Genomic DNA, 72,089 nt, shown 5'->3' with positions numbered 1-72,089 from the left:
GTTATGAACTTCCGTTTTTACCCCAAATACAAATTGCAGAATCACATCAGTTACACATTCACAATTTTTACATAATGCTATATTAGTGACTGTTGGATTCTGCTACCTTTCCTATCCCCTACTATCCCCCCTCCCCTCCCCTCCCATCTTTCCTCTCTACCTCATCTGCTGTTGTTCAATTCTCTCCCTTGTCCCCCACCCCTTTCCCCTCACAACCTCTTATATGTAATTTTGTGTTACATTGAGGATCTCCTACCATTTCCATATGCTTTACCTTCTCTCTCCCTTTCTCTCCCCCACTGGTCTTCCCTGAGGATCTTAAAAGGGCGTACTATAGGGATACTGCCACATCAATGATCATAGCGACACAATTCACAATAGCTAGACTGTGGAACCAACCTAGATGCCCTTCAATAGATGAATAGATAAAAAATATGGCATCTATACACAATGGAGTATTACACAGCACTAAAAAATGACAAAATCATAGAATTTGCAGGGAAATGGATGCCATTAGAACAGATTATGCTAAGCCAAGCTAGCCAATCCTTAAAAAACAAATGCCAAATATGTTCTTTGATATAAAGGGAGCAACTAAGAACAGAACATGGAGGAAGAGCATGAGGAAAAGATTAACATCTTGGGTTATTTAAATGGTCATTTAGTTGACTCTTCCAGTTCCCTGATGTCTCCATTCCTTATCTCCTTGTCTCCTGTGTCTCCCTTTCCTCTTCTCTGCTAGTCTTCAGTTCTCATGCATTATCTCTTAGACCTTGCTCATTCCCCTCCATTTCTTGATAATGAAATTCAGATAACCACATTTGTCCTATCTTCTTTCATTCAGATATAGTTTGGTTTGTATATGATTTGTCCCCTCCAAAAACTCAGGTGGAAGTTTAATTTTTATCATAAGGAATTAAGGGTATGGAAATTTAATTTAGCTCTAGTGCTTGGAGGTACAGTCTTTGGGAGATGATTAAACTAAAATGAAGTCTTTGGGATGGAACAGCCCAGATAGAATCCCAGTGGTCACATGAGAACAAGAGAGACCAGGGCTACACACACAGGTACACTCGGTATCTCTTGGCATGTGACACCCTATGCTACCTTGGAACTCTGCCAGCAAGAGGGCCATCACCTACTGCAAGCCCTCAACACTGGACCAGAACAGAGGGCCACAAAAAAACCTTTGTTCTATTAGCAACAGGAAGCAAATGAAGACAAAGTTCTTCCAATTATTCCCACAAATAATTTTCTTTTTATCTCTCTCTCTTTTTTTTAAATTTATGAGAATGTGCAGTTCTTTGACCTCTCCTCATTGTGCAAGTCTCTTTTCTTCCCTGTGCTTCCTATTTTGCTAAGAGTCCAAAGCACAGCAATTCCCATGCTTTTACCAATTTCCTAAGCTCCCTGTTCCCAGTGACTTTGGATCATGGAAGTCCGGCCATGGTTCTTCTGGATGCCATCAGCTGCCTTGCAGGTTCACCTCTGAACACAGGCAAATGCATGCTGCTGGAGAAAATTCCATGACTGAACACATAAGCATTTGTAGATGTATGGTCACCAATAACTGCTGACACATGATGACCCGCTCTTCCCTTCCCCCATAGCCTTATTTCTAAGCCTCCCACTCTCCCCAAGACAACCGTTTCCTCCTCCCTCTCATCCAGCAGACATCTTCAGCTGCTGTTGCACAGAGAAAAGACATAATTCCAGAAGAGACATTTAACTTCTCACCTCAACTCCTGTGCCAACACCTACTTTTCCTCCTTTATTCCTATGATAAAGGGAAGAGTTAGAGGCAATAAATTCAGCTGCATTTCTAGATCCTGTCAATTCTGATAACCCAGGGGATTTTACTCCTTTAGTTTTCCTTTCTCTTCTGTGATCCATGCCTCAAGCGTTACTAGATCCTTCTCACAACCACAGAACCTGCACTAACTCACAACCACAGAACCTGCACTAACTCCTCCCACGCTCCTCTTAAGGTCCATCTACTGCTTCTTATGTTGCTAATTGGCTCTTCTCTTTTATGTAAATCTTACCATAAGGTAGGAGGTAGGAGGCTTAATAAATGGTAGCTATTACTACACTTAATCATAATTTAAAGCAAAATAAAAGGAATTGTCAGCAATTCTGGTTGTTTTGTTCCACCTCCCACTCACCTGTTGAGCAACTATATTTTACTGAGATCATCCACGACCAACGTGTGGGGGAAGCCTGATGCTCACAGTCCTACGCTGGTTGCTCCACAATGCCAGTTCTCTGTATTTCCATACAGAAATACTCCTTTCCCTTCTCTTCAGCGCTGCAAGATTTTGCTGGGTTTCCTTTCATGGTTCTGAGCATTCCTAAGGCTGTCTCTTTTGTGAGATCTCTTTCCCTAACCAGTATTCATATATCCTTGTTCTTTAATGTTTTAATCCTGGTCCTCCAAGAAGCAGATGGATGAGAATAAACATTTTAAAAATACATTTATTTTCAAAATTTTAAAAATAGGGTTAGCAGGCTACAAAAAAAAATTAAGGAGGGAGCCAAGGGACAGAAATCCAAGTCTGACTTTGAGTGATCGGAAGAGGAAAGATAAAAAGAAAGGCAGTGGGGGAGGAAGAAAGACTGAGCAGAAGGGTTTAGGACTGTAGTATGCTTATAAGGAAGCTTGATAAAGGCATTGAAGGGTCTGCAGGTCAAAATCTTCTCTTAGAAGATTCCCACATCACCCAGAAATAGACATGCTTACGTGACCCTGCTGTCACTCATTGCCTGGATGCAGCCTAAGGGATCTGTGGCTTTGTACACCAAGCTATGGATTTCAGAGCACATCAGCAGAAGCCCTCAGCTTCCTGCAATCAGTGATCTGAGTGGTAGATTCACACGGTTTCCACACTCCAGAGTCGTACTAAGTCCTCGTTCATTTTTTATTTTAGAGCGATATGCAGAAAATTCAAGTAGTATGGCAACTTGTTGAATGTGACTAGGTGGGTAATAATTAAGTTATCATTTAAATTAAAATCTCAAGTCTTCACATAAGAGTTGAGGATAACAACAAGCTAAGAAACAAATATCAGGTACAAAACCTATATGATAAGAAGAAGTTTGATTGAACAAAATAATAATAATAATAATAATAATAATTTTCTTAAATAATACTAAGCAAAAAAGTAAATGGTGTAGTCAGAGAAGAAAGCAGGTGCACAATACTAATGGCTTTAAATTCAGAATCAGAAGTTTGGACTGGATTTTACCAAAAATTTAACATATGAAAAGATGCTTAATACTTTTAGTGAGGAAAATGGGATATTGGAGGCTCATATTTTTAAAATACCATTGAAAAATAGAAACAACATAAATATCCACAACTTTGTGACTTACAGATATATGCATTAGAATATTACACAACTGTTGAACAGATAAGGAGACTATTTACAATGATACAGACTTATCATCAAAATGATAATTTTGGTAGTAAGTAAAAAGTGTAAGATGCAAAATAGTTTGAATAAAGTCATATCACTTTTAAAAACATGAAACATGTATATGCTAACCTCAGAAAGTGGTAGAGACAGGTAATATATTCTTATATTGGTAATATTCAGTATCTGGCCTGAAAGTGTTGAAAAGTGACTCGATTTTTGTGTACACTTTGTACTATTTGGATTTTGAAACCTTCTTCATTTGTTAGTAGATCAATTAAAATTAAATACAATAGAGGAATACACTACTATTCAAGCAAAACACTGAGTCAATATCTCCAACTCAGAGTGATCTCCTAAGCTCAGGCATGTGGATCTGGCTGACTATGGAATATCTCCACTTGGATAATTTCATCAAGTCAACGTGACCGAAGCTGAACTCAGCCTCTCCTTTCCAGCCACCAGGCTTTGGCTTACACATTATCTATCCAAAGGCTTTCTCCCTGGCCTGATGTGTGCTCCTATCTCCTGGGAGGGCATGGCTCCAGTCTTCTGCCACACATCCAACATGGTATCAAGCACAGCCCACCTGTTAACCACTGTATCCTCACTGGATAATGGAATCCATCTCCAGGATTATGCGTGATTTAATAAAGACGGTTCTTCACAACAATTACCTCCTAAGATGCCAAACACATCATTAACTGAACTAAAATACCACTTAGAGAAGCACATTTGTAGGTTTGCTACCTGTTGTGGAAAGTAATATAATATTTCCTTTCATTCATTCTTAAATGGCTTCTTTTGATTTTACGATCTGCTTCCTAATTCTGCTCTTCTGAGATCTTATGAACAAGCCATAATTACTGTTTCCATAATGCCAATTATTTTATGGATTTCAAAGTGAAAGATTAATATGGAGAAGTGATATGATTTAAGACACAAGGGATAGATATATATTTAATGTGGCTAAGAAGGAATTCCCCTTACTAGTTTAAATCATAAAACAATCAGCTAACTAAATTTTTGGATGAATAAATAGATACATGCATCTAAGCTATATATTTATGTATAGAAATAATCAAGCAATAAACAGACAGCTGAACCAACACTAAGAAAGGAAAATTCTCATGTTCCTAGTAAAAAGATCTAGTGAAAACAGAGTTGGGACACTGAGCAACTGCTGAATCTGGTGGTCACCTAACATCAGTGAATTTCCTTCTAATCTTGGGGATAGAACTATAGACTCTTGCGTACATGGAGCTGGAACTACTGAGGTACAAGAAACTGGCATTTACAATGTGTCAATGTCACACCTGAAACATGGCTAAGAAAACACACATGCACACACACTGATTTACATGACTTAGATAGGAGGTAGGGATATTTAAAATCTTATAGGAATTGTGCTTAAAAATAATTATCTGTAAAAAAAATGGAGTTAAAGATTACGTATGTAACTTTGAGATTCAAATTTATGTTTTCCCCATGAGACGTAAACCTGAAGCAGATAAAGTAACTTAAAAAATAGCTTAGGACTTAGAAATTCATAATCTCCTTTCAGTCTTCCACAGTTCACTACTCAAGACATGTAAGACTGACACAGAAAATAACTAAGGCCAGAACTGAGTGTACATTTACATGCTTTGGTCGTCCATAATTAAAATAAAATAGAATTTTGCCCAAGTAGAATTTTTAGATAAGAAAAATATAATTGCATAATAAAATGAAACAAGGTTTCTGTGATCAATCTGAACAACAGACTAGAGGTAGTTGATGAAAGAAAAAGTGAAAAAACATCAAATTGCTAGACTAATCTGAGAAAATTACCCCGAATGTAAAACATTATCTTCATAAAATTTAACAAAAGTCAAATATATTTTCAATTCTAATTCTCAAACTTAATAGATTTGTGATTCTGAAGATATGATCTCTTGTGTCTCTACTTCTCTCATCTCTAAAATTAGAATTCACAATACATGACTTCAAACTCACTGAGTCAAATTAAATGAGATTATGGTTGTGAATGTCATACTAAAGTGCACATAGAAAGCATTCCATTACTATTATCATAATCAATATGTGTATTAACACATACTTTTATGATACCCTTAATTCAGTTCCTTACTCTGCTATAGACCGCCACTAAAAGTAAGATTTTTTAGTTCTTTATTTTTGTAGTTAATGTCTAGAACTTCTGGTTTTAGATTTTAAGGAATACACTAGACTTAGTTTTTAGAAAGATTATTTGTCTAATTTTAATACATGTTTTTGACCCCTTTTGTGCATAATTAGAAAACATTCTAAAATGACCTTCAGGATTTACATTCCCAAAATAGCTCATTTTTTTAAATGTTTGAATAGTGCATTATAGTTATACCTAATCGTGGAGCTCATTTTGATATAATTCTAAGGTCCAGAATATAATTTGCTCGATTTCAGTCCCCAGTACTTCCCTTTTCTTTTCACCCCTTGTTTCTCTTCCTCTACCCTACTGGTCTTCCTATATTTATTTATTTTTTTAAAATTGGTGATTTGTAGATATCCATAAAGGTGTAATTCACTGTGGCACGTTTACAGATGTACACAGTGCAATTTTGTCAACTGATTTTGAATGACACGAATTTATGAGGAGGAAGATAAGGTGCAATATCATGTTGACTTTGTAGAGACATAGGAACATGTTTAGAAGGAGGCAGAAATAACAGAAGGGGTTCTCATTTTTAAAAAAATGGAAAAAATTTAAAAAAATTTTTTTAAAAATTAGTGCATTAGTGCACAAAATGTTTAATCAAGAAGTTTTCTAAATTCAATCTTCTGTGTACATTAGCATATTAAATTATCTGAAAATCTTTGCAGTAAAGACATTTTTTAAAGAAATTTTACCTCACTATTGTGCAAACTCATTGACCATTGGCCATTCTATAAAATGCTCACTTAACCTTTTTACAGGTTATCTTAGAAATCCCTAACTTGCAGTTTCTCTGTGCACATCGACCCCTCTCCATGGCTTGCTCTGTCTCAGTTCCACTTTTTTGTGTCCACCCTTTGACTTTGAGTGCAGCTAGTTATTCATCATTGTGGCTTGAAGTGCAAAGTCCTGGGAAACGTGCCACTCCCTGAGCTGTCCTATTGGTTTTGGACATTGTTCTGAGGAGACCTAAGCCAAAAGGCTGCCCAGGGGTTGACTGAAAGCCACCTGTCATGTACAGCAAATGTCTTTCTTTGGTCATTAAATGCTAAAAAGCTTAAAAGTTTGTAGCAGTGTGTCAGTGGGCCAAGGGCAATCCACTCTTTTGTTTTATGTTTGGATTGTTAAGTGGGCGGATGGAAACTACCTTCATGCATGCACAAAGCAAAGGAACTTTTGTGTTAGACATCTAACGTTCAAACCTCCACTCTGGCCAAACACCAGTTCCTGACACCTAGAAAGATAACTTCTAAGTGTCAGGTTCCTTTCCTGCAACACGAGAATGATACGTATTTCTTACATATTTCTGTGAAGCTTCAAGATAATGTAGAGTGGATTTTTTTTTTGGAAAATTTTTTTATTTAAAATAAATAGAAAGATATTAAGACATGTATTTGTATATCTTAGTTTCTGTGGGTCAAGAGTTCAGGCACTAGCATGCTATATAAGTCCCCTACAAGTCTGCAGTCAAGGTACTGGGAAGACTGTGGTCTCATTTGAAGACTCGACTGAGAAAAGCTTCACTTCCGAGCTGCTGTGGTTGCTGGTTTACTTCCTGGCTATCACTTAATGGCTGCCCTCAGTTCCTTGCCATATAGACCATTTCATGTGGTAGCTTATCTCATTAAAGCCAGCAAGGGCAAGTCAACAGTCAGAAGTCATAAATCATAAATGACATAATCATGGAAGTGAAATCTCATTACCTTTGTGATGTCTAATTGAGAGAAACAAGTCACAGTTCCACTTCTCAGGATAGAAGATTATACAAGATCAGAATCCCTTCAAAAAAGACCATAACTTGAGGGCCATAATAGAGTCAAATGAAATCAAATCACAAATATTGGGTTTTATTTGTATTTTTGCTTTTTATGCTGTGCTCCCTCCTCTTCCCACATTCCTCTAATTCCATCATCTCCCATTGCTACTCTCAGGTGATCAATTTAAACAAGCTGGTTCATATAATCTGATATTTTTTCTTCAATCAAATACAGAAAGGTAGAATAATTCACAGATGTATATATGAACATATATATGTGTGCATGTACATATTTGTGCATGTTATATATTTAGGGAAATATATAATTTTTCATTTAACAATGAGATTATATTATACCTACCTTTTTGCATCCTGCTTTTTTCACATCATGGGAATTGTTTCATGTCAAGTAATGTAGTACTAAGTTGCATAATGTTCTGTAATATTCTCTGTAGTCAACCATTCCTCTTCTAATCAAAATTCACTTAGCTTCCAGGTTTTCAAAACAAACAGTGATGCAATAAATATCCTTGAACATGCATCCTTACCTGCCAATACATTTGTTTCTCTGGGACAGTTTCCCACAATGAAATGTGTGGGTCAATGGATAGTTTTAACTTAATAGATATTGCCAGATTTCTTTCCAAAAAAAGCTATAATAATGCACATTTTCACCAGCAATATATTAAAATAGCTCTTTCCTCTGTATCACCGCCAGCAGTAGGTGTTATTGCTCTGCTCAGTGCTTGCCAGTCTGATGCGCATAAAGGGATATCTCATTACTTTAATTTGCACTCACTGATGATTGGTAAGGTTGAGTATTTTAATGTTTGTTGGCCATTTGGAATTGCCTTTTTGTACACTGCTTCTTTGCTAATTTTTCTATTGGGATGCTTGAAAGAGCTCTTTATATAAAATGGATGTTAATCCGTATCAGTTATATTAATATTTTCCTTCAGATTCATCATTGTTCTCTATTCACATATCTGTAGAATATTTTCACATGCAGAGTTTTTAAAAGTTTGTATGGTCCATAAACACATTTTTTTACACAAATGTTAAATAATACATGAGTGTCCTAAATTTTCCTTTTCTAATGTACTATGGTTCTATTATTTTTTAAAATTAAATCAATACTCCTTTCAGTATTATTTTGGGTTTTAGGTAAGATAGAGATTAACTGTGTTTTCTTCTTCAGAGAGAGCTAATTATTTTACCACAATTTTTAAATAATTTATGCCTTTATACTGGTCCAAATATTACTTTTATCATGTATTAGAAACTTATTTCTCCTCAGTTCCAGTTCCAAGGTTTCCAGGATGTTTCACTAATGTGTCTAATTTTATGCCAATACTCTAATGAACTGATCTGGATGGATATGTCAGATGATCTTTTATGTGAGTCATTTTCCATTTCTGTTCTTTCTTTGCATGACTTTCTAGCATTATTTTTATCCATATAAATTCAGAATAATTTTATTCAATTTCAAAAGGAAAGGTATAGTGGAACTATAATTGGCATTATGTTAAGTAATATGCTGGTTTTAGAAGAATCAAAACTTTTAGAAAATTTATCGACCATTTAATGCCTTTCTCTTTGTTCAGAATTTGATTTATATCTTTTAATTTTGTAGAAATTTTACTTATAAAGCTTTTTATTACGTTATTATGTTTATTACTAAGATTTTATTGTTCTCTTTTCTGTCATTATGAATATAATTTTGGTTCTATTTTAATTTCTAGGCCCTTATTGTCATATCAGCCATTTTTTTCAAAATGTTATCATGTACAATTGTCTTTATCAATCAAAGGAGAACTTTGCTTTTATTTTAATTACAGGCTCATGGGTTTTCTAGGTATAAATAATTTTATCTAACAGATAAACATTTACCATTATTTTGATCATGCTTATATTATTCTAATTTCCTTATGCAAGAATTTTAAGAAAATATTGACTGACAATTGTGTTCTTACTCTTGGTTGAAATTGAAATGGTTTTAGTAATTTGTGATTGAAAATATTGGTAAAATTAGCAAATATTTTTATCCCTATTTTGCTTTCTAAGGAATAGCTAATGACTTTTATAATTTTATTTCCTAGAAGAAATGCTACTTCATGGAATATGTTGATACCTTCATGAAATCTATCAGTCTACTTTATTTAAGCCTTTTACATGTACATTTATAAGAAATGGCATTGATTTTTCTTTTCTGATATCCATTTACTTTAATCAAAAGCACTTCAATGAGATACAATTTATATACTATAAAATTCACCTATTTGCAGCATACAATTCAATGATTTTTAGTAAATTTGCAGTCATACAACTGTGACCACAAAATATCCCTTGTTGGGTGAGATGTGGCTCTTGTGATGGAGTACTGGACTGTGACATGTGAGGCCCTGGGTTCCATCCCCAGCACAGTAGTGATGGTAACAACAACAATATCCATTGTACCCACAAGTGGCAAATTCCTGCTTTCACCCAAACCTTAGGTTACCATTAATCTGTTTTCTCTGTTTATAGATTTGCTTTCTAGGAACATTTTATATAAATGAATCATATAATATGTGGTTTTTATGTCCTGATTCTTTCATTTGAGATACTATTTTGGGTATGTCATACATTTTGAGGTCATGCATTTTGTAACATATATCATTATTTCACTTTTTTTTTTGTACCAGGGATTGAATCCAGGGGTGCCACACTCCAAGCCCTTTTTATTTTGAGGCAGGGCACAGATAAGCTGCTGAGGCTGTCTTTGAACCTGTGATCCTCATGCCCCAGCCTCCTGAGCCACTGGGATTACACCATGTCCAGCTATTTCACTCCTTCCTTCTAAAATACATATATTTTAATTTAGAAATTAAAGTTAAAAAGACTTCTTAAAATGACTTGGAATTTTTTTAATCTTTTTGATGCTCTATAAGTAATTTTATAATATTAAAATTAACTTTTCCTTAAAGAAAAGCTAGGATTTAACTGTGAACCCTTTGGTGAATTCCCCTATCAGATGTGTAATTGTTTTTCTATTGTTTTTCTATTCATCAATCAATTTAGGTTTCCATTTCTTCCTGGATAAACTTTAATAAATTTATGGTTTGCTGGGAAATAATTTATTGTTTTCTAGGATTTCAAATGTTTGCTGTGTATTCTTTTATCTTTCTTACTTGTCCTTAACCAGTGTGTTTGTAACAATACTTCTTTTCTTGTCCTTAACCTTATATTTCATTTCTTCTTCTTTCTCTTTTTTTCCTCTCCCTCTTTCTCTGCTTTCCTTTCCATTTTCTCATAAGGCTCATAATGTAGTTTATGGTCTTTTCAAGTAATAGTTTATTTAATTTATGTAATCTTTTTACTAGTTTTAAATGAAGCTTAGCTTTTTTTTTTTCTTTCTTCTAACACATTACAGTGTATATATTGATGGGATACCATGGGATGCCTTGACAAATGCATACATTGCATAATATTGAAATCAGGTACATATACACTCATCTCTTCTTGTGAACAGCTATCATTTCTTTGTGGTGCGAACACTCAATATCTTTTTCTCTAGGATGTGTGTGTGTGTGTGTGTGTGTGTGTGTGTGTGTCAGTATTTACAGCCTGGGGTGCTTAACCCCTAAGCCACTTCCCCAGTCCTTTTGTCAATTTTTATTTACTCTCAGTTACTTAAAGCCTTTCTAAGTTGCTGAATCTGGCTTTGAACTTGAAATCCTCTTGCCTCAGCCTCCTGAACTGCTGGGATTACATGCAAGTGCCACCATGCCTGGCTCTTCTAGCCTTTTTTGAAATATGCATTATTGTTATCAATAGTCACCCTCTCATGCAAAAACCCCCAGAAATTCTCTTATATAACTATGACTTAGTGCCTGTTGAAATACCTTTTCTGTTCCTCCCTCCCATCAGTTCTCCCCAGCTGCTGGTGACCACCCTGTTATTTTCAACTTCTCAGTGATCAACATTTGAGGTTCTTCATATGAATGGGATCAGGCAGTATTTGGCATTTCTTTTTTGTTTTTGATTTTTTTCTGGCTAGTGTTTTTGTTTTTGTTGTTGTTGTTGTTTTGTTTGGGTAGTTGTTATTTTGCTGTTCTTTTGATATTCTAATATCATAATCTAAGTAATATCTACTACTTCCATTTTTAATATCTTCATAAATCCACCCTAATGTAAATTGTGCATTATGCTAAGTTTTCTGGTTTTGGTAAATAGCCTTTTCATTTATTTCTGCATAGTTTTTATTATCAGGTTTGAATTACTCCACACCCTTAGCCCTACTAGCAATGCTAGGAGTTGAACCCAAGGAGAATTTATTGCTGAGCTATAGCCTCAGTTCTTTTCATTTTTAATTCTTAATTAAATGCTTAATCACTAAACTTAAATGCTTAATCACTAAACTTCTGAGGCTAGCCTTGAAGGAGCAATCCTCCTGCCTCAGTCTCCAGAATCCCTGGGATTAAAGGCATGTGCTACTACACCTTCATTTTGATTTACTTTTTGATTCAAGGAATACCTATTATTTTTTTTTCACAATTCTAAGCAAAGAGATTATTGTATTAATTTTTTAAGGTTACATTTAATTTCATAGATTTTTAATCACAGAATGTGGTCCATCAAATCTTAAATTTGGCAAGGATTTACTTATTAAATATTATATGGATTCACAAAAATATATGTTATTTCTTTTAAAAATATTAAAGTCTGTTATTAAATAAAATAATTAATTGTATAACTAAATTCCTTCATGTCTTTAGTTATTCCTGCTTGCTGGATTAATTCAAAATAAATATAAGAAATCTTTTGCTATATTGGATACTTAATCAAATTCTCCTTGATTATCTAGTGGATTCATGTAAGATGTATATATTTAGCTGTTGTGTTATTTAGTATGTATGGGTTTATGATAGTAGTAACTTCTACATTAGTTGAATCTATTATCATTATATTATGTACATTTCAATTTTTTTGTTTTTATTCTTAAACTGCACTTTGATTACATTAATGTTGTAGTTTCTTCTCTCATTTTTGCTCTTACTTGTTTAATATCTCTTTTTATCCTTTATTCCTTAAATTTTAAACACATTTGAAATGCACCTTAAAAAAATAAATGGTGTGCATTAAACCAATATTTCATCCTTTCAGTCACTTCCAATGGAAAAATTTAATCCATTCCCAAATATGTATATTAATTTTATTTCTCCCATCTTTATATCTATTACTTAATGCTTCTGGTGACTTCCTAATATTTGGGGGGAGGAGGGTACTGGGGACTGAACTTAGGCCAACTTGACCACTGAGCCACATCCCCAGCCCTATTTTGTATTTTATTTAGAGACAGGGTCTCACTGTGTCTTAGCCTCTCACTTTTGCTGAGGCTGGTTTTGAAATCACAATCCCCCTGCTTCAGCCTCATGAGCTACTGGGATTACAGAAATGCTCCACATTGCCTGGCTTTTCCACCAGTTTGCTAAAGTTGGGATTGATTCCATTTCTCAACTTCTTAATTTGGATATTCCAGTACATTTTCCATATTCTGACTGAAAACCTTTCACTTCCAAAGACTCATAATCAGACTTCCCTAATTTACTAATAAGATTTCAAGTCTTTCCTAAGCCATATATCAATGAAGCTCCACCTCCTTGCCCTTTTTTGAGATGAGTCCTTAGAATACTTCCATCTTCCCTTTCTCCTTTTATTCTTTTCATTGTTCAACCCTCACTCAGATTGTGCCTTTGAAAAATTCCTTTTTCATTCCCTCTCCCACCTCTGATTTCACAGAGCTAATTAACTCAGTTCAGATGCAAGTTATTATAATTTTCATTGCAGATGCTCCTTCTGTTTTAATAAACCACATTAGTACTCTATTTCGTATTACCAGAGAATCTTTCATTGTTCATTTAGATATATGTGTGTACACCATGGTCTATTGCTCACCACATGTTCCTCTCTTCTCCCATTTCTCCTACTTTGAGGTCTCTATTCTAATGGATCTGTTCATTGGAATTGGTCATTGAGTATTTTCTTCTGATGGAATAAGTGATCTACTCTGAATCTTAATGTCTTTGCAACTGTATTTCTTTTGTCCTGACAAACAAATAATAATTTGACTAAGCATTGAGTATTTCCATTCTAGCTCTTTTAAAAATTTTCAAATGTTTTCCTACCATCACCTAACCTCTGTTCTTACAGATAATAAGAGCGATGACAGTCTGATTATTTTTCATGATAGTAGAGTGCATTTTGGCATATTGTACATACAAGAAATATTATTTATTCTAATTGGGATTTGGTTCCTTTTCCATTTTAGGTAATGTTATGGACTACATTGTGCCCCACCCAAAATTTACATATTTATGTCCTAATCCCAAAGTGATTGCACTTGAAGATAGTGTCATTAAAGGGGTACTTACTTGGAAGTGAGGTCATGAGGCTTAGCCATAATCCAAAAGGACTAGTGTTCCTATAAGAAAAGGAAGAGACACAAGAGATCTTCCTCTCAGCTCATCACCCAGAGGAAAAGAGAGGAGACAACTCAGCAGAGAAGTAGCTGTTACAAAACATGGGAGTCTCACCAGAAATCAACCCTGCTTGTACCTCGTCTGGACTTCAGTCACCAGAACTATGAAAAAATAAATTTCCACCACTTCAGCCATCCAGTCTCAGGTATTCTGCTGTGATGGTCTCTTTTTCTTTTTATTTGAATGTTTATAAGATTGTCCCTTTAGCATTAGAGCTCTAGAATTTTGTCAGGATGAATCTAAGTGTGCATCTTTTTTCATCAACTCTGTCTGGAACTTGTATCATTTTAATTTCTGGATATATCCCTTACCTCCAACCCTCAGGGAATTTTTCTTTTTGATCACTTATTTCTGCTTTTCTTTCTTTTTTTCCCCTTTGTGAAATCCTATTATTTGCATGTTTGGTGAAGGAGATTTATTCTCCAACCCTTTTATCTTTCATCCCAAGGTGTTTGTTTGTTTTTAATCTATGATGATTTGAGATATTTCTTCTCACTAATATTCCAGTGAATGGATTTGGGTCTTAGTAATGGCTGACTATTCTCTCAATCATTTAATTTATTGCACTTTATTATTTCAAAAATTATGATTTAAGGTATCTAGACAAGTTTATGAGTATTGTGTTAGAATTCTTTTTACCATTTGTTTTATTCAAGAAATTCTAACTTACCTGACAATTTTCTGCTCCCATTAAATAATTTACCTCTACATGATTGACATCATAATACTCGTACAGTCTTCACTGTAAAATGTCTGATGTCACTGCTATGGCCCAGGAAATCTGTGAATAGGCGTAAAGAACATAATTAAGAAAAAATCATTTTTCTTGGCGTGAAACCAAGAAAGCAGCACAGACACTGCCACGGCCAGGCCAAAAGCACCAGCCAGAGAGGTCCCTCCATGAGCATAGTGGAGGGATAAGGGAATTAAAGGAGCATGCATTTTGGGGGAAGCTGAAGGCTTGTCTGGGTACAGAGCATTTAGAGACCAAGGACATTGCCCAACAAACCTGAAAGATGTGCTGCATGATCTCCCTGTGCAGGGAAAGAAGCTGACATCTCTCAAGGCTTCGAGCAGAGGGCAAAGGAAGGAACCATTTTGCAGCCTTGGCAAGGGGGCTGGCAGCCGAGGAAGCCAGTTCTTGGCAAATTCAAGTTTGGCCCAAAACACAGGCCCAATAAACACATACTACACAACATAAAGTGTGCTTAAATGATCAGAAGAAAAGTAAACATGGAGGGAGGTTTACAGAGGGCACAAATGGTCATAGAAACCCACCTGGCTCTATTGCTCCCCCTCAAATTTGATCTCTTGCAGGACCTGCTCAGATAGACACATCTGGCCAAGATCTCAGTGGGGCTGGAGTGGGAGAGATTGGACTGAACCCAAGACCAGGAAACAAGGGTGTGCAGGTAATGTAGGGGACTGAGAACTGGCTCACCACCACATGAGTGGAACCCAGGGGACATCACTAGGATAAAGTTTTCTAGTATGAAACAGCAAGTACTGGGCACTGGAGGTGTGCTGACGTAAACTCTTCAGACCAACTAGCATTCAGGGAAGAGACTGGAACCTGAATGAATACATTACTGGAAAAAAAGAGAAAAGCTCCAAGTAGAGTTTTCTCATAATAGCACAGAATAATACTTATAGAGAGACAAAGTCACCATGAGACCTGTACAAAAATTCCATAAAATTCAACAAAACTAGAAAACCAATGGATGAGCAAAGCTGAGCACATACTGGTATAAATGTGGGAGATGTGAGCAAAAAGTAAGCAGGCAGAGAACAACACAGGCTGTACTGTACATCCTGAATGAAGAAGTACATTACACAAGATCTGGAATGTTACTACCTGTTCTTTGGTTTTGCATTATATTCCAAAATAAAAGTACTGTGCTGGCACAGGAGCTTTCTAAATTTCTTATATATGGATAGGATTTAAGCATGAAAATAGATTTTAAAACATAAGTAAATATTGTAGAATTTCAAGCAAAATCAATTTGTAGAGATGGTAAGCATCATTTAGGGAATTTGCATACTCCTTCAGGAGCCCTGGGTCTCTCTCAATGCCCAAAAGCAACCCTCACTGCTGTCCTTCTCCCTGCTCAGTGCATGCCCAAGGAGATAGAAATTATTCTGGAGCAGCTCCAGAGCATGGATGGCCATGGCTTAAGGTGGCTGATTGCAAAATTATTGTAGAGCCAAGGCTGCAGGCGCAGTTGACTTCAGGGTTTTTCCATGGTGAGATCTCTCCACATTGTTTTCCCCCATCCCTTCCTCCTCCTGTTCCTCTTGTTTCCAGAGTGGACCAGGACACCGTAGCTCCTCACAAAAGCAGTAACAGGATTCCTGGCCTATTCCTTGCTTCTCAACCCATAAGCCTTGCATTTCTTCTGGGCTCCCCATGGACCTTTGGTGCTAGCGTCTTTTTCCCTGGGAGTGCCTTGTCCAGCTGAGAAAACCTATTGCTCTTCACTGAGCTCAACCAGAACAAGACCACCAGCAAGCTGTGACAGTCTAGTTGGGATGCCAAGCTGAGCTAGTTTGTACCCTAACAGCCTGAGGACATTTTCCTGATCCTTGTTGCCCTCTCCAGTTAGGGACATGCCACTTTCAATGGTGCACCTGGCTTCTTCCTACATTTACAGCTACAGTAGCTGCAGCTGCAGAGACGGCCAGTAACTGGTCTATGTACCTAGCACCCACTGCTGTCTTTCTGGCCTATCTTCAATGGGGACCCTGATTGGCCCCAAGTCTCATCCCACAGTCCCCCATAAGGCAGAAGAATCAATGTAGCCAGTGGTTGGGCCAAAGAGCCTGACTTCCCTGGCTAGGCTGAGGTGCACACCTTGGTTCTTCCCCTACTGGCCAAGCCCTTCCATGGCCAATGGCACAATCCTGGAGGCTAAACCGTGGTGGTAAACAGGGGCTCTGGCAGCACGAGAGGCAGTGGCAGGTGCACCCTGGCGCCCATGAGCAGCTAGGAGCACAAGTACAGCTCAGTGTCTATGGCATAGCTCCTGAACCAGACATACCACTATTACCACCACCTATTACCACCACCAATACTGAGTCCATACTCACTCTACATGAGTGCACCACTGATACCTGCCTAGCTCCTGGAGCCCTATTCCAGTTCCTGAGTAACCCAGTGCAGACCTGCTGGAGAACCTGGCAGAGAGCCCCTAGTGTGTGAATTGTAGCTTCTGTGGACATCTGGAGGACACTGGCCATTGCCCGCACAAAGTTTGTGGTAGCTAATCCCATACTAAAAGTCTTTACAACAAGATTAATGGCCTCAGCTGACCCCTCATCAGCCAGAAGCATGTGCCTTCACCATGAAGGCTTAGACTGTCTGTGCCAACTGGCACACCACAACCACCTTATGGTGCAGAAACCTTCAGGGTGAAACTGTATGCAATGCTTTTGGACTCTACTTGAAACTCATGGGGTGTTTTGACCACTTGATATGAAAAAAAGAAGTTTAAACCAGGAAACAAAGTAAATAAGTAAATAAGTCAAAGACTTGCTCTGCTCATAACAATAAATGCATTTCTGTGACTCCAACTGCCACCTCTTCTAAGAGGATTGCAGCAAAAATATTTCTTCTCCAACGCATCCAACAGCCTCAAGTGCAGGTGCCCCAGTAATGGCTGGTGCAGGAGGGGCACCAACCCAGAACCCAGAACAGCAAGCTCAGGGATTCCAGTCAAGATGGGCGGGCTCTACATAGACATCAATCTGGCCTTGCTTGCTGGTGTCGCATCCTCAGAGCAACAGGATTTCAGGTATGCTCTGGCCCTGGCCTGAGTCCCTGCTGCCAGGAGGCAGGGAGAACACCACTGAAGAAGGCCTTGCACCTCTTATGTCTGATTTTGTCTAGTAGCCCTGACAGTGGTCAATGCCAACAGAACATTGCTCCAACGTGTGATTTCTGTGCCTTTGAGTCTGAAAGAGATGTATTTCCCCAGGAGGCTTGCTGAAGAGTAAAAGAAGATGAGGCTCCTCTGGAGAAGGGTCAGTGCAGCAGGAACGTGGCAAGCTCCATCCACCCAGGGCCACCTCCAGTCAGTCTGCCTCTGGGTTGACTCCTGCACTCCTTGCAGAAAATGGGATTGGGACCAGGGCCTTGCCTGCTAAGGAAGATGGAGAGAGATCCTATATTCTCAAGTCTTGTGTTTCTTATGATTGATTCTGGTTATTCCAGAATTTCTGCATATCTGTTCCATAAGCAGATTAACAAGCATTCAGGGAGAAGATCATTGAAGGCCACTTGGGACACATCTTAGAAAATGAGTGAGTTCCTGGATCTTTTGTAAAAATATTTCTCAGTTTCCAAAACTTCATAGATACTCTAACATACACTGTGATTGGTGTTTCTCAAAGTTCATCTTGCCTGACTGATCAGTTGGAATTTGAACACAGGTAGCAAACAAGATATTTTTCTTCCATGTATACAACATATTTTTAAAGGGTAATTTTCATTGCAGAAATAATTTTCATATGTTATATTATTTGCATAAGATTTAAGAGTGGTTTTATAATGAATATAAACCTTTTACCTTAATGGTTCTTACAATAATGTAAAAGAAAAATGCTAACTTACACATTGTTATAATTCTTTTATATCTACAACCTTTTCTATATTCCCAATTGTTTAAGAAAACTATTTCAAGAACAAATCTTCTCTCTGGAAAATTGCCATTTTCCATTTGTTAGGAATTTTTATAGAAGAACACCAATATATGCCCTTTCTTTTACTATGGAATATGTTCTGGAAAAATTGCAGCAAACCGTTACTACCTAATGAATAATACTTGTAAATCTTCTAGAATCTGTAAACATATTGTGCAATTCTGTATATCTTGAGTAACCCACAGGTTGGTTTACATTAAATTTTTAAATGGGATGTCATATGGAAAACAATTTCACGAGAGTTTTTAAAATAAAATGAGTATTATTTTTTTCTGTCTGGAAAAAAATGAAGAGTAAGTTTCTTGGCAGTCACTTTTTTATTACTGTGACCCAAATACCTGACAAAAACAATTTAGAGCAGAAAAAGTCATTTTCATAGTTACAGAAGATTCAGTCCATGGTCAGTTGGTGCCATTGCTCTGGGCCTGAGCAGAGGCAGAAGATCATGGCAGAAGGATACATCAAAGGAAAGCTCTCTAGTACATGACAGCAGGAAAGCAGAGAGAGAGAGAGAGAGAGAGAGAGAGAGAGAGAGAGAGAGAGAGAGAGAGAGAGAGAGAGAGAGAACACAAACTCATAGGGAGTAAATATAGCCACTAAGGACATGCCCCCAGTGACCTCTGTCTTCCTGAGTCACATCACCTGCTAGCAGTTACCACATAGTACCTTAGTCATCTCAAATGATTAAGCCATCCGGATTAGTGCCCTGTTAGGACACAGCTCTCATAATCTAATTACTTCACTGTGAGCATTACTGCATTGTCTCCCATGAGCTATGGGAAAACTTATACCCAAGGCATAACACATTTAATTGCCAAACAGTAAGAATTATTTGCCCCATATCTAAGTAGGTTGATCATCACCAATACATACAGGGAGAAATTCTGTCCATCTTTAGCCTGGTGAAACTGCTTTCCAATACTCCTTTGCAAACTCCGTCAGATAGATACATCCAGGACAGCAACACTTTGGATAATATTTAAAAACAGTTAGGTCCCATCCCAAGTTACACTCCCAAAGCACCATGACTTACTGAATGCAGCAGTCGTTCCTATGCTCACTGGAGCCCTTGAAGCATGGCTGCATTTTTAGTTCATGCTTCTCCAAATATGAGAGTTGTTTGCTATTCAGAGTCCCACACTGCCTTTGTCTTAGGGATGGTGCTGCATCTTCATACTTCACTCCACCATCAATTAATGCTAAAGCACCCAGCACTGGAGCTTTCCCAAGGTTCAAATGCAACAAGCAGTAATGAAACAGCCATGTGGTTCATGGAAGTTAATTGTTCAAACTTAATGGGTCAACAGTGATCTGGCTGGAGGATGGTACAACATCCTCAACAGTGCAATCAAGCATATTGGTGCCTCTTTTCTCCACAAGAAGAGTGTCCTCAGTGCTTACTCTTAGGGTAACTCCACACTTCTTAACTTCCTCTGCAAATTGGTTCAAGCTCACATTGGCTGCATTGTGTGTAGTAAGGCAATTTCCTTCTTTCATACGACACTGGAACAAGGCAGTTTTTTAGATCCATTGGAAATAAGGTAAAAAGCACTCAAAGGGGCTAAGAATGAAATTGTAATAACTGAATGAAGAAATGATATCCACTGGAGATCCTCAGTGATTACTTATGAAGGTGGGCATGAAGGGATGTGAAATGCAGTTCCTCTCAAGAAGCAGCAATTCTGCAGTCCAGGGACACTGAGGCAATAGTAAGGAGGAGCAGGCACTGAGGTTCACCCTGTCCAGGCTAGAACTCCTGTGACATGCTCTGTGGGTTCAGTTTGACCCTTCCACATCGAGGTGAAATACTTTTATGGGTCATCCTGTTAGAGTAGAGATGAATTTCTACAGTTCATTTATCTGCATCGATGTCATTATTTTCCTGGCAATAATGTCCACTGACTTTGAGGCACTCATAAACCTGTGAGGAACTGAGGAATAGGTTTGCCCCTTGAAGACTGTGACATCCTCATGCAGCATGCAGTGGTTTCCTAGGGGAGACCACACAGGTGGTGTTGGTGTTGGTGGCTGCAAGGCAGGGATTGCTGTATTGTTACTGGGCAGTGGCAGCAGTGATGCTATGAAGCAAATAACACCGACTTAGGAGATGGAGAACCTTGATTCTGGTCCTGGTTTGGCCACCAGATCACTGTGTGGCAATTTCAAAGCCTCTTACTTCTCTGGGCCTTACTTGCCACATCTGGAAATTAATGATTAGATTTGATGGGACCTCCCCAAGCAATAGACAGGATCTGCTCATCACAATGGCAGCAAGACTGAGGGGTTTCCATGCCCGGGAGTGGGAGAAGCACAGGTTGGCTGTATTCCCTTCTTACTCACCCAGGGGGGCTTTGATTTTCAGTGACTTCAATAGGCCCAGAGCAAGGGCAAGGTTTTGGAGAAAACCTCTTTGGGAGAGGGCATGGATCCCTAGACTGTGCAGCCGCAGCCTAATCATGTCCCTTTAACTCCTCCTCCAGCTAAAACCTCCAGCTTATCCACTTCCTAAAGATCATCACAGAGGCTCCACAACCTTCCCTTTTTAAAAACTCTTGCTGATGGAAAATTCTTCCTCATACCTGCTGCAATTTCAGTCTATTTTCTCTCGTTCAATCCTTACTGGAGATGGAGAACAGCTGGTCGCCATCCTCCATTTAACATCCCCTCCTAAATCAAAATCAGTTATGACATCACCCCTCAGCCTGTTTTTCTTCTGGCATAACATACACCATTCCTTCCGAGCTGCCTTCATGGATTCTAACTCTGAAAGCATCGCCGGTCACTGTGGCCCACACTGAAGGTAGCTCTGCAAGCTGCACATCTTTCTAAAGCTGTGGCATCCACAGAGAGCTATAGGGCTCTGTAGCAAGATTGAGAGAGATGGTCAGAGTACAATGAGAACATAGTCCAAGCCCCTGGCTTTATCCATAGAGGGAAACTGAAGTTCAAAAAGGGTAAGTAAATTCAGTGTCCAAGGTCAAGTCTCAGGGATCAGGCTCCAGGCACGAGACATCAAATACTACCACAAAGCCCTGAGTGGCCACAGTGTGTCCTCAATGTGGGTAACTACGTTTAATTGAAAAGCAAAGAGCCACGGTCTCCCAGTGTGCTGTCTACTCAAAGCATCTTCCCAGTCCCACTAGCAGATGTCTGAATTTCTACTACGCACATCTTTGATTTCCATGAAAAATACAAATACTGGACTGGGGGTGTAGCTCAGTGGTAGAACACTTGCTAAGCATGAGTGGGCCCTTGTTTTAATCTCCAGCATCCCAAAATTGTAAAAAATTTAAAAATTTAAAAGATTTCAAATACCTCTCTAATTGGCAATACTGTTCACTGTTCACACCTTAGTATGAATGAGTGGATTTAATCTTTTCCAACTATTGATAGACAAGAAAACAGAGAACAAAGAACCTGGGAGAATGATAGACCAGTGGAGCTGCTTGCTAATGTTTCCAAGGTCAGTCGGGGCTGGGTGTGGGGCTGTGGGAGGGTGGGTGTGGGGCCTCAGGAGGGTGGAGCAGCAGAGCCTTGTGCTGGTAGGAATTCCCCAGGCTTTGATATATCTGCCCTGTCTGCCTCACACAGGTCACCTGCAAGGCCCCAGGTACTCTTGCAAGATCTGCAGTAGAACAGAACTTGGTGAAAAGATTACCTCATTGCTCCCACTAGGCTGGATCCTATGAATATTCCACAATTCCTAAAGTATTCTGCTGAACTCTTTTCCCAAGTAAGGTGAGCAGGGCACCTAAAAGCAAATCTCAACCTGACGGTGCCCTTACATGACAGGAAAGAAGAACCAGAGGGAAGGAGGAACAAGCGGTGTAAGAATGAATATGATTATTCAGATACCTGCATCAAGGTGAAAGGAAGGGGCAGAGGAAGGAAGGGGCACGTGAGTATACAGAAGCATGAGTCAGATGAACTATTTGCTTAAAACTCTGCCCATAAAATTTTCCTAAGTGAAGAATGTGGGGGACAATAACAGAGTGTGTTGAATACATTGCAGAGCCTAGATTTCAAAACAGCCTTTTCCCCAGTTTGAATAAATAGGAGCACATTGTGCTCCAATCTCATCAACTTTCAGGGATGTTCCAGACTGCTTCAAACCTCCAGACACACCCTGAGGATCAGTGGGGGAGTCAGACGTCCACAAAAGAAAAAGGAAACATTGTGACAGCATTTACCAAAACACCTAACCCAATCAATGTGCTTATTTGATTTCCCCAAAACCACAAAATTAGATTTTAAAAGAGAAGACAAAAAGGCACTTTTCTGATAAAAATTACAATATGTTTTCCATCTTATTCAGGGGACAGTTTTCTTTAACAGCAAAATTGCACACAAAATGACAAGAGCAAATCAGGTTGGCAAAGAGGTTATTTATTAATGTGTGTAGGACAAAAAGACATGACAGAGAGGATGATGAAGACAGAAGGTCGGGAAAGTAGGGATCAGACATTTACTTGCCAGGTAAATTGCACTGGGCTTGGAAAAGCAGGAGATGCAACCTCTCTACCTACACCACAGTGGTCAAATGAGAGAAATCCCAGTTGGGCTAGTTGGGGAAAGGAAAAAAAATGCTAGATTTCTGAATGGTGCTTATATACAGGGTCCTGGCTAAAGCTATCATGTTTGATAAAATGAGAAGTAATAAATTTAATTTCCTGAACATCAGTCGGTCCCTTCATACACAGACAGGCACCCAGCTTCACAAGGAGTTAATCAGCCTGACACCAGCAATTAAATTCTCCAAACTGGATCACAGCAGAGACACAGGATCCTGGTTTTTCACACCCCAACCCACCCAAGGTGAAATGGCAATGATGGTGTTTTATGTTTTGTCAATTATTCTTCAGCTCCTATATATATATATGTATGTATTTCTTTAGCGTAAGTTGTTATTTTAATGATCTCTGTTCCAAATGGGGAAATACAAGGAAAAGGAATGAGGAGGAGGAGAGGGAGAAAAAGCAAGTGCGCCAGCGTGTCCCACTTGTACTTTTCAAAGCTCCCTCTGCTCCCACCCCCCAGCCCAGCCTTTTTCCTCAGTGCATGAGTCACCGCTCAGGAGCTGTTTTAAATGCCTTACTTTTAATGTTCTCTATCACTGTAGAAATCCAGCAGATCACCATCACTTGAAGGGATCACTGGTTTGGCTCCTGCTTCCTGGTCCTAGACACCCCTCAAACTCAAAAGCATTTTCTAATTTATTACTGTCTTCATGAAAACCAAGGGGTCTGCCATCAAGACCACCGTGGGCTAGTGTTGCCTCTTCTGGGCTCCCTGGGGGTCGCATGCCCTAGAAAGACCACAGAGGATGAAGTCCTTGACCAAATGTTAGTTTCCACTCCAGGTCCCCAGAACACAAAGGAATCACACTGTGCAGGCCTGCAAGTTGGTTTTGTTTACTGTCAGACAGCATGTGCAGAAGAGAAAGCTGAGTGCATCCTGACCCACAACAAAAAGTCAGACAGCTATTTTTTCAAACCATTGTAAAAACAGGAGCTGTGTGAGCAAATGCAGGAAAGAAGTTCAAACCCAAGTGCATCACCTTCTCCCTCACAGGGACACCACTTCCTAAAGGTTTGCTTTCCTAACATCTCCCACTGGCAGAAGCTGGAGAAAAAGAGTTTTCCAAAGGACCCAAAGTAGGTCTCAGAGCAAGGGAGGCCCTTATGGTCCTACAATGTAGAATGCTCAGAGATGATGCTGGACTGAACCACTACCTGCCATGGTGAGTTTTTCTACTTGAAGAGCAGTAATTAGCATCAGTATGGATGGTGACTTCAGCACCATCTTTCTGCACCTGCGTACCTAAACAACCTGCGCACCCATAAAGAGGCAGCCCTGAACCACTTGTCCCTCCCACCAGCCTCAGCTCACAGAGCTGTCAGGATGCTCAAGGATGGACACTTCTCTGGTAAGGGTGTAAGCCACACATGGGATAAAATTTAGCTCCATCCCCATTTTGGGGGGACACACCAAACCTGGAAAGTCTGTCAGAGTTTCCCGGAGCTAATCAATGAAGCGATTCTCCTCCTCTGACAAAGATTGTGTTGGTTTCTCACCAAGTTGTGTGACACGCAGATGCTCACCAGGTCAAACAAGACAGGCCCCCAGACCCCAGGAAATGTATCTTCTCATGGAATAAAATGAATGGAGACAGAGTGGGCAAGGAGCAGAAGTGAGAAGGAGACAGAAGTTTGAGAAAAGACTGAACTTGAAGGTCACAATAGTTTGGGGAAGGCAGGTCAAGGTAATGTAGACGGGGTAGACCCTATGGCAGAACACCCAACCAACCAATCACATTTATCAGAACCATCCTTCCAATGATATGTCACAGAATCGTCCGTGGTGGGGGGCGGGGGTCAGAAAACTGCACATCCTGGGGTCTAGCTTCCTTCACCCAGCGAACCAGAGTCTACACCTGAATCCTGCAGGCTCCCTAGCCCAAGATCAGACCGATTCCCACAGATCTGAGTGCAGCTAATTAAGAGTAGTAAACAAGCCCAGTTCTTGACAGCACAGAAGTTTTCCAAATTGTCAGCTTGTTTTCCTCCCAACAAAAGACAGTGGATTCCTACCTTTGTCACATTTCCTCCCCTAAACTTTTCTTTCTGCAATCCCTGCGCCTCTGCTAAACTGCAAGCCACTGAGAACCGACATGCAGGAGCTCCCCCCCCACCCCACCCCACGCAGACAGAGGTACCTTTTCCGCGGAGCAGAGGGGCTGCTGCCTAGAGGCTTGCTGCCCTGCAGAGTGGTGGAAGGATGCTCTAGGGATGGAGCACGCTGAGGATTAAGCGTTCCTGTCTCTGCAGCCAGACCTTTCAGCAGCTCAGACCAACTGTGCTAGGGATGCACTTAGCAATTATCTGCTGGTACCGACGCCCCGCCCTCTGCTCTTGTGATTGGCTCTCCAGTCCCAGGCAGGACTGCATTGGTCTCAGCCAACCTCACTCATTGCTTTGGTTGCTACTATTATCTAAGCCATCAAAGGAAATAATTCCATGTTTCATTGACAACCTGTAAGGCTCTCTCTGGCCTGGTGTGGGGGCAGAACTGGGAGTCCAGTGGAGGGATGGGAGGAGAGTAGGAAAAGGTAGGGGTTGGGGGGGAGAGAGAACTGAGAAGGGGGGTGGATTGGGCAGAGAGAGAGGAGGAGAGAGACAGAGAGGGAGGGAGAGAGGTGGAGCTATGAAGCAATCAGATTCTCGCTCTAGCATTTTAACTTCCACAAAACAGAGCTCATAGCAACAATTTTCTGGCCTTATTTCCCCCCTTACTGGTAAATGTTCCTGAGGGCAGAGAGAATTATAACCATGGGGTTTCTGCTGGTGTCAGACAAGCTTTGGAAAGCAGAGCAAGATTGAGGGCTGAAGGAATATAGTGATATTTTTACATCCTGGAGGGCATGTGAAGGTCATTTTAGATCGTTTGGGAACATATTATGTACCTAAACTAGAGTTTACCTGTCAGTTCTTTCCCTGCAAGTCCACTCAACACCCCAACATAAGTAGGCAATTTCCCTTTGCACCCTATTCAAAGAATCTCCAAAGAGCTGTTCTTGAAGTCTATAATAGTCTAGAGTTTTTCACTGTCCTCATGGAAATGTCCAAGGGACAGGCATCCTTGATCTAATCATTCTGCTGGGACTCTTGGTTTTGCTTATTCTGATCTGGCTTCAGTTAATTGCTTAAACTCACATTATCAGTCAAAGCAAGAAGAGAGTGGAGAACCAACTTACCAAGCAGTGGAAACAGCTTTTCCTTATTCATCAGAGAATCATAAAGCCCAAGTTTTGATCTCCCCCCTTTAAATATATTTGTTCACTACATAGAAAGGACATTATTTAGCAGCTGAACTTAAGAGGAAAAAAATAATTTAGAAAGGGTCTTTGAAATAAAGCTGTTAGGTAATCAAGTTCTGGGGCTGAAGGTGTAGCTCAGTGGCAAAGCCCTTGACTAGAATGTATGAGGCCCTAGAGTTCATCCCCTGGCACCACAAAAATAGATAATCAAGTTCCAGATCAATCAGAAATTAGTCCTCCAAGCTTCTCGAACTGGGACCCTACTTCTTTGACAGGCTACAGTTCCAGCCTGTCATACAACTGTAATTCTTTCCCTCCTCTGCATCCTCAGTAGCATGTCCTCCACCACCTGGTATAGCGAGTCCCTATTTCATGTGTACATGCCTGGCTTGTCTAAGTACATTCCAAGCTCTGGAAGGACAGAGATAGTATCGTGTATATCTTTATAACTCCACAGACAGCACCTAGCTCTCAATAAGCAGGCTGACTGATAAAACGTAATTCAAAACATAAAGTGTGCACAGCTCTGAGCTTCATGGAATCATGATCTCACTATGATGCTCACCCAACTGGGTGGAGTGGGGAGGGGGTCCACCCTTGAGTCTGGGAGCCAGAGATTCAACACTGAACACTAGGAAATGCTGCAGGTACAGAAGTCACACCAGGCTCTCAGCACCACTGTTTTCTCTCAGGAAAATGAGGCAGCTCTTCACTCCATGTCTTTCTTCTCCCTCAGGCATTTGAAGGAAAGGAAAGAATGGGGATACGTGCTTTTCTTGAGAGGTCTCACCTCCAACATTCAGTTACTTCCACAGTGTCTTTCTAAATCATGGCCTGTCAGAGAGTGACAGTATATTAGGAATCAAAAACTAGGACAAGGAATGTATCAAAATAATTGTTTTCTACCTTACTACTTTATCTAGGTAAACTTCCTACAAATGTACAATGATAGAATTTTAACAATTTAAATTTAAATGAAACATTGAAAATTGACATAGTCCCAGAAAAATTGGTCCATTTAGTCATGGCATAAAAATCATAAATTACACTTCTATAATGGAAGTAGTATTATTTCCAATTCCAAGAGGAGTTTTGTTCATACTGGCCCTCCCCTCATGCCAAAATAAAGAAATAAATAAATTATAGAAACTCCCTTGGGCAACTATCAAAGGTTTGGTTGTCCCTAAAGAAAAAGGAAAACATATCAAATGATTTTCTAAAATGCTTTGTCTGAAACAGCATGTCCTTATGTGTACCTTTTTCTTTTTGAAGATGAGAGAGAGGAAAGAGAAAGAGAGAGAGAGAGAGAAAGAGGAAAGAGAGAGAGAGTTGCAAACAGTTGTTTATGTCAGTGCCTTTTTAACTGCCTGGTCATAAAATATTCTCTTTGAGAGAAGGATGATCCCTTTGTGTCCCATAGATCAACTGTTTAATTCTGACAGTTAGAGGATGAATATTAAGTATGCAGATTCCACTGGTACTTGCATTTGTATTAAATATTAGCTCCATACAATTTAAATTCATTTGGCTATGAAATGTACAGAATTCCATTTTGTGGGCAGTACTCTGACAAAGTAGCCTATTTTGAGTTAACAGTTTGAGTGCACTAGTAGTCTGAAAGGATTTGGGGGGTTCTCCTTCCTTTTTTAGTGACATAATTAAAGAAACAAAAAGAAGTGTTTTTTATTATTAAATTCAAACTGAATAACATCCATCAAAACCACCATCTTTCTTGTGGGTAACTGCTTGTTATAACAAGTTATCTCCTATCCTACGGTAGGAGACTAGAGAAACTGACATTTACTCTTCAGCTTATACCATTTTCTCAGTTATCATTTATTTATACCAAATTCTGTTCCTAAAAGGGAGAAGAGGAGAATAAATCTAGGCAATGCCAAGAAAGAAAGAAATGTGTGAAAACGGGAGGAAAAAAAAAAAGGAGGGTGATTTTCAACACTACATCTTTGCTTATTGACTTGAGCCACCCAATATCATTTAAGTAGAACGACGACATTAGCAGTATTTCTTTTTTTAAAAAATCTTCTTATTAGCATTGGATATATGAAAGAATTTTCAGAAAACTTCTCCCAGCAGTTTCCTAAGTAAAGAAACTTGGAGGAATATACTCACAGCTTTCCCTTCTCACTGAGGGTTGTTGTAAAACTGTATGTAATCAAACTCCCTCCCTCTCCATCTCCCCAACCCATTCCCCCAAATCAAACCTACGGAGCCAATAGCATTTCAACAAAGTGTAAGAGGAGATTCGGCTGCCAGGAGGGTGTCAGTCACCATGGACCATTCTTAGTGATTTCATTAATTACTAATGAGTCTTCCAGGAAGTTGGTGTCAGATAGACAGGGCTTCGTGAAGTTTCAAGACTGTAAGGAATATTTTATTATATAAAACACTCTGTTAGATAAAACCATGTGATTCTGTTCATTCAAATCATGATTGTGTTTATTAGTGAGCCAGCATTGTAAATAACCTGAAAGAGAAAGACAGAGACTGAGAGACAGAAAGAGATTTGCAAGGCTAAATTGCCCATCTAAATTCTGTTTTGCTTCAGTTAAATTCTTCATAAGAAATACAGAGCTGAAAGCTGTCATGAAATATTGTCCAGCAAAGCACCAATTGACAGGAGTTGGAGAATTGAATTAAGAAGGTCAGCATCCCTCCCATGAGGCTGGCAGATCACGTGTGACATGAAGCACTCTTCCAAGACAAAGGGCTGCACACATGATTGTGGCTGTTGGAACTCCTGCCAGCCAGGACCCATGTCCTAACAGAGACACTTTCTTCAAAGAACTCATCAAACATATTTACAACGCCTGCCACATGTCATTGCATTTATAAAAACAGGTGATAATATTATTTCTAAGGCTATTAAGAGAATGATGGCAAATCAACCTACAAAGGACTACACAAATGCCCTATCATAAGATATTAAGCCTAGTGATAAAGCAATAATGTCTTGGCATGGCCCAATATAAATGTGATGCATAACCATCTGGATCTATTAGACCAGATGTCAGATCAGCTTTCAGAGTGATACCTAAAGATACTCAGAGCACCAGAAAGATGCTCCACTCAAAGGGCCACAGCTTAGGGCAATGAGGCCTCACTTCTTGTTGTCTAATGAATAGGCAAACTCTTCCACCAGTACACACCAGGCTGGAAAAAAGGATCTGGGTGTATGAAGGTGTCAAATTTCAGCCCAAATTTCTTCAGATATACATATTTTATTACTCAAATCATGCAAACTATAGACTACATGCATGTTTGTTTTAGGGCATGACTTAAAAAATAATTTGCCCCAAATATTTTTGTAATACTAACTCTTCAGGAGGATGCCCCAAATTTGTGGAGCATGAGGTTTGAGCAGCACAAGGTTAATACCTCTACACTGCCCTTCTATCTGACTTACAGTGGTAGCTGAAATCGGACACCAATCCATCTACCCAACTTCATTCCACTCTCATCTCCTCTGCTCCCATCCATTACAGTCCTCCCATGGTCACATACTGTCCAACTGCCTGACTTTCCCATGGCTTCCCCAGGTTTTGCTTGCCCCACCTCCACCTTCTTCTAGTGCAATTACACTCACTCTTCAAGGCTCAACCCACACCTCTTCCTTTCTCACCACTTCTGTCTGCCAGGCCATTTTAATTTTACCCACTCAAGTTAAAATTAATTATATTCCTGTTTGTATTTTCATTATTTTTTTTCATAAGAACCCACATTACCCCTCAATCAACAATGCTGACAGCAGCCAGCACCATGTTGGACACACATTTAGAAACAACAGAAATGAAAAGCTCAGGACAAAGGAGAAGGATCTACTTCCTTCATGGCCAAAGGCAATGGACTGCTTTCACAAAAGGAAGGATATCAGGTCGCCCTGGCCTGTTCAAGATGTTCAGTGGAGAATGAAGTGACCCATCTTTGCATCTTTGGTCATCCATACACAAATCTCTCAGTATCAGAAAGTCCGGAAATATCACAATGGTGGCAGCACCGAATTTTCCCTCCTTTCTACTCCCTCATTCTTTCCCCAGCAGGGAAGGAGTCTTAGCAGGGCCTTAGAGATTTGTTTTTCAGCAAAAGACTGTGTTTAAGTTACCTAGGAAAGTGATAAACATAAGCAAAGAAACATTGATCTGTCTAGAAGATGTATTTGCAGAAAGTCCTTTCTATCTTAGTGTTTCGGAGCTAATATATTTGCTCCCTTTGAAAGGATAAGAGAAAAACCAAAAGCTGAATATTCTCTCTGATATGCAGATGCTAACCACAATAAACGGGGAGGGAATAGAAGTTCAGTGGATTAGACAAAGGAGAATGAAGGGAAGGGAAGGAGGATGGGACAGTAGAATGAATCAGACATCACTTTTCCATGTTCATATATGAATCCATGACCAGTGTAACTCCACATCATGTACAACCACAAGAAAAGGATCCTAATTAGAATAAGTTATACTCCGTGTAGGTATATTATGTCAAAATACACTCTACTGTCATGTATATCTAAAAAGAACAATTTTTAAAAAAATTAACAACAAAAAACAGAATGAGTGGGTCCTGTAGGGAGACCAGAGGTAGAAAAGCTGAAGGGAGGTGAGAGATGAATTGAAGAGGAAGGTAAAGGAGGGAAGAGTTCCTAAGTGCTCCTCTGAGTAGTCGCTGTTAAATTTAAATGTGATTGATGGAAAAAGATAACCAACCCTTTTATATAATCCTCTGCACTCTACTATACTCAAGATTGGCTAATAGTGAGTGTCTTCAGATTTGTAATTAACTGTGCATCTTTCCCATCACTGTGGCACAACCAATAAATTACATTATAATGCAACAGGAGCAAATAGTAGATGTTACAGTGATACTCTGAAATTATTAAGATGAGATTATGCTTAAGTACACTCTCTTTTAAGGCAGCATCAAGTGTCTAGAAAAGAGCTCTCAAGAATAACATCCCCCAAGGGTTTTGTCTTAGAAGCTACCTCAATAATCTGTATTTCAAAAGCTAAAAAAAAACCTAAGTAGAAATTAACTGTACATGATCATCATGTGCTTTGGTTATCTAAATGGTTAGCTGAGTTTGCCTTTAGAGGACACTTACTTCCCCTGGCTCAGATTCATGCAAGGACCATGACTCAGTACCTGGGTTATCTCTTCTGGGCATGTGATTTTCAAGGTGGGGTTTCCCCCATAACAACTCCAGAACTCCAGTTTCCCTTGATTTTTCCCCACAAAGGCCCTTTCCTTGCTGGTAGAGCTCTGAGTCTTTGATCCTCTGTCTTTGCCAAAGGCTCTGAACTGCTCTTCCTAAAAGAGAGCTGATAAGATCCCATCAGATGCTCCTTAGCCACCCTCTCCCCACTAACAAAACCTCCCTCCTGCTTAGTGAGAGAGGCTTCTATTTTAACACCTAGTTTATTAAAGGGCCAGACACTTTCTCTTTGAACTTCATTTTATGATCCTAAGAAAAACAGGATTTATTTAAACTAGGTCTCTTCACATATGTGAAGGGTAGGGAATGACCCATTATTAGCAGTTTCCATAGGGACAGGGTTGGGGGGGGGGCGACGTTAGAGGGGAGTGTTGGTTTGGTGCTGCTTCTATGAAGAAACATCCTGGATCCTACACTGGAGGACAGTGTCAGTTTTTGTAGTGATCTCAGGCAACAAGAAGACCCTCCTTTCTTATTGGAATAGTTGAAAACAGAGTCTTCCTGAAAGCTCCCCATTGGGTTTCCTCTTTCCTCTACATCTAGCAGTTGATCTCTGTTGATTCCACCTTCCTTCTCCACACGTCCCTTTCTCTCATGGCTTCCCTTTTTTATGACTCTGACTTTCCTTTTCTGTTTGCAATATTAGACCTTCATGACAAATATTCCCCAAATTAACTTCTTTCTCTTGTAAATCAAATATGCTGATTAGTGAGCCTGTTAGAGGAAAAGGAAAAAATCTAACTAAATAGAGGGAATAAAATCTCACTTATTTGTCCAGATTGGTTAGGGAGGAAAATACAGAACCGCAAGTAGTTTTTTAAAGATTTTAAGCTAAAAGGTGTTTATGAGGGCAGAGTGACATCAAGTCATAGCATAATGGTTTTATGAGCTTTTTATTGATTTTTCTCAAGAGTTGAGTTGGGAGATTATTCTCGGGTAATCTCAACAAATGACTCCACAGTGCTGAGATTCATTCAGATCAGTCCCATTCCGGATCGATCGTGACATGAGTGTCTGAGGGGGCTAGAGAATCAAGCAGGGTGGCAGATGAAGAAGAAAAGAATGGCGGTGCCAACATTTTGGCTTAAATCTTTATAACATCAGTTTTACAAAATGTCTGAGTGATGGAGTTTCGGAATCCAACTCCGCTTTCCAGCTATTAAAGAACTGTTAAGAAGGGCTTAAGCTTCCAGAGGAAAGCTTTGAAATTGACACAAGCGCCTTAAGACAGTCTCCATAGCCCAAGACACTGAAGAGCTGGAAAAGGACAGATCTGCCAATGTATTTATAGCAATGCCACTGCCATTATTGGGGGGGTGGCCTTTAATCTTTTCTCCAATTTTCAAGGCACTGTTGGGCTTTCATGAATTATAGCATCTATGAACTGGTATTCCTTTCATGATTCTTCCCTCTCAGCTCCAATCAGAGCAGCATTTGTGTAAGAAAATATGGTCCTTCTGCCCTTGTAATGAGCACAGTGGAATACCTGATCGGCACAAATGTTACAGAATCATAAAGGGAAGTTTCAATAAAGCTTATCATTAGTGGCGCAGAGAGACCCAGCTGGGATTCTCCATCCTGACTGGTTACAAAAATACTTCCTGAGGTTATGAAGCAAAGGTGAAGCTTTTTGGAGACTACTGCTGGGCCCCTCACTTTGATAGTGAAGATCTTAAGGGGCACCATAAACGAGGTTTTTCAAAGAGCTCTGGCCAATACAACCCAAGAGAATCAGAAACCCAAGAAGATCAACCAAAAGGTTTGCAATTTGAGAGGTAAAGATGATGTAAGTTAGAGAATCTAAGTGATCAGCTTCCTGACCTAACCAGAGCCCAAGGCCTGGCACACACTAGGGCTTCATAAATATTTGGGGAGTCCTAAATGGATGGATGGATGGATGAATGAATGAATGAATGAATGAATGAATGAATTTTATTATGACCCTAAACCTTTGGCCTACTTATGACCTTGTGTTTCCAGGATATGTGTGTAGGAAGGATTTTCTTTCTTGACATCACATTTAAAGATGGCTAATGTCTCCTAACCATCACATCTTTCTAAGTCTGTATACCACATACAACTCCACACAAAGCTATCCTCAATTTATCTTTTAATTTGTCTTGTCAAATATCTTCATTAAATTTCCAGAGGTTCCTTAACACTGACTAAAACTGCACTCTGAACAATGGGTACATGAGATTAATAAAGAGCTTGCTTACTGATTTAGTGAGACTCTCTGAAAGACCTCCTCACCTCATTGCTCACCTTTCCTTTGTTTATAGCTGGTCACAGCCAAAGCCACTGGTGCTTAGAAGGGATTAGTGAATAGTTCTAATTTTAGGAAACTATTCTTTTTTAGCATTATTTATTTATGTGATTTATATCATCTATGAACTGGTTGTTACTATTATTATTATATTTTTTAATTTTTTGTTCTAATTAGTTTTATGAAACTATTCTAAAATATGAAGTGCTTGCATCTGTCAGCTCAAACTGCCACCACAACATACTGCAAATGGAGTACCCTAAGCAAAGGAAATGTGTTCCCACAGTTCTGGAGACTGGAAGTCCCAGATCAAGGTCTGTCCATGTCAGGTTCAGGCTTTTCCTATTGGTTTTCTCATGGTGTCCTCAGTTGGTGGAGTGAGAGTAGGATCACTGATATCTCTACATATGAGGACATTAGTTCTATAGAATCAGGATGTAGTTTATCCTATGATCTCGATTAACCTTATTTACATCCCTGTCTTCCAATACAGTCACATTGGGGGTTAGGGCATCAATATATGAAATTGTGGGTGGTGAGAAGACATAATTACACCCATAGAAGTGGTATTTTATCTTATTAGAATAGTTTGAGAATTATTCTCCCTAGCGATGAAGAAGTAGAGTGAATGGGATAATACCTCAATATCTCATATCCCCTAATAGTAAATGTTTGTGGCTTCTGAAAACTACCTTCCTTTCCTTTCCTTTTATTTTGCCTCTGCCTTTTCTTCTCATCAGTGTTGCCATTAAGTCCACTAGTTTTCAATTGCAGAATATTAAAGTAAAACATAATAAAACAAAACCTCCATTATATGCACAATTGTTGATATCCTGAACCATTCACCACTCTCCCCCTGCCTGCTGCAACTGCTTTTCATAGCCTCCAACAACATCTTGGAGAACCCTCCAGAATCCTAGGTTAGATGTTTCTCAAGTGACTTCTTCCTGATTCCTGGGGTGCTCTGCTGCTCTAAGCCCTATCACCTGCCCTCTTGTCAAGTGAGCAGACCCACTGCACAGCACCTGCCATTTAGCAAGAGCCAGAGTAGGCGTCAGTGGCTCTGGTATTGATTCTCACCTATGTCCCTTTTTACCTAGAAGAAGGACATAACTCCCTTGAGGTTCAACTTCCACAAATTTAGAAGGCCAGTCAACACCTATCTTAGCCATTGTTAGGAGTATTACCACATGAGCTAATGTAGATGAATTAGCACAGGGCTGGATATGTAACTGTTCTCTATAAATGTATTTTGAACTTGAATAACAATACATGAGAACAATGCACTACTTCTTATTAACGTATCTTCAAACATTTGCCAAACTATTTAATGCCTATCAGGTAAATGCTCAGTTGAAATACATTGCCACAAAGTAAACTATGGTTTCTCCCTTATGAATGTTAAAATAGTCAGCTTCTCTTAAAACTGCTGTTGAAAGGACTTTTGGAGGCCAAAGATAACAGTGATTTTCTTTTATATTTTTTCTTTTTTTAGGAACAACATGTGGTAAAAGGTTACATCAATCCTTTTAAGCATAGATATTAGTTCAAAAGACAGTGTTCAGAAACAATGTGTTGAAGATATCAAACAATATATACAATGTGGTACTTTTTTAAACACTTACCCAACTTATATTAATTTGACCTGATTTCCTCCCCTAAATACTTGATATAATATTCTTCCAAATAAATTTATGAGTCTAAATCTTTGTTCTTTTAATAATGATATTAACTATGGCATTACAGGTACATGTGTCTAGCAGTGATAGTCCTAAGCACTACTTAACAGAAGCTACTGGATACAACTCAAGCAGTGCTTCAAAGAAAATTTCCTAAGAATGAATTAATAAAAAGAATCACTTAATTGTTTGTCCAGTACCATGAATTTAACACAGGGATGATTTACTACTGAGCTACATCTGCAGCCCTTTTTATTTATTACTTTTTTGTGAGACAGAGTCTTACTAAGCTGCTCAGGGCCTTGCTAAATTGCTGAGCCTGGACGTGAATTTGTGATCTTCCCATCTCAGCTTTCCAAGTCAATGGTATTACAGGCCTGCACCTCTATGCTCAACCAAGTACTTTGATTAACAATTAAAAAGAATGAAAACTGAGTTTAGAGGCACAGGCCTGTAATTCCAGCAGTTTAAGAGGCTAAAGCAGGAGAATCACAAGTTCAAAGCCAGCCTCAGCAATTTAGCGGGGCTGTAAGTAACTTAATGAGACCCTGTCTCAAAATAAAAAATTAAAAATTAAAGAGGAAATAAAGGGATGGAGATACAGCTTACTGGTTAAGCACCCCTGGGTTCAATCCCCATAACAAAAAGAAAAAAAATTAAATACCATTTATGCAAATATATTAGATATAACCAATATGTACCTGAAGTAACCCAAAACAATCTTTAATTGAAATAAAATCAAAAATGAATAAACTAGAAAACTACAAATGAAAGGATTAACATAAGTTAAATGGTTCTTTGTCAAATGCAAAGACTGAAATTAATAAACAGCTAACTCAATGAGGAAAAATTGACTAGAGCTATCTGGGGGCAATCAATGGTGGTTTGACTCTGGACGGGTAGAGTCATGTCCAGTAGAACAGTGGAGAGATTTTTGGAGCCAAGTGGAATGACTGCCTAAGTAACCCAGAGGAAAGCAGCCTCAGGATGACCCTCTGGAGGGTGAGAATAACTGTGCGGTGGGTGTGGGAGAAGAAGCACCACAGAGTCAGGAGGAGCCTAAGCTCAGACCAAGTGGGGGTGGGGGTCTCTTCACCCTGGAGCCTCCCTTTGACCAACCGCCTTGGCCCAAGTCCTTTCTGCGTCACAGGTTCCATCCACACATCACAAAGGCTAAACTCCAGTTCAGCCTTTGGTCCAAGGAGGAGCTGGCTTCTCAGCCAAGCTGCTCTGTGCTGACCAGCGTTGGACTAGTGTGGACTTCTGCCTAGTGACGAGCCCCTGTGCCCTCCATGGGCAGTCTTCTCACCAAGTGCGGTAGCAGGCTGCGCCGCAGGGCCCTGGTGGCCCATCAAACTCCCCTGCGCCTCGCCTGGGAGGCTCCCTCTCCTCACAGGGACCACCCGGCTGCACCTGCCGCTCCCCCCAGCCCTGCCAGCAGGCGCTTCCTCCAGGATCCCCGACCTCGGGGGCCTCCTGCTGCTGGCAGAGACAGAGGCCCGCTCCTCTGTAGGGGGATCCTGCTGCCCGCGTCCTGGGGGCCGTTCCCCAAAAAGCCGGTGCTATCTAGAAACAACGCCTGGATGTTCGGCCCCTGGACAGCAGTAAGGGTCCCCCCTCCTGGGCGCTGGCCACGTCTCCTGCCTCCAGTTCCTCAGCTCATCCACCAAGCTGAGGGGCCCATGACAGCTGCTCGCTGCCCTCTTGGTGCGGCTAAGGAAGCTGAGCTCAGGGCCCAGGAACATCCAGAAAAGACCAAGATCCATCAGGACCAGGAGGAGGAGAAGGAGGAGAAGGAAGAGGAGGAGGAGGAGGAGGAGGAGGAGGAGGAGGAGGAGAAGGAGGAGGAGGAGGAGGAGGAGGAGAAGAAGCTGAAGGAGGAGGAGAAGGAGGAGGAGGAGAAGGACGAGGAGGAGAAGAAGACGGAGGAGGTCACTCGGGAAGACCTCAGTACCCTGGAGGCCAGTTCTTGGCCCCCAGAGAGAAATAGTGTTCTCGAGAGGCCCCCCGTGTCGCCCAAGAAGGGGATCTGCCTGTCTGCCTCCCCATCCATCCAGGGAGAGCAGGGCCTGAAGCCCACCTGTGTTCTATCCCAGGGTTGGCCCCCACTAACTGCTGCTTCCAGGAGGCCGCATAAAAGAAAGCTGCTCATGCCAGTGGCCCTGCCATCACTGATTGCCTGGCATCAGGATGGGCTGCCCCCACCTGCAAAGCGGCCACTTTTATGTTCAAAAGGCACGCTGAGGAGGGTTCAGAGTGCCAGAAGTAACCACGTGAAGCCTGAGACACAGGTCGCCCAGGGCGGAAGAGAGGCTCTGGAGGACTGCACCACCACTGTCCATTCATCCTCCCCACCTGCAGGCCCAACCTGGAATGCAGGCCCCCTCCCCCCACCCACTGGCCCCTCCCCCATCCCAATGGAATTCCAGCCTGCTGGGCCCCTGAACCTACCCATCCCTCCACCTTCCCCCTCATCTAATATTCCACTGCCTCTTCCCAGGAAACCTCCTTCTCCCTTCAGCCCCAGTCCCCATGTTGGAATTACCCCTAATGTGTTTCACCTTCCCACACCTCCTACCCAGGTCCCTTTCCCCTCCAATCCTACCTCTTCCAGAATGGAATCCCCAACCCCCATGTGCATAGATCCTCCTCCCCCTCCCCATCCTTCTCCTTGTCCTCCTCCTCCTCCTCTTCCATTTCCTTCTCCTCTTCCTTCACTTTTTTCTCCTGCTCCTCCTCCCCCTCCTCCTCCTCCCCCTCCTCCTCCTCCCCCTCCTCCTTCTCCTCGTCCTACTCCCTCTCTTCTTCCTCATTCCCCTTCTCCTTTTCCTCCACCACCTCCTCCTCCTCCTCCTCCTCCTCCTCCTCCTCCTCCTTTTCCCTCTCCCCCTTCTCCATTTCCACTTCCTCCTGCTCCTATTCCTCCTCCTCCTTTTCCCCTTCCTGCTCCTCCTCCTAGTGTTCCCTCTTCTTTGGCTGCTCCTCCTTCTGCTCCTCTTCCTCCTCCTCCTCATTCCTTCCCAAGACCCACTCCTGTCCCTTCCACCCCAAACCCCAATACCCAGGGCCAGCACTCCACTAGGAGTGTCCCTCCCACCCTAATAGCCATGTCATCGGCTCACCTTCCCCAGAATCCCGCTGTGCTGCCTGAGGACATGGCCATGGACACCACTCCCTCTTCCATGGCGGTCATTTTGTCCTCTCCTACATCCAGTGACAGCAATGTCCATGGCCATAGGCAGCACAGGCAGCCAGCAAAGGGACCAGTCCTCCCCAGCCCTGCTGCTCCTCTTCCTCCTCCTCCTCATTCCTTCCCAAGACCCACTCCTGTCCCTTCCACCCCAAACCCCAATACCCAGGGCCAGCACTCCACTAGGAGTGTCCCTCCAACCCAAATAGCCATGTCATCGGCTCACCTTTCCCAGAATCCCGCTGTGCTGCCTGAGGACATGGCCATGGACACCACTTCCCCTTCCATGGCGGTCATTTTGTCCTCTCCTGCATCCAGTGACAGCAATGTCCATGGCCATAGGCAGCACAGGCAGCCAGCAAAGGGACCAGTTCTCCCCAGCCCCCCAACCCGTCAGTTCTCCCAACCCAACCCCAATCTGTCCCATTCCATTTTCCCACCACCCACCCCTCAGCCTGCTTCTAGGAACCCTGCTGGACAGCAAAGAGCCTCTCTTCCCAATGCCCCCACGGTTACCACGCTGCCAGTGCAGGACCACTCACAGGCCTCCACCCTGGCACAGAGGGCATCAGCACCACCAACCTCCCAGGCTGCCAGTGAAGAGCCCATGGATACGACCCCTCCTTCGAAGGCTGTCAAGTTCTAGTCACCTCCTGCCTGCCAAGTTCTTAGACAGACACAATTTGGTAAGCAGGGCAGACATGTCGACAGCTATTTCTATATTGTAGGCCTGGTGCCACATATTTGCGATTTGTTGGCTTTTCACATAATAGCTGAAGACATAATCACCAATGAAGCAGTGCATATGTGTACGTGCACACACACACACACTCACACACACACATACACAGAAATGCCACAGTGTTTGTCTCTAAGTTTCAGAAGTAGGCAAACTTGAAAATTTTCTGAAACTATAAAGGAGACTAAAGAGATGTGATAAGTGTATGAACTGTGGGAGCCTGGACTTAAACCAAGCATGGAGGATGACAACAGGACAACTAAGATATTGGGCTATAGACTAGAGGAAAGTATTGTGTCAATGTTAGTTTCCTGAATGTAGGAATTTTCCAGGGTTATGGGAGAGAATGTGCTGTCCTGGACAATTCACAGCACAGTAAAGGCATCAAGTGCACAGGGGTAGGAGACACAAATACTCTTCTCAAACTGTTCAGAAAGGTTGAATTAGGGAAAGAGGCAAGGTAAAGTACATGTGGCAAAATGTGAAAAGTCTGTGACTCCTCCTAGACATTCCAAAGAACTCTCATGGAGAGACAGGAAATAAAGTTTGTCCAGGCAGTTTCAGTGGTCTTCCCTCCCCCACTAGGAAGAAAAGTTTGGCATTCATTTGCAAACACACTTCAGTATTTCACATGTATAGATGAAACTTTCAACTATTATAATATAGACCTGTCTCCCTCATTAATGATGTGTTAAAATCTGTAAAAGCTGTTTGCTCAACAAGATTAGTTCAACAAGATTGATTAGATCAATTAGGAAAGAATTCCCATATGGAATTCTCTTAACAGTATTTCTAAAGTTTGAAAATCCTGCAGAGTAAAAAATATCTAAAATTACTATAAAGAGTAAATGACAATGGATTGGAACTGATGTAACAATGACTGCAGATTGTGTTTACATAGAAAAACAGAATTGGGCTTTACAGGAGGAAATGTGAGCAGGCCAGAAACAGGGCAGCAATGAAGTTACGAAAGTTGTCAAGAGTTTGATAGCACCATGACGTTGATCATAAAACTGTTCCATGACATGTGTCCTCATGAGAACCCTGAGGTGCCCGTTTCCATGACTCTGTACACTATGCTTTGCTTTGCTTCACATTCTCTATATTGAAGAAGCTGGAGTAGAGCAGCTTTCTATTTCTCAAAAAGATTAAATTTAATCTCAATTAAAGGAAGACCTTTCTAACATGTGGGACATGAGTAGTCACATTGGGCCTGGCCTTGTGATCCTCAGGTGGCGTATTTGTCATCAAATATAGCAGTTGACCTTGTGGGGAGGATCAGTATTCAGGGTCAGTGCCAAGCAGCAGAGAACTCAGACCATCACAGGTTGAAAGCAGAGCACTGCAGCACCAAGGGAATGAGGTTCTTGACTCAGCTAACCATTGGTGAATTAGGCTAAGGCTTGTTGAATATTTGTTGATACTTGCCCTCAACTAGCTTTCAACTATGAATAAATATAACTGAGCAGCTGGCTCCGACAGAGGGCAACATGGAAGCACCCAATAGAGAATACTATGAACCAATGTTCTATTCCCTGGAAGTGTCTTTCTTACTCTGATTTTTCTACTCCTTCCCATTTGCAGGCCCCACCTCCTTGGCCATAAAACTGAACTCACCACCTGGACTGGCCCATCAGGAAACTCAAACTAACCCAAAGAAACAAAGCATTCATGGTGGAGAGGTGTTCCATATGGAGACCACCCAAGTGGAGGAAGGGGAAAAGAAAATCAGACACACTGGCATGAGAACTGGTCCACACTGTTTATTTTTTGCATTAGCTTCAACCAAAGGAGGAACGGTAGTTTTATTGTCTCAGTGAGACCCTCGATATCATTCATTGTCTTCTGAAGAGACTACTGGTCACTGCGGAATAGAAGAAAAGATACTCATGCTCAAATTCCATTCCACTGTAAAGTGCACAAAAAGAGTACTACCACATGAAAAATTCATGTGTCAGGAAAAAGAATTCTGGAAAGAATGATCACAATTTTTATTAGATGTTTTGGCCATGAGTCATTTATTCCCTTTATGATTTTTTTTTTATTTCTGGAGAACTAAAGCAGAACTTGCAAATGAGAAATGTTAACATTCTTCACTTTTAATAAAATATGGGTGTGTTTTATAAACTAATTCATAGATCTTACATCTTATTAGCTTCATCTCTTTAATTCCAGTCTGACAACAAGAATAACTGCTCAATAAACTTAAGATAATACTACTAAACTGAATAAAAAACAGATTAATAATAAGATTTCATCAGTTCATCTGTCAAATCAATACTTCGGAATTAATTGTGGATTGTAAATTTCATTTTAGTTTACTTAGTACTATATATTTGGGTGCTTCCCTATGATTTTGATCTAAATATATAAGGAAATAATATTTTTAGATTGCTATAATAAAATCTGTCAAAGTTATGTTAATTTTTATGGTAATGTCTTTCTCTTCCATTTCAAAGTGTGAGGGAAAAGAAATTTATCTGTTCAAACTCTATTTTATGTTTTGTATTGACAATTACCAAAAGTATTTCTTGAATATATCATTTCTGGAAGAGGGTGATTATGATAAAATGTGAGGATACAACTAGAGTAGTAGTTACAACACTAACTCCATATGCAATGTGAAGGTCAAGAGTAATTACTCATTCATAAGTATTTATTGAGTATATTCTCTGCATGGTACTACCTATAAATTGGTGATGAGCAAAATAAATATGGCCATTACTTTCAAGTAATTTCAGACTAATGGGAGGGTAATGCTTCTAGGAAACAGAAGTCTGAAAGAATTGCAGTGTTTAAGCGCTCTATCATAATTCCCTTGGTGACAGGGACAGAGACTGGAGACAATAAAGATCTTTTTTGTCTTGGTTTGGAGGAAGTAACTAATTTTCATATATAAAAGTGTGGTTATGTTAGGAGACATCAGAGGACAATAAGGTAATAAAGGATATAGAAATACTGTGGTTTTCCTAACTAATGGGGTGATTTCCATCAGGAAGGATAGAAACTATGTAAAGTTTGAGGTGTAACCTAAAAACTTAACCTCCAGTTATAAAGAATGCTCTGGGAGAGCAGTAAATTGAATGTAACTAAAAGAGATCACTTTATGGAAAAATACTAGACAATACAAGAAAAGAAAATGCTACAAGGGAGAAAGGAATATAAACAGACATACAAATATCTGAAAACTTCCAAAAGATCACAAATCATGCCTGTGGACCTTGGGAACCTAAAACTTAGAAAGAATTCAGAAAGAACTTGTTAACACAATTATGGGATGTTAAGAGCGTATAACGAAAGTAGTTTTCACTGTATATATGTTATAGTCTCTTAAGTTAACTCCTCCTAAGTGGAGTCATCATTCACTGCATTGTCTATGTTGAGTTTGTGTGTATAAATACAATCCAAACAAAGTGACATAACACATTCAATTAGTGTAACCCACCCAGGAAGCTCAGCCCAGGCTGTGGGCTTGAACTCACCAACCCTTCAACCCTGAATAGCAGCAATGGGCTGCTTGGTCTTGTGGATATGATGTCAACCCAGATGCCCTTGTGCACATCACTCAACAGCTGGCTAGGCTTTCCTATAGTGCAGTGCAGGGGTTTAGAGTCTCCAGGACAGGCTTGGACTTTGTCACAGGTGGGCTGGATATGGGACATCATATCCAGACTTCCCATTTGCCAGCTTCCCTCTCAGGCATGAAGTGGTCTTGAAGCCTGCACTGCTGGGCCTGGAGGGAAAGCTGGTTTTGAAGTGCTCATTCAAGTCCTGGGGTCCACACTGAAGCCCAGGGTTAAACACTGTGCATCTAAAACACTCACTATGGAGCATAGGGGAGATCTGCATGTATGCCTGACCTGACACCATCACAAAAACCACACTCTGGTTTGATGGTAACCTGCTTGATCTGAGCTGGGCAATTTTCCTGACCTTCAACCTGGCTAAGATATTCATTGCTAGCTAAAGGGGCTTCCTAAAAACTCACGTGTTTGCCTCCATGGCCTTGCTCTTGCCCGGCAAATGTATGTAAATTTTATTGTTTCTAGTTTTTCTGACTCTTTTTATGCACCTATCTTGCTTTCTGATTAGATGTCAAAGAAAGATGTGACATATGTTCATGGTAATGTGTGGAGCTAGACATTATGCAAATTTGGAATAACAACATGTTTTGTGTGTGCAGAAGATTTAGCCAAAGGTGCTCTTCCATTGGGCTTTACAAAACTCTTTTACTTTTTATTCTAAGACAGAGTCTCACTACTTTTGGGATACTGCCCTAGAACTCAACAACTTCTTGCCTCAGCCCCTGAATTACTGGGATTATAGGAATGCACCACCACACCTGGATTGACTAATAATTTTTAAGTCCCTTTCCCTTATTTCTTAAATTTGAACCACATATTTTAGAGGAAAGCCTCATCTTCACCATGGTATGGAATGTAATCTCCCATCGAAGAGCATGGTCCAGTGCTGCCTGAGAATCTGGGCTAAGCACTGTGTGTCCTGGGCTCACTAGGTCACTTCTGGTCATCATTACTGGGGGGTGGATGTGGGAACATGTATAGATTGGGACCTGGAAGATAATGTAGCTTTCCATCTCTGTTTAAGACAAGCGAGTGGCCAATGAGCCAGGAGGCCCTTGTGACTCTCAAGATCCTACCTCTGTGGTTAGGTCACTTATCATCCTTTGTGCTCTGTCTATCCCTCCAGTTGCCAGCATAGCACCAGCCCATGGAGGAGAACCAGTTGCTACCCAGGAGCCCTGCCTTTCACCTTGAACCCTCCCATCAAGTGCCCCAGGACAGTGTTCAGACAAGCCATTGACCTTCCCTCTCCACAGCCTTTGTAGCACTACTCAGTGGTGAAAATCACCTACTACAGCACTGGTCAATCTCTTTCCTCCTCTGTGGCTCCAGAACTCCAGGTTCACAGGCAGGTTTCTATCCAAATGTGACAGATGAATCCCTTCCCTTCAAGGCAATGGAATGTGTGAGAGGAAGGTGATTCTGGTACCAGGGGGTCAGCCCATATGAGAAGACAGAGAGCCTGATAGTGACTTGTCTTCAGACACAAGGAAATGGTAACTGAAACAGTGGGAGAGGTCCTGGGTGTGTGGGAGAAAGAATGCTATGAAACCATGGCTGCCTCTCCCTGAAATCTGAAAAGTTAGAACAGCAGAGCATCTCCATGCCCAGATAAATAAAGGTTGACCCCAGGTACTTCTCCTATTTAAGAAATACTGGGCTCCTTAGGTGACCCAAAGCCTGAAACTAAGGGACATACAATCCAATTCATGAACCATCACACATGGAACTCCCTGACAGTGCCAAAAAATGACTAGCATAGGAGGGTAGAGGTGCTTTGATCCTCAGACAAGGGCCAGTGGTCCCCCCAAACAGGGCACTATCCCCCAACCCAGCAGGACTGACAATGTATCAGCTAGATTCGAGGAGCCCACTGCCCCTTCTAGCCACACCAGCCCATGATTTCCCAAACACATTTGTACCATCCCCACTACAGCAATCCTATGTACCAAGTGCCCACTGGGATACTGCCAGCTAAGTGGACCCACCCTTCCTTTCACTGTGACAGGAGCCTGCATCCTTGGAGATACACAGCTCAAAGGCGTAACTGCCATTATTGAATCTCTTGGACAGACGAAGATAGTGGGGTTGGAGGTTTGGTAGGAAACAACCTGCAGCCCTCCAAGTCCAGACAAGACCAGCAAAGAGACGGACTGCAGCTCACAATACAATCCCTTGTAGATCTTTCAGGCTTTCAGGGTAGCCTGCCCTCCACCACTTCGGCCTCCTATGGTAGGGCATGGGGGTGCAGGTCTGGGAGATGTCTTTGGAGGGACCAGCCTCCTCCATGTGCATGTTCTCACTAGGCCACCCCTCTCTGACCTGCCACATATAGCCAGGCAGTTCATGACAGGGGAGTTGCGATTCTTCCCCTGTCTGGTCCCACTGGTTCTCTTCCATATCCCTCCATATCTGATCAGGCTTTGGGCACTAGATGGGGTCACCAGCCTCTTGACCCTGAGACATCTACCTCCTAGTCCAGGTGAGTTCAGTTTGCACCCCCCCCCTAGAGGGCAGATTACTTGGCCAGTGAGGACAGTGTTTGGGTAAGAGGGTGTCACCTGGTCATGCAGGTGACTAGCATACATGGAATGGGGCTCTCCAACAGGGTCATGTTCCATTTTCTACATCCGGCTTGTGGCTTTTGCCAAAGTTGCCATGAATTTAGGCACTGGAGTTGGGTTTTCAAAATAAAAGGAGCTTTCTGTCTGCTCAGGACCCCAGAATGAACAAGGGGAAATGTAGAAATAGCTCACCATGCCCTTTGAGAGCCCTGCATTTTGTCCAGGAGATGTACTAAAAGCTGCTTGCTGTGGCCATTATGCCAGGTGCATGGGGCATGGAGAGGTATGGGGTTGGGGACAGGAACAGAATTCAGGTGCTACCCAGTGAGTGTCCCTTCCCCACCAAGCACCAGTTTCCAATCCTGATGCCTCTTCCTTCCATGCACAGGCTCATCTCCAGTGCTGGTTAGATCCTTTCCTACCTGCAGTTCTCAGCAGCAAGTGCTCATCTGTGCCTGTGGAGGTGAGAGGGCCCCTAGGCTTTGGGAGCCACAAAGGCCACTGCCTGGCTGAGTGGTAGTGTTCAGGCCTGTAGGCCTGGAGGGGTCCACAGCTTCCTTGGGAGGCAAGTTCTGGCTTCTGCTTTTCAGGATCCTTGGGCACCAAAGCCATGAGAGTGACTCTAAAGTCTGCAGAGGAGGAGTCCAGCTCCTTATCTGGGTGACCAGGTCCACCACTGGGCAGAAAAGATCACTGTGGCCAGGCTCTTGTACTCTGACTTCTCAGACTAAGAGATGCCACCGCAGCTGTCCAACCCTCCAGGAGATTGCAAAGTCTGCACACTTCCTTGGCAAGAGGGTATGTCCCTGCCCTGCTGCAAAGGTCATCAGAGACATTATTGGAGAGCTGGATCCTAACTACTAGAGGGGCATGGGACTGAGTGGGGAAATTTTCCCAAACCAGGAAGCTACCCAGAGCGTGGGTACCCAGCCCACAGATGAATTCAGAGTTTAAGCACAGCCAACCCTGGTCAGCAATCCCTGAACCTCTAGTTGTAGGTTTTAATGATGAAAATAGAATATAAACATTAATAACACCCTCATCCTTAAGATGAATAAGCTCTTACTTGATATTCAAAGGAAAAAATAACTTTAGAGAAGTTCAATTCCATAGAATTTATCTGAGCAAGCAGAAATACAAAAATCAACAACTGGAATGACTGGATTCTCTGAAAGCCCTCACAATCACAAAATGTCCATGGAACTAATGTGTGCAGTGCCATGTGGCAGTATTTACGAACTGAAGTGAGGCACAAAATCCTTTCCTTGCTTACAACAATATTACGACTCTGCACTGGCCAAGTTCAGCTGCTGTACTTGCCTGAGCCAAGGCTATTCAAGAAAGGAGGCTGTCAGTCAGTCAAACTACTAAATTGTATTGCAGTTTTCAAAAGTACTCAGTTTGAGTCCCTACATAGGTCTGCCACTGATGTCTGCCTGGACAGCTGGACCCTTGGAGACTCTACTGCTGCACAGTCTGAACAGCCAAGCCTGAGGCTTGCTTGCAGTGCCTCTGGGCCCCACTGCAAACCTACTGGAGGACCTGCCAGAGAGCGCACCAAATGCATAAACTGTGGCTCCATCTAGACACTACTTGGTGGTAGGAGGGAACTGGCCCCTACCTGTGCAAAGCCTGCAGCCTCTACACTAAGATGAATGACCTCAGTGTGCCCCGCATCAAGCAGCAGAAGCACGTGCCTTCATCTTGGTGGCTAGGACTATCCCATGACAACTGGCACACCACCATCATGACCTTCTGGTGCAGAAACGCTGAAGGCAAACCTGCGTGCAATGCCTGTGGACTCTATCAGAAACTCCATGCAGTGCCTCAACCTCTTCCTATGAAAAAACAGGGAATTCAAACCAGAAAACCAAAACCTAAAAACAATGAAGTCAAAGACTTGTTCTCCTAACAGCAATAATTTGGTTCTTGTGACTCCAACTTCTCTATCTTCTAACTCAGAGGATTACAGCAGAACTACTTCCCCTCCAACAGTTCCAATAGCCTCAGGGACAGGAGCCCCTGTGAGGTCTGCTGCAGGAGAGGGCACCAACCCTGAATACAGCAAGCTCCATTATTCAGGTCAAATGGGCTCCACATAGGCTTCAGTCTGGCCTTGCCAGCTGAAGTCACGTCCTCAGTGGGACAGGATTCCTATTGTGCTCTGGCCCTGGCCTCAGCCCTTGTGACAACGAGGTGGGGAGGGATCCACCCAAGTAGGCCTTGCACCTCTTGTGTCTGAATTTGTCCAGCAGCACAGACTGTGGGGACCGTGTAGACAGTGCATCCCACCCATGTGTGATTTCCCCAGGAGGCTTGCTAAAGAGAAAAAGAAGATGAAGCTCCTCTAGGAAAGGGCCAGTGTGTGAAAACATGGCCTGCTCCATTGGGCCAGGGACACTTCCAGGCAGTCTGCCACAGGTTGGCTCCTAAACTGCTTGCAGAAACTGGGACTAGGAACAGGGCCAATTGCCGGCTAAGGAAAATGCAGAGATTCTTTCCAACAAAGTTCTATGTGAATTGCCCCAAATCATGTGTTTCTTCTGATCAATTATTTTGATCAATCAATATTGGTTATTCCAGAATTTCTGCACACCTCTTCCACATGCATATTTCACAAGCATTCGTGGAGAAGATCATTGGAGGCTGTTTGGCACAGTCTTGAAGACTCAGTGAGTTCCTGGCTCTCTTGTCAAAATATTGTTCAGTTTGCAAGACTGAGTAGTGACTCCAACAGACTCTGCGACTGATGTTTCTCAAAGGTCATCTTGCCTGACTAGTCTGAGGTCAGCTGGAATTTGTGCATAGGTAGCAAGTAAGATATTATTCTTCCATGTATATATTTTTTTAAATAAGTGAAATTTCCATTGCAGCAATCAGAGTTAAATCATTTGCAGAAGGTGGGACAACATTTTTATAATGAATGTAAAAATTTACCTTAATGTTACTTTAAATAATTTAAAAGAATAACATGAACTTAAACCTTCTTATTCTTCTTTACATTTATTTTGCATTTCTATATTCCTGATTGTTGAAGAGAACTATTTCAAGAAAAATCTTTTTTTCAGAAAATTTTGCTTTTTTCCATTTGTTAAGAATTTTTAAACAAGAATTCCAACATATGCCCTTTCTTTTACTGTGGAAGATGTACTGGCAAAATAGCAACAGAACTTTACCACCTAGTGAACAACACTTGTAAATATTCTAAGCATCTATGAATGCTCTGATGAAGTCTGTATAGTCTGCTAACCCACAGGCTGGTTAACATTAATTTTTTTTTTAAATGCAGTGTCATATGGAAAACTATTTTGATAGAATTTTTAAAATAAAAGAATATTGTTTTTTCTGTAAAAAATGATATAAATTTTTTTATTGTGGTCCTTTTTTTTTTTGTTGTTACTGTGACCAAAATACCTAACAAGAACATCGTAGAAGAAGAAAAGATATTTTCACAATATCAGAGGTTTCAGTCCACGATCAGTTGGCACCATTGCTTTGGGCCAGAGCAGAGGCAGAATATCATGGTGAAAGCCCATGACAGAGGAAAACTACCCTGTCCCATGGCAGCAGGAATGCAGAGAGACAGAGCAAGCTCCCAGGGAGAAAATGTAACCCACAAGGGCATGCGCCCATGACCTCCTTCCTGCTGACTCACATCACCTGCTGGCAGTTACCACCAAATACCTAGTCCTCTCAAATCATCCACTCAAAATCATCAAGATTTGGAGGTCTAGGGTTATGGCTCAGTGGTAGTGCACTTGCCTGGCATGTGTGAGGCACTGGGTTCGAATCTCAACACCACATATAATAAAAATAAATATCTATCAACAATTTAAAAAATTAATAAATAAAAATAAAAGTATTTTAAAAACTCAGGATTTGTTAGGTCCACTGTTAGGCCACAGCACTCACAATCTAATCACTTCACTGTGAGCATTTCTGCATTGTCACCCGTGAGCTTTGGGGGACAACTCACACCCAAAGCATAACACATTTTAATTACCAAACAGAAAGTGGTTTTTGCTCAGTGTCTACGTAGGTTGATCATCACCAGATCATTGATGATGTAATTCTGCCTACCTTGTGGCCTGGTGAAACTCCTTTCCAGTATTCCCATGGAAGTTCCATCAGACCCATCCAGCACACCAGCACACTAGCTAATATCTACACCCAATTAGGTCCCATCACACGTCCCATTTCCAAGGCAGTAGCATCAGGCACCACGACTTACTGAACGCAGGAGTTGTTCCTGTGCCCCCTGGAACCTTTGAAGCACAGCTGCATTTTTGGATGATGCTTCTCTGAATACAAGAGTTGTTTGCTGTTCAAAGCCCCACACTGTTTTTGTCTTAGGGACTGTGGTGCATCTTCATGCTGCAGCGCCCCTTCAACTAATGCTAGAGCAACCCACACTGGAGCCTCCCAAGGCCTTCAGGGCCACAGACAGCAATGAAACAGCCAGGTGCTGCATGAAAGGTAATTTTCCAAAGACTTAAGAGCAAAAAAAATCTGTTGGAGGGTGGTGCAACATCAGTAAAAGGCCAATCGAGCACATGGTTGCCTTCTTTCTCCACAAGAGGAGTGTCTAGAGTGGCTTCACATAATCTTACCCTTGATGTAACTCCAAATCTCTGAAATTCTTCTGCCAATTTGTCTGCATTTGCATTGGCTAGATCCTGTGTAGGAAGGAATCTTCTTTCATACACGTGACATTCATTGGAGAAAAGATAGTTTCTTCAACAAATGATGCTGAGAAAACCGAAAATCCATATGTAGAAAAATAAAATGAAACCCCTATCTCTCACCCTGGTTGAAATTCAACTCAAAGTACATCAAAGACATAGGCACTAGAACAGAGACCCTGGGTCTAGTAGAAGAAAAAGTAGTCCCATGTTGGCCGAAGAACTGACTTCCTTAACAAGACTCCTAATGCACAAGAAGTAAAATCCAGAATCAATAAATGGGATATATTCAAACTAAACTGTCTCCTCAGTAAAGAAAACAATCAATAATCTGAAGATAGAGCCTACAGAATGGGATAAAATCTTTACCACATGCACCTCAGATAGAGAATTTCAGGAATATATAAAGAACTCAAAAAACTCAATGTCGCGACCCCCCTTGCCCGCAAGGAAGATGCGACTCAGGAATCTTCTTTCAGCAGTTTATTCAGGCCCTTGATATTCTTCTAATAATTCTTCTACTCTACCTCAGATGCCCCTCCCAGCCTTAATAAAGCACCGCGAACCCCAATGCAAAGCTGCCACGTGTACCCTTCTCACAGGGTGCTAGAAAATGACACGCCAACTTTCTCTGATAAGGAGCTGGGAACACGCCAACTCTCTTTGATATGGAGTTGTCCTTCACAGACCACAACGGAGCCAGCGCCATCATGTAATGGCGACCACAGTCCGCAGGAACGGCTCACCACAGCTCCCCCTTTTTGTTTCACTAAGACAATACAGGCGAGAGTAGAGGTCCTATCCCACTGTGCAAAAGTGGCTGCATAGTATGGGCCAGCCCCAGGGGGCGCCTTCCCCAGATCTGACACCATATCAGCCGACGCCTTTTTTCGTGGGGCGGGGCGGAGACACGTCAAACCCGCATGCAATAGGACATGCTCCCCTTGAGGTCCCTCTTCTCAATGGATCACTCAAGTGCAGTGCCTTGCCTCGCATCCTGTATCGTGACGATGGTGAGTAAGAGGGAATAGCTGAGGTTGAACTGTGGCCATGCAGAAGTACAACTACAAACAAGTTGGCAGCACCCTGAAAGAAAGGCACGGACTTTAAAGTGATAGATAAAGACCAGTGTGGAAACCCTTCTGCGTGCAATGGCAACAAGACCCGCAGAGTGCAAGGGCTTTCCAGCACTAAGAGAAAGACAAAAGAAGGACATGTCGTACCCAGTGCAATGTTATAATAACTTGGGGTGCAACGACCATGTCAAAGGCACTAGTGTAGAAACCCATCTGCGTGCAATGGTAGCAAGACCGGCAGAGTGCAAGGGCTTTCTGACACTAAGAGAATAACGAGGAAAGACATGTCAATCCCAGTGCAATGTTATAAGAACTTGGGGTGCAATGACCATGTCAAAAGTTTAGTGCTTAAGATGCGCAAGCCAGACCTGTGGCGAGTTGCCAGTTTTTAAAGCAGCAAGAGCTTGTAGCACTACGAGCCTTAAGGCGACAGAGAAACCACAAACAGAGGAACATACCAAAACAACACAGTGCTCCAAAAATGCCTACTCCCACCCACTCTTTAAAAAAGGAAAAAGCAGAAGATATCCAATTGGTGAAGTGACCCAGAGTCACGGGATCGACACGGGTACTATTCAAGACAGCTATCTGGGTTAGTTGAGACTGGATCATGTCTTCCGCTTCCATGGACCAATTTCCGGCCAGATATCCACCAATGATGTGGGAAGCATTTCTGGAATCATTAAATCTGACAGGTTATACATAAATGTGCACGTTGGTCAATGCAGCCTAAAAGTACTAGGTCAGCCAATTCTTCTACCTGAGCGTGAAGAAAATCTATTCTCTGGTTGGTAGCTAAAATCCCTGACAAAATATGTTGATTAATCGCATTTTGCGATTCAAGTATAGTGGACGTTTGTTGAACAACTTGATTAATAGTGGCAGCAGTTTGTACTTGACTGGCCATGGCTACTCCGGCCGTAACTGTTGCAGCAGCAGATGCCGCCACGGCTGTCACTATAGCTGCCGTGATTCCAAAATCTCTGCGGACTCTAAGTAGTTCTACAATAGGAAATTTATCTGGATCCGCAGTGACTGGGATTGGGACAAAAGTTGGAATTTTCATAATTACTGCTACAGTCCAAGAACCATTCCAACACTCAGATAAGAAACAGGTAATAATAGAACAATCCAGCATCCCCGATGAGGTGTGATTAGCTAAAAGGAACAGGAACGGGGATTGGATACAGACCATTGCAGGAGGCAATGTGGCATAATGTAACAGAGAGTTGAACGAAACAGATGTAAGCCTATTACCTCGTTCACTCTCCTTAGTAGTGTCAGAAACATTAGCCAGCCAACTTTTGGCTCCTAGTAATTGAGCCAATGCGGAAATATCGGCTGAAGCCCCCTTCTCATTGGAAATGAGCCATTGAAACCAGGACCAACCTGTTCCTGTAGAGGAGTTGGCATTGTTGTTAAAGTTATAAACATATCTCTTAAGAGGGGGGGAAAAGGAGAAACCTTTAGCAACTTGATGTTTCTCCCAAGAATGATCCTGACAAGGCGTAAATGTCGGGGGAAAACCAAAATTAGGGGTACAGTAAGGAGAGGCCTTGAAATGAGTGGCATAGCAAGTACTATTAGAAGAAGGAGGCATTGGGATTAGTACCTCGGAGATAATAGCTAAAGTAGTTATGTTTAAAACAGAGCTAGTTGTGGGGGTCCCTGAGCCTGATTGCTTCCCTGAAACTACTTGGCTCAATACAGCACTGAGAATACTCCCTGAGACTCAACTGGACCGCAATGGGTCCTCCCAGTTAGTCAAATTTTTGGTCTTAAGGCTAATACAATTAGTGTTCCCAAGGCTGAAACAAAAAACTCCTGTGAGATTAACTTGAGACTGATTAAAAATATTTTCCATGTCCCCTCTAGGAGAGGTACAAGGAGCAGACATCTCACATGAGGTAGAAAAAAGAGTGGGGAGGACACTAGAATTACTATGAACTGGCATTGGCATTGGCCATGCCCGTGCCACTGCCCACCACTGCATTGGTGCCATCTGTACCGTTGGCACCAGCATCAGAGCCAGAGCACTCATCAGAATGAAGCTCCTCATCATGGGACTGTTGTGGCACCTCCTGCTGCTGGTTAGTAGATCTCGAGACTCTTCTTGTCAGGCGTTCAGGGATCCACAGCGGCTCCGTGCGATCCTGGGGAAAAACACATACAGATCCTCGTGCCCATGTCAGCACGGGGTCAGGGCCGTTCCATTGGCCCGTAAGAACATCTTTCCACTTAACATAGCCAGTCACAGAGGGCTGAGGGGACACATGTCTATCGGCCACAGAGCGGCCATGAATATCCAAATTCAAAAAATTAATGGTAAAAAGAGTTAAGGACAGGCGTTCTTTAGGAGTGTGGTCAACTCCTATTCCCCCTTTTTGTTTTTCTAAGGTTTCTTTTAAGGTGCGGTGGGCACGTTCAACAATGCCTTGTCCTTGAGGATTGTAAGGCAACCCATGAGCAAGTTGTACTCCCATAGTAGAACAAAAAGATGTAAACTGTCTGCCCGTATAAGCAGGTCCATTATCAGTCTTAAGGGATGCAGGTGCACCCCATGCTGCCCATGCCTCTAAGCAATGAGTAATAACATTACGTGACTTTTCTCCTGATAAAGCAGAAGCATGAATAATTCCAGAGTATGTGTCAATAGAAACATGTACATATTTGAGGTTACCAAAGTCAGGCACGTGAGTTACGTCCATTTGCCAGACAACCAATGGCTTCAATCCTCGTGGGTTTACACCATAAGTAGGAGGATGAAGAAATGTGACACAATGGGGACATTGTAATACTATCTGACGAGCATCCGCTCTTGAGATGGAAAAATGTCTGCGCAGTGTCATAGCATTGACATGAAAGTTGTGATGAAACAATTTAGCTTCTTCTAAGGAGGAGGCCAAGCATACCAACTGGCTTCTAGTTGCCGAGTCAGCACAGGCATTACCCTGTGATAACGGGCCAGGAAGAGAGGTGTGAGCCCGAATGTGCATTGGATAGAAAGGGGCAGTACGGCTACGGATAAGCTGTTGAAGCTGATTAAAGTAAGCAGATACAGTATGGATGTCACTAATAGCTCCTACAGCCTCCAGAATTTTGAGCGCCTGCACCACATAGATGGAGTCCGAAATGAGATTGAAAGGAAAAGAACACTGTTTAAAAACTTCAATGACAATTTGTAGTTCTACCCATTGTGGATTTCCAGGAGCAAATTGATGCTGGACAGGGGGAGAGCCATTAATCACATAAGCTCCCATTCCAGACTTAGAGCCATCAGTAAAAATGTTAACAGCCCCCGGAATTGGAGTGGGCGAAGTTACTCTAGGGAAAATGATAGGATGCTCTTTAACAAAATGGAGTAATGGATGAGAAGGGTAATGATTATCAATATCCCCTTGAAACGAGCAACATAGAATGGCCCAGTTGTCCAGAGTAGCACACAAAACATTAAGTTGAACTTTAGAATAGGGTATGATAAGAGAAAAAGGTGCTTGTCCGAAAAATTGAATGCTCTGTTGAATCCCTCTAAGTGCTAACGCTGCAACAGCATCAGGATAGTATTCTAAAGATTTTCCTGGGGATACATGTGGGTGGATCCATAGTAAAGGCCCATCTTGCCACAGTACTCCAGTAGGCTGCCGCATAGTGGCAAGCACACATAACTGGAAAGGTTTATCACTCTGGAGCCTGCATAGAGTAGCATGTTGTATAGCTTCTTCTACTTTTATAAGGGCCGCTCTGGCCTCTTTAGTGAGGGTACGAGGGGAAGTAAGATCTGGATCACCCTTAAGAATAGCATACAAAGGCTGGAGCATGATATTAGGAATATGTAAATAACCTCTTATCCAATTAATATCTCCCAACAGTTTTTGAAAATCATTTAAAGTTTGGAGATCTTGAGTTCTTATAGTAACTTTTTGTGGTTTTAACATGTCATATCTAATCGTCGCTCCCAAATACTGAATAGAATCCCCTGTTTGAACCTTCTCAGGTGCAATATGTAATCCATACTGAGCTAACAACTTCACCAAGTCTTTATAGGCCTCATTAACTGACTGTTGTAATTTGGCTGCCAATAATACATCATCCATATAATGAATAATCTTGATGGAAGGATATTGTTGTCTGAGAGGTGCGAGTGCCTTCCCTACATACATCTGACAAATCGTAGGACTGTTAGACATTCCCTGTGGTAAAACGACCCACTCAAACCTTTGATCTGGTTCCTCGTGATTACACGAGAGAAGGGTGAAGGCAAAACGCTGTGAGTCTTTAGGATGTAAAGGAATAGAAAAGAAACAGTCTTTAATGTCAATAGCAATGATATGCCAGCCCCGAGGAACAGAGGAAAGCAGCGACAGCCCTCTTTGTTTGGGCGTGGAAACTTCGTCCTGAAACACCCCCGCCATACCGAGGCGGATCGGGAGGCCGCCCGTTCTTGAGCCCTTGCTTATCTCTGTTCCCTGTACCTAAACTCCCTAACTGCCGGGACAGCGTTCTTATCTCCTCCTCCTCAGCGTCTTCTGCCTCTGACCCACTTTCGCATGGGGGCGTGCGCAGCACACTGAGATCTGGATACAGTCTCCTCCTGTTCTCCACGCCCCACACACTCCCCTCTTCCTGAGACACTTCGCTCTCTGTTGTTTCTGATTTTTCTTCATGCAATTGTTCTAAAACCTCTTGCCCTTTAACAAGTGCTTCTTGGCATCTGCCATCCGTAAGGCAACTACGGACCATCTTCCAGAGGGGTATCACCCCGCCCTCTAGCATGCCCTGCTCATGAGCAAAGTCAAGGTCTTTGCCTAATTTATCCCAGCTGGGTGTAGTGAGGCTGCCTGAAAATGCAAACCACGGTGCAGCTGTATCTACCCTCTGTAAAAATTTCTCTAAGGTACTGCGTTTCACCTCCAGTCCCTTGGAACGTAAAAGGCCATCGAGGGCTAGAAGGAGTGGACTTGAAGTCACAGCTCCCATAACGCAACACAAGAAAACACAGAAATCGAAAGTGAAAGTACACAAAACAAAACGAACATACACAGAAAGAGAACAAAAATTCAGAGTGCAATTGCTATAAGATGTAGCGCCCTCTCTTTACAGAGGAGCTTCCTGCTTTTTAACAGCGGGTCCCACGTTACCTGGGACTTACCGGTGCACCTCCCTGACTGCTGAAAGTTTTGGTTCCTGGGTGTTTCTTTGTTTCTTTTTTCCCGGGTCTCGGAACCACTTGTCGCGACCCCCCTTGCCCGCAAGGAAGACGCAACTCAGGAATCTTCTTTCAGCAGTTTATTCAGGCCCTTGATATTCTTCTAATAATTCTTCTACTCTACCTCGGATGCCCCTCCCAGCCTTAATAAAGCACCGCGAACCCCAATGCAAAGCTGCCACGTGTATCCTTCTCACAGGGTGCTAGAAAATGACACGCCAACTTTCTCTGATAAGGAGCTGGGAACACGCCAACTCTCTTTGATATGGAGTTGTCCTTCACAGACCACAACGGAGCCAGCGCCATCATGTAATGGCGACCACAGTCCGCAGGAACGGCTCACCACAACTCAACACCAAAAAAACAAATAACTCAATTAATAAATGGGCTAAGGAACAGAACAGACACTTAACTAAGAAGATATACAATCAACCAACAAATATATGAAAAAATGTTTAACACCTCTAGTGGTTATAAAAATGCAAGTCAAAACTACTCTAATATTTTATCTCACTCCATTCAGAATGACAATTATCAAGAATACAAGCAACATTAAATGTTGATGAGGCTGTGGGAGAAAAGGTACAGTCATACATTGCCCGTGGCCTTGCAGATTGGTGCAAACATTATAGAAAGTGGTATTGAGATTCCTCAGAAAACTGGGAATGAAACCACCATTTGACCCAGCTATCCCACTCTTAGGTTTATACTCAAAGCACTTAATATCAGCAGACTACACTAATGTAATCACATCAAAGTTCATCAATATTGATCAATTCACAATAGATAAACTATTTAACAAACCTAGGTTCCCTTCAACAGATGAATGGATAAAAACATGAGGCATATGCACACAATGAAATATTACTCAGCTTTAAAGAAGAATGAAATTATGGCTTATGATTTCATGACCAGTATGATTCTACATCACATACAAACCAAAGAATGAGAGGCTATACTCCATTTATGAGTCATGTGTCAAAATGCATTCCATTCTCATGCATAACTAATTAGAAAAAAATTAGAAAAAGTAAAACAAAGAAAAAAACTGACTATGTTTATGTTATTTGATTCTCAGTCACAAAAGGGGGAAAAAGGAAGATAAGTAACCACAGTCCTGATCTTCCACATGAGTACTGCATTGAAATGAATAGGTATTGGACTTGGTTGAATGTGGCATATGTGCAAAAAGTGATATATATCTTGACACACCACGTCCTTCAATCCTCAGATTGAGAAATGTGTCCCAAGTCCTAGGAGGCTTCACAACAGCTGAGGGATTCCAGGACTGGGATGTGTCCCACTCGTCCTTGAAGCCATACTGTCCCTGCTTGAGGCCAGGACTGCTTGCCCACAGGTCTGCAAATCTGGGTGCAATGGGTGGTCCTGCCTGCATGAGGAGCCTGGGAGACTCTGAAGGCCAAGTGTTCCCAGTCCTTCCACACCCAGTGATTCACTGACCATGGCCCTGATGAGTTGGGGTTGGACAGGCAGAGTGGTTGTCAGTCCCTGCAGAGTAAGAGATTGAACCTCTCTAGTGGCATCTCCATCAGGGACATAGTGGGCAGCCCCCCACCCCAGTCACACACCCTGGTGCCAGCAGCACCTGCAGCCTCTGCGTCTGGATAAAGGAGACACGGAGCCTCATCCTGGCAGCAGGAGGAGCAGCTGTGGAGTGGTGATGGATTCCCTGGGAGAGTGTTCTGGGGCTGCTTCAATGAAATACGTGGATTGTCCCATGGGACAATTGTCCAATGGGTTAAAACATAATAAACGCACTGTACAATTCAAAGGCAGCATCTCCATCTAGCCACTCCTCCTGCCCATTGTGGAGTCCTGTCAAGTCCCCACTGTTCTTTCTCAATATTTTATGATCATTTGGCTTCCTTGTATCTCCATGTGCTTCTAGAGAGCTTTAAAATTCTTTTTTTTTGTAGTTTGCTGATTTATTTTTAAATTAAGTAATTAATTTTAATTAGATGTATATGACAGCAGAATGCATTGTGATTTACCGTACACAATTGCAGCACAACTTTTCATTTTTCTGGTTGTACACGATGCACCATTTGTGCATTCATACATGGACCTAGGGTAATGATGTCCATCTCATCCCACCATCTTTCCAGCCTCCATTTCCCCCTTCCCACTCCTCCTTCCCTTTGCCCCATCAAAGTTCCTCCATCCCCCCTTTTCCAATTATGGATCAGCATCCACTTATCAGAGAGAACATTCAGCCTTTGATTTGAAATAGCTGCAGAGTCCTGCCCTTTCCTTGGCGGCTTGGCGGCTGAGTGGCCGACCGGCCAGCAGGGGGCGCACTGTCCGCCGCGCTCCCTCCCAGCGCCCGCTTCCGCTAACGGAAGCCTGGACGGCTGGAGGCTGTGGGAGGGCGGTGCCTCTCAGGTCTGGTTCTGGTCGCTACCTGTGCTGCCCGGGCACGGCATCCAATGGCCCGGCCTCACGCTCCGCCCGTCGCCGGCAGATGTGCAAAGCCGGACCGGCCGAGGCGGCCATTTCCGCGGCCTGAGACCCGCGGCCCGCGGCAGCTGAACCAGAACTTCGGGCGCCTCTTTCCCGCTAGGACGCTGCCTGCCCCGCGCGCCAGGGCGGCGGGCAGGTGTCCTCCGGGAGGAGCCTCTGGGACCCGCGGCGGCGGGCGGGCGGGGATGGCGCGCAGCAACCCGTGTCTCTCTTACCTTTGTGCCTGTGGTGTCCGCTGATGGGGACTTGGTGCCGCCTGGGGCGCCCTGGAGCTGGGTAGGGGCGGCGGTTGAGCACCTGAGGGAACCTGCACCCACCAGTCCGCTGGCGCGGGGTGGGGGCCAGGTGAGTGGTCAGTGAGCATGCATGGGCTTCAGGTGGTGCAGAGGGAACACCGCGGGCTGTGCCAGTTGGGCCTCCAGGCAGGAGCACCAGAGGATGAACCACAGGCCTTGCTTGGCTGCCTCCTAGCTTTCCCTGAGGATGACCACTCACTCTGAAAGCTCCTTTTTCCACTGCTTCCTTTTGTACCTGGGCAAACACTTTGTGATGTGCCATGCTCTGTGATTTGTGTTTCTAAGTTTGATTATTCACTTTCTATAGATCAATTATGAATCTCTCCAATTAGGACTTTAATGTTTTTCTCAAAACTCAGTTTTTGTTTTTGACCTACAAGCAACCAAAAACTTAGCATTTAATGCATGCCTTTTTCTTCATTAATTCAGCTAAGAAATATGTATGGAACACCCACTGTGTGCATTGTGCTGGGCACTGTACTGGACACCCTCCATGCATATTTGATTAAGGCATAGGCTTTTGCTTCACATGTCCTTTCAGTTTGGTGGAAAAAAGAAGAGAATCAATGGCTCATTATCTTTCTTGCTTGGAATAATCTCAGCCAATACTCTCAAATTTCACTTTTGTTCAAGGATTCTGATTCTTGCAAGAACATTTTAATTTCTTTGGGGAGTTCATTTAGTATCTGAAATTTTGTGTGTATTTTATGCTGCCTTTCTATAATATGCCTTTACTGGCTTTTTAAAGTGCACATATGTTAACTTTTCTGAAGACAAAAATGAGGCCTTTACCTATAATGGAGTCCTGTTTGGTTTTTAACACAGTATGCAGTGTGGTTACTGCTGAAGCTGAGAACCTGGTATTCTTTCTCAGTAGTGGTAATGTTTTTCTGGCAATTGCCATACTAGGCCTTTCACATTCTTGGAGTATATTGGAACTTTATGAATATAGAAATGTTTAACAGGCTTCTGACTTTATCCCATGTAACACTTCAATTGAGAGTCTCTTGTTTTCTTTGTATATACTCATACCCCAAATTCACTACTTAATTTTGAAGTTTATCTTTCATTTGATGAACTTTTCCCCCTCACAGAGAAACCAAGTTTTTCTCAACTCATGAAGCCGATGATACATAAACAACTGTAAAGAGAACCACAAACTGAGATGTGTTTTCTTTGCTATCTTCATCTAGACACAGTTATGTCTGTCTCCTATCCTACCCCACCTTGGCCTTATGATAAAAATTCATAACCCAGCAGAATTACAAAGTGTTAAGTCCACAAATAATTGCCAAGTCCTGTTCAAAGTCATTCTTTCTCACCTGCCTTTACCTGTGCTTTGATTTTGAATAGCTTGTGCTGTTTTGGAGCCTTCGTTTCTTAAAAGTTAAAATGGACTGGTAGAGAATAAATACAGCACAGGAGGAGTGATTTCAGTGACTTAGTCACGAACCAACACAAAATATTTTAATGAATGAATGGGATTCAATTGTCATTTTGTAAATGATCATCTTTCTTCCTTTTCTGGTAGGGTTTTTAGACCCTGAGGAGGAATTGGAGCTGATCCACATTATGGGAATGGAAACCACGGAACCTGAGCCAGACAGTGCAGTGCAGCCTGCCTCTTGTTCTGATGACCTTTCATGCCAAATGAGACTCTGAGAAGATCACTCCATTGAAGACTGTTCTAAGAAAAAGCAGGATCAGAAGAGATTGGGAACTCAAAGAGGTCTTGAGACCAATGTTGAACACTTTGCTAGAATCTGGATCAGTTCATGGGGATTTTAGATCTAGAGACGAGAGTGGTGATGAGAGCAGTTTAGTTTCCATGAACCTATGGAAATGAAACCTCTGGAAATTAATCCATCATGTCCAACAGAAGAAAATGATGTATCTGTCCTGATTCCTGTGGGGGACCAACTACCAGAAGCCCATCTTTCCACTGATGTTCCAGAAAAAACGATTCCAATCCAAATCACAGCTTTTCACCAGAAACCACCGGTGAGACAGTGGTCCATTCGACCGCAGGGCACTTTCAGACTGAACTTTTTAAAAAATTTATTTATTTGTTCTAATTAGTCATACATGACAGCAGAATTCATTTTGATTCATAGTACACAAATGGAGCACAACTTTTTATTTCTCTGGTTGTACACAAAGTAGAGTCACATCATTCGTGTCTTCCTATATGTATCTAGGGTAATGATGTCCATCTCATTCCACCATCTTTCCTACCCCCATGGCCCTCCCTTTCCATCCCTCCCCTTTGCCCTATCCAAAGTTCATCCATTCCTCCCTTGCCCCATCCCCCATTATGGATCAGTATCTACTTATCAGAGGAAATATTCACATTCAGTTTCAAGTGATATTCCTACTAGCCCCGACTGCATATACATTGTAATGGATTGATTATATTCCAGGGATTTTTCAAGACAACAGATTTGGACATCAGTGATAAATTGAGTACTGAGCTCTTCCAGGACAAAAGTGAGGAGGCTTCCCTTGACCTAGTGTTTGAGCTGGTAAGTCAGCTACAGTGTCACACTCATAAAGAGAATGGAATTGAAATTTGCATGGAGTTTCTGCAAGGCACTTGTGTTTATGGCAGGAATTATTATTCATGCTTAGAGCACTGTATATTATTTTTCCTATTTCAAGAAAATTTACCATTTGTAAAAGAAACCAACTTCCCATTTAAAATTGTCTGTTAACTATGAAAGCTGTATACTTGAGTCATTTGTATATCTTTTCATACTGTAGTGGTCTTTCCTTTGTTATTGACTGATACAGTACCCTGATTACAAGGTTATTTTGTACTTGTATTAATACATTAGTATAATAACAACTGCTTAAAAATAAAATAAAATAAAAGTACCTTGTGACATACATGTATCTTGCACATTGATGATTACTGTAATCAAGCTAATTAACATATCCACCCACTCACATATGTGTGTGTGTGACTGTGTGTGTTTGTGTTTGTGTGTGTGTGTGTAGTGAGAACACTTTCAAGCAGAACAATTAAAAAAAATTTTAGTTGTGGTTGGACACAATACCTTTCTTTTATTTATTTTTGTGTGGTGCTAAGGATTGAACCCAGGACCTCACATGTGCCAAGCAAGTGCTCTGCAACTGAGCCATAACCCCAGCTCACAGAGCAGCAAATTTAAGCATACAACAGAGTGTTATTCACTGTGGGGACTCAGTTGTAGGACAGATGTCCAGAATTGGCTCATGCTGCATCACTGAAGTTTTGTACTCTTTGGGTAACAGCTCCTGTTTTCCTAAACCCCGGGCTCCTGGGAACCACCATCCTGTTCTCTGCTTTTACAGAGCAACTGGTTTTGATTCCACACTTCATTGAGGTCATAGAGCACGACCTTCTACATTTGCTTTTTTTCACTTAGAATAATGTCTCCTAAAGCTCATTAGGGTTTCAAATAACAAGATTTCCTGCAAATAATAATGTCTCCTAAAATAACAAGATTTCCTGCAAATAATAATGTCTCCTAAAGCTCATTAGGGTTTCAAATAACAAGATTTGAAGGCAGAATATTGTTCTGGGTGTCAAATGGTTGACATGTTTTTGTATGTGGACATAATCTTAAAACACAGTTAAGAAAATTAACGAGATTTTTTTCAGAAGTGATTTATGAAACATTATTTTTATTTGTTTTAGTACCAGGAATTGAACCCATGGGGGGTTAACACTGAGCCATATCCCAGCGCTTTTTGTTTGTTTGTTTGTTTGTTTGTTTGTTTTCAAATTTTGAGACAGAGTCTTGCAAAGTTGTTTAGGGCCTTGCTAAATTGCTGAGACTGGATTTGAACTTGCAATTCTCCTGCTTCAACCTCCCAAGCTCTGGAAAGTAGTATAGAAATCCCTCAGAAATCTTGCAATGAAACAAGCATTTGAACTAGTTATCCCACTCTTTGGCATATACCCAAAGTACTTAAAATTGGCATACCATAAGGATGCACCCACATCAATATTTTTTGCACCTTAATTCACAATAGCTAAGCTCTGGAACCAACCTAGATGGCATTCAACACATGAATGGAAAAAAATACACACACATACATACACACAAACATACACACACACACACACAGGAATATTTCTCAGCCATAAAAGATGAAATTATGACATTTGCTGGTAAGCACATGGAACTGGAGATGGAGACTATCATGCTAAATGAAATAAGCCAATCCCAAAAAACAAAGATTGAATGTTCTCTGATATGTGGATGCCAATGCACAATAAAGGGGTGGGGAGGGAAGAATAGACGTTCATTGGATAAGACAAACGGGAATGAAGGGAAGGGAAAAGGGATGAGAAAAGGAAAGACAGTAGAATGAACCAGATGTAAACTTTCCTATGTTCACGTATGGATTCATGGCCAGTGTAAATCCTCATCATGTACAGCCAAAATATGGGGAGTTAAACTCCATGTACCTATAATGTGTCAAAATGCATTCCACTGGCATGTATAACTAAAAAGAACATAAAGCATTTAAAATCCATCTGCCAGAGGCTTTACCGGGGCCTATTCTGGATCACAGGGTGGGCAGTACATGGAACAGTGGTGTCAGAATGGCCCAATGAGCGCAGGAGGAATTGTGTGGTCCATGACAGGAGGGTGGGTCTGTGCACATAGTCAGTTGCCTGCCTGCTGGACCCCATTTTGCACTGTTGCAGTGGTCAAGCAGAGTCTTCTGGGCAACCAAGACACCTGCAGGGACCGAAGGAGGGGGTGACAGAAGCAGCATTGGGTGGTGGGGTGGGACATGGTTTCCACAGATAATCTTACTTCCAATAGTCCCAAAGGTGTGGACAAGTGTCCCAGCAAGGATGCAGGGTGGTGGTAGCTGCCACATCTAAGCCCTGTCAAGGTTCCACAGGATGATAGCAGCTGGCTACCTGGCTGTGTGACAGGGTGTTGGCCACTGTAAGTCCAGCATGTGGACCACTGTACCCGACAGGAGAAGATGGGGAGCGTGTTGTGGCAGTGACAAACAGACACCTGTCCCTTTGTTTCCCGCCTTTCCAGAGGGAATGGGGTGTGTGCCCTCTGATCCTTAGCCTGCCTTCTCCATTTCCTGATCCCAAGGTGGAAGCAATATGGGTCTTTGCAGTGCAGGGTCCAGCAGAGGTCACAGCTGGGTGTGGTCACAGTGATGCAATAGGCAGCAGGGACAGCAGACTACCATGCACCATGGGGCACCTAGAAGAGCATGTTTCTACACTGGTCCACAGTGGAAGCAGCCAATGTGAGTGTCAAAGTCAGAATTGTGCCTTTTCCACTGTTTCTTAAATAGAAAACACAAGGATGTTGGACTTGCTTTATGTTTGGATATGGAGTGACCAGGAGAGAAAAGCAAACACAAAACCATCAATTGCAAAATGAAACCAACCTATCCCACTCCTCGAGTTATGCCTGAATGACTTAATGTGACACAGCCACATTAATGCTTATAGCAGCTCAACTCACAACAGCTAAACTATGGAAGAAACCTAGGTGCCCTTTAGCAGATGAAATGGAAAAGAAAATGTGGTGGATATATATAAATATATATACAATGGACTATTACTCAGTCATAAAAAAAACAAAGTTATGACATTGGCAAAATAAGCTAATCCCAAAGAACCAGAGGCTGAATGTTTTCTGTGATTTGTGGATGCTAATTCACAAAAACGGGGGAGGGTGCCTAAGGAAGAATAGAAGGGCTTTGGATTAGACAAAGGGAGGGGAGGTGGCATGGGAGTAGGAGGGATAGTAGAATGAATCAGACATTATTTGCTTATGTGCATATATGATTACATGACCAGTGTAATTCTACAACACGTACAGCTGGAAGACTGAGAAGTTATACTCCATTTATGTATGATGTATCCAAATACCATCTACTGTCATATAAAACTAATCGACTCTGGACGGGTAGAGTCATGTCCAGTAGAACAGTGGAGAGATTTTTGGAGCCAAGTGGAATGACTGCCTAAGTAACCCAGAGGAAAGCAGCCTCAGGATGACCCTCTGGAGGGTGAGAATAACTGTGCGGTGGGTGTGGGAGAAGAAGCACCACAGAGTCAGGAGGAGCCTAAGCTCAGACCAAGTGGGGGTGGGGGTCTCTTCACCCTGGAGCCTCCCTTTGACCAACCGCCTTGGCCCAAGTCCTTTCTGCGTCACAGGTTCCATCCACACATCACAAAGGCTAAACTCCAGTTCAGCCTTTGGTCCAAGGAGGAGCTGGCTTCTCAGCCAAGCTGCTCTGTGCTGACCAGCGTTGGACTAGTGTGGACTTCTGCCTAGTGACGAGCCCCTGTGCCCTCCATGGGCAGTCTTCTCACCAAGTGCGGTAGCAGGCTGCGCCGCAGGGCCCTGGTGGCCCATCAAACTCCCCTGCGCCTCGCCTGGGAGGCTCCCTTTCCTCACAGGGACCACCCGGCTGCACCTGCCGCTCCCCCCAGCCCTGCCAGCAGGCGCTTCCTCCAGGATCCCCGACCTCGGGGGCCTCCTGCTGCTGGCAGAGACAGAGGCCCGCTCCTCTGTAGGGGGATCCTGCTGCCCGCGTCCTGGGGGCCGTTCCCCAAAAAGCCGGTGCTATCTAGAAACAACGCCTGGATGTTCGGCCCCTGGACAGCAGTAAGGGTCCCCCCTCCTGGGCGCTGGCCACGTCTCCTGCCTCCAGTTCCTCAGCTCATCCACCAAGCTGAGGGGCCCATGACAGCTGCTCGCTGCCCTCTTGGTGCGGCTAAGGAAGCTGAGCTCAGGGCCCAGGAACATCCAGAAAAGACCAAGATCCATCAGGACCAGGAGGAGGAGAAGGAGGAGAAGGAAGAGGAGGAGGAGGAGGAGGAGGAGGAGGAGGAGGAGAAGGAGGAGGAGGAGGAGGAGGAGGAGAAGAAGCTGAAGGAGGAGGAGAAGGAGGAGGAGGAGAAGGACGAGGAGGAGAAGAAGACGGAGGAGGTCACTCGGGAAGACCTCAGTACCCTGGAGGCCAGTTCTTGGCCCCCAGAGAGAAATAGTGTTCTCGAGAGGCCCCCCATGTCGCCCAAGAAGGGGATCTGCCTGTCTGCCTCCCCATCCATCCAGGGAGAGCAGGGCCTGAAGCCCACCTGTGTTCTATCCCAGGGTTGGCCCCCACTAACTGCTGCTTCCAGGAGGCCACATAAAAGAAAGCTGCTCATGTCAGTGGCCCTGCCATCACTGATTGCCTGGCATCAGGATGGGCTGCCCCCACCTGCAAAGCAGCCACTTTTATGTTCAAAAGGCACCCTGAGAAGGGTTCAGAGTGCCAGAAGTAACCACGTGAAGCCTGAGACACAGGTCGCCCAGGGCGGAAGAGAGGCTCTGGAGGACTGCACCACCACTGTCCATTCATCCTCCCCACCTGCAGGCCCTACCTGGAATGCAGGCCCCCTCCCCCCACCCACTGACCCCTCCCCCATCCCAATGGAATTCCAGCCTGCTGGGCCCCTGAACCTACCCATCCCTCCACCTTCCCATTCATCTAATATTCCACTGCCTCTTCCCAGGAAACCTCCTTCTCCCTTCAGCCCCAGTCCCCATGTTGGAATTACCCCTAATGTGTTTCACCTTTCCACACCTCCTACCCAGGTCCCTTTCCCCTCCAATCCTACCTCTTCCAGAATGGAATCCCCAACCCCCATGTGCATAGATCCTCCTCCCCCTCCCCCTCCTTCTCCTTGTCCTCCTCCTCCTCCTCTTCCATTTCCTTCTCCTCTTCCTTCACTTTTTTCTCCTGCTCCTCCTCCCCCTCCTCCTCCTCCCCCTCCTCCTTCTCCTTGTCCTACTCCCTCTCTTCTTCCTCATTCCCCTTCTCCTTTTCCTCCACCTCCTCCTCCTCCTCCTCCTCCTCCTCCTCCTCCTCCTTTTCCCTCTCCCCCTTCTCCATTTCCACTTCCTCCTGCTCCTATTCCTCCTCCTCCTTTTCCCCTTCCTGCTCCTCCTCCTAGTGTTCCCTCTTCTTTGGCTGCTCCTCCTGCTGCTCCTCTTTCTCCTCCTCCTCATTCCTTCCCAAGACCCACTCCTGTCCCTTCCACCCCAAACCCCAATACCCAGGGCCAGCACTCCACTAGGAGTGTCTCTCCAACCCAAATAGCCATGTCATCAACTCACCTTTCCCAGAATCCCGCTGTGCTGCCTGAGGACATGGCCATGGACACCACTTCCCCTTCCATGGCGGTCATTTTGTCCTCTCCTGCATCCAGTGACAGCAATGTCCATGGCCATAGGCAGCACAGGCAGCCAGCAAAGGGACCAATTCTCCCCAGCCCCCCAACCCGTCAGTTCTCCCAACCCAACCCCAATCTGTCCCATTCCATTTTCCCACCACCCACCCCTCAGCCTGCTTCTAGGAACCCTGCTGGACAGCAAAGAGCCTCTCTTCCCAATGCCCCCACGGTTACCACGCTGCCAGTGCAGGACCACTCACCGGCCTCCACCCTGGCACAGAGGGCATCAGCACCACCAACCTCCCAGGCTGCCAGTGAAGAGCCCATGGATACGACCCCTCCTTCGAAGGCTGTCAAGTTCTAGTCACCTCCTGCCTGCCAAGTTCTTAGACAGACACAATTTGGTAAGCAGGGCAGACATGTCGACAGCTATTTCTATGTTGTAGGCCTGGTGCCACATATTTGCGATTTGTTGGCTTTTCACATAATAGCTGAAGACATAATCACCAATGAAGCAGTGCATATGTGTACGTGCACACACACACACACTCACACACACACATACACAGAAATGCCACAGTGTTTGTCTCTAAGTTTCAGAAGTAGGCAAACTTGAAAATTTTCTGAAACTATAAAGGAGACTAAAGAGATGTGATAAGTGTATGAACTGTGGGAGCCTGGACTTAAACCAAGCATGGAGGATGACAACAGGACAACTAAGATATTGGGCTATAGACTAGAGGAAAGTATTGTGTCAATGTTAGTTTCCTGAATGTAGGAATTTTCCAGGGTTATGGGAGAGAATGTGCTGTCCTGGACAATTCACAGCACAGTAAAGGCATCAAGTGCACAGGGGTAGGAGACACAAATACTCTTCTCAAACTGTTCAGAAAGGTTGAATTAGGGAAAGAGGCAAGGTAAAGTACATGTGGCAAAATGTGAAAAGTCTGTGACTCCTCCTAGACATTCCAAAGAACTCTCATGGAGAGACAGGAAATAAAGTTTGTCCAGGCAGTTTCAGTGGTCTTCCCTCCCCCACTAGGAAGAAAAGTTTGGCATTCATTTGCAAACACACTTCAGTATTTCACATGTATAGATGAAACTTTCAACTATTATAATATAGACCTGTCTCCCTCATTAATGATGTGTTAAAAATCTGTAAAAGCTGTTTGCTCAACAAGATTAGTTCAACAAGATTGATTAGATCAATTAGGAAAGAATTCCCATATGGAATTCTCTTAACAGTATTTCTAAAGTTTGAAAATCCTGCAGAGTAAAAAATATCTAAAATTACTATAAAGAGTAAATGACAATGGATTGGAACTGATGTAACAATGACTGCAGATTGTGTTTACATAGAAAAACAGAATTGGGCTTTACAGGAGGAAATGTGAGCAGGCCAGAAACAGGGCAGCAATGAAGTTACGAAAGTTGTCAAGAGTTTGATAGCACCATGACGTTGATCATAAAACTGTTCCATGACATGTGTCCTCATGAGAACCCTGAGGTGCCCGTTTCCATGACTCTGTACACTATGCTTTGCTTTGCTTCACATTCTCTATATTGAAGAAGCTGGAGTAGAGCAGCTTTCTATTTCTCAAAAAGATTAAATTTAATCTCAATTAAAGGAAGACCTTTCTAACATGTGGGACATGAGTAGTCACATTGGGCCTGGCCTTGTGATCCTCAGGTGGCATATTTGTCATCAAATATAGCAGTTGACCTTGTGGGGAGGATCAGTATTCAGGGTCAGTGCCAAGCAGCAGAGAACTCAGACCATCACAGGTTGAAAGCAGAGCACTGCAGCACCAAGGGAATGAGGTTCTTGACTCAGCTAACCATTGGTGAATTAGGCTAAGGCTTGTTGAATATTTGTTGATACTTGCCCTCAACTAGCTTTCAACTATGAATAAATATAACTGAGCAGCTGGCTCCGACAGAGGGCAACATGGAAGCACCCAATAGAGAATACTATGAACCAATGTTCTATTCCCTGGAAGTGTCTTTCTTACTCTGATTTTTCTACTCCTTCCCATTTGCAGGCCCCACCTCCTTGGCCATAAAACTGAACTCACCACCTGGACTGGCCCATCAGGAAACTCAAACTAACCCAAAGAAACAAAGCATTCATGGTGGAGAGGTGTTCCATATGGAGACCACCCAAGTGGAGGAAGGGGAAAAGAAAATCAGACACACTGGTGTGAGAACTGGTCCTCACTGTTTATTTTTTGCATTAGCTTCAACCAAAGGAGGAACGGTAGTTTTATTGTCTCAGTGAGACCCTCGATATCATTCATTGTCTTCTGAAGAGACTACTGGTCACTGCGGAATAGAAGAAAAGATACTCATGCTCAAATTCCATTCCACTGTAAAGTGCACAAAAAGAGTACTACCACATGAAAAATTCATGTGTCAGGCAAAAGAATTCTGGAAAGAATGATCACAATTTTTATTAGATGTTTTGGCCATGAGTCATTTATTCCCTTTATGATTTTTTTTTTATTTCTGGAGAACTAAAGCAGAACTTGCAAATGAGAAATGTTAACATTCTTCACTTTTAATAAAATATGGGTGTGTTTTATAAACTAATTCATAGATCTTACATCTTATTAGCTTCATCTCTTTAATTCCAGTCTGACAACAAGAATAACTGCGCAATAAACTTAAGATAATACTACTAAACTGAATAAAAAACAGATTAATAATAAGATTTCATCAGTTCATCTGTCAAATCAATACTTCGGAATTAATTGTGGATTGTAAATTTCATTTTAGTTTACTTAGTACTATATATTTGGGTGCTTCCCTATGATTTTGATCTAAATATATAAGGAAATAATATTTTTAGATTGCTATAATAAAATCTGTCAAAGTTATGTTAATTTTTATGGTAATGTCTTTCTCTTCCATTTCAAAGTGTGAGGGAAAAGAAATTTATCTGTTCAAACTCTATTTTATGTTTTGTATTGACAATTACCAAAAGTATTTCTTGAATATATCATTTCTGGAAGAGGGTGATTATGATAAAATGTGAGGATACAACTAGAGTAGTAGTTACAACACTAACTCCATATGCAATGTGAAGGTCAAGAGTAATTACTCATTCATAAGTATTTATTGAGTATATTCTCTGCATGGTACTACCTATAAATTGGTGATGAGCAAAATAAATATGGCCATTACTTTCAAGTAATTTCAGACTAATGGGAGGGTAATGCTTCTAGGAAACAGAAGTCTGAAAGAATTGCAGTGTTTAAGCGCTCTATCATAATTCCCTTGGTGACAGGGACAGAGACTGGAGACAATAAAGATCTTTTTTGTCTTGGTTTGGAGGAAGTAACTAATTTTCATATATAAAAGTGTGGTTATGTTAGGAGACATCAGAGGACAATAAGGTAATAAAGGATATAGAAATACTGTGGTTTTCCTAACTAATGGGGTGATTTCCATCAGGAAGGATAGAAACTATGTAAAGTTTGAGGTGTAACCTAAAAACTTAACCTCCAGTTATAAAGAATGCTCTGGGAGAGCAGTAAATTGAATGTAACTAAAAGAGATCACTTTATGGAAAAATACTAGACAATACAAGAAAAGAAAATGCTACAAGGGAGAAAGGAATATAAACAGACATACAAATATCTGAAAACTTCCAAAAGATCACAAATCATGCCTGTGGACCTTGGGAACCTAAAACTTAGAAAGAATTCAGAAAGAACTTGTTAACACAATTATGGGATGTTAAGAGCGTATAACGAAAGTAGTTTTCACTGTATATATGTTATAGTCTCTTAAGTTAACTCCTCCTAAGTGGAGTCATCATTCACTGCATTGTCTATGTTGAGTTTGTGTGTATAAATACAATCCAAACAAAGTGACATAACACATTCAATTAGTGTAACCCACCCAGGAAGCTCAGCCCAGGCTGTGGGCTTGAACTCACCAACCCTTCAACCCTGAATAGCAGCAATGGGCTGCTTGGTCTTGTGGATATGATGTCAACCCAGATGCCCTTGTGCACATCACTCAACAGCTGGCTAGGCTTTCCTATAGTGCAGTGCAGGGGTTTAGAGTCTCCAGGACAGGCTTGGACTTTGTCACAGGTGGGCTGGATATGGGACATCATATCCAGACTTCCCATTTGCCAGCTTCCCTCTCAGGCATAAAGTGGTCTTGAAACCTGCACTGCTGGGCCTGGAGGGAAAGCTGGTTTTGAAGTGCTCATTCAAGTCCTGGGGTCCACACTGAAGCCCAGGGTTAAACACTGTGCATCTAAAACACTCACTATGGAGCATAGGGGAGATCTGCATGTATGCCTGACCTGACACCATCACAAAAACCACACTCTGGTTTGATGGTAACCTGCTTGATCTGAGCTGGGCAATTTTCCTGACCTTCAACCTGGCTAAGATATTCATTGCTAGCTAAAGGGGCTTCCTAAAAACTCACGTGTTTGCCTCCATGGCCTTGCTCTTGCCCGGCAAATGTATGTAAATTTTATTGTTTCTAGTTT

At 42.3% G+C, this 72,089-nt stretch overlaps 2 long non-coding RNA genes and 1 pseudogene across 2 annotated transcripts; 2 read left to right on the top strand and 1 right to left on the bottom strand.

Moving 5' to 3' along the window:
- Positions 1 to 1,268: 1,268 nt before the first annotated feature.
- On the bottom strand, positions 1,269 to 7,616 carry LOC144372885 (uncharacterized). Its single transcript, XR_013432717.1, has 3 exons — positions 7,308 to 7,616; positions 1,738 to 1,777; positions 1,269 to 1,509 (listed from the first exon to the last, which is right to left on the bottom strand). It is a non-coding gene; the product is annotated as an uncharacterized LOC144372885 (long non-coding RNA).
- A 7,498-nt stretch (positions 7,617 to 15,114) lies between these two features.
- Positions 15,115 to 47,992, top strand: LOC120883979 (transcription factor GATA-6-like; annotated as a pseudogene).
- An 11,048-nt stretch (positions 47,993 to 59,040) lies between these two features.
- On the top strand, positions 59,041 to 61,320 carry LOC144372887 (uncharacterized). The gene is made up of 2 exons (XR_013432718.1): positions 59,041 to 59,431; positions 60,914 to 61,320. It is a non-coding gene; the product is annotated as an uncharacterized LOC144372887 (long non-coding RNA).
- Positions 61,321 to 72,089: the final 10,769 nt, after the last annotated feature.

Source organism: Ictidomys tridecemlineatus, unplaced genomic scaffold (genome assembly GCF_052094955.1).
Source record: "Ictidomys tridecemlineatus isolate mIctTri1 unplaced genomic scaffold, mIctTri1.hap1 Scaffold_183, whole genome shotgun sequence".
NCBI lineage: Eukaryota > Metazoa > Chordata > Mammalia > Rodentia > Sciuridae > Ictidomys > Ictidomys tridecemlineatus.
The sequence above is the reverse complement of the archived record's forward strand: the minus strand, read 5'-3'. Positions and strand labels throughout refer to the sequence as shown.